The sequence below is a fragment of the Pongo abelii genome, chromosome 2, assembly GCF_028885655.2.
Source record: "Pongo abelii isolate AG06213 chromosome 2, NHGRI_mPonAbe1-v2.0_pri, whole genome shotgun sequence".
NCBI lineage: Eukaryota > Metazoa > Chordata > Mammalia > Primates > Hominidae > Pongo > Pongo abelii.
In genome coordinates this window covers 153,845,352-153,917,440 of record NC_085928.1, presented here as the reverse complement: position 1 = coordinate 153,917,440, position 72,089 = coordinate 153,845,352, and the positions used below count along the sequence as shown (strand labels likewise).

General features: G+C 35.6%; 1 long non-coding RNA gene across 5 annotated transcripts; it reads right to left on the bottom strand.

Annotated features, from left to right (window-relative positions):
• Nucleotides 1–20,315: 20,315 nt before the first annotated feature.
• LOC129058671 (uncharacterized) lies at nucleotides 20,316–70,444 on the bottom strand. 5 transcript variants are annotated; one of them, XR_008523949.1, is made up of 5 exons: nucleotides 65,625–70,444; nucleotides 62,657–62,735; nucleotides 23,393–23,552; nucleotides 22,822–22,916; nucleotides 20,316–20,522 (listed from the first exon to the last, which is right to left on the bottom strand). It is a non-coding gene; the product is annotated as an uncharacterized LOC129058671 (long non-coding RNA). The 5 variants fall into 5 exon arrangements; XR_008523950.1 differs by having other exon boundaries at nucleotides 20,319–20,527; XR_008523948.1 differs by lacking the exon at nucleotides 23,393–23,552 and having other exon boundaries at nucleotides 20,316–20,527.
• Between the last annotated feature and the right edge of the window lie 1,645 nt (nucleotides 70,445–72,089).

Sequence of the window (72,089 nt, the reverse complement as noted above, 5' to 3'; positions counted from 1 at the left end):
CATTAGCACGTGGAACATTCTTCAGAACTGACCACATGTTAGTACACCTAACAAGTCTCAAATGAAAGCTTTTCATCTAAGAATCAGAATAAGAGAAAAATGCCCCTTCTCACCGTTCTTATTAAACATAGTATCGGTAGTCCTTGTCAGAGAAGTTAAGCAAGATAATGAAATAAAGAGAATCCTTGTTAGAAAGGAGGAAGTCGAATTGTCCCTGTTAGAGATGATATAATTAATGATGCTACCAGAAAACACTTAAAACCCATAAAGTTGCACAATACAATATCAATATGCAAAAAAGTAACATTTCTATACACAAACAATAAACTAGCTAAGAAATAAATCAACAAAGGAATTCCATATACAATAACTATATAAAAATTAATACAATTAATACCTTAGAATAAATTTAACCAAGGAGCTGAAAGATCTCTACAAGGAAAACTATAAAACACTGATGAAAAGTATTGAGAAAAGATACAAATAGAAAGACAACCCATGCTTATAAGTCTGAAGAATTAATATTGTTAAAATAGCAATATTACCTAAAACAATATACAGATTCAATGTAATCCCTATCAAAATACAAACATTCTTCACAGAAATAGGGAGAAAAATCTTAAAAGTTTGTATGGAACCACAAAAAAAACCAAAAAACCCTGAAGAGCCAAAGTCCTGACCAAAAAGAACAAAGCTGGAGACATAACACTACTAGATTTCAAAATATACTACAAAGCTGTAGTAACAAAAACTGCCTGATACTAGGCTAAAAAGGGACAGATAGAGCAATGTCACCAAACTGAGAAACCAGAAATTAATCCATGTATTTATAGTCAGCTGATTTCTGATAAAAAAGTGCCAAGAACACTCATTGGGGAAATGGCAGTTTCTTCAATAAATGTTGCTGGAAGAACTGGATATCCATATGCTCAAGGATGAAACTTATTACTCACTCTACACAAAAATCAATTAAAAATGAAACAAAGACCTAAATGTAAGACCCAAAACTATAAAACTTCCAGAAGAAAACACAGGGGAAAAGCATCAGAACATTGGTCTGAGAAAAGGTTTTATAAATAAGAAGACCTCAAAATCAAAGGCAACAAAAACAAAAAGAACCAAATTGCAAAGTCTCTGCACAGCAAAGGAAAAAATCAACAGGATGAAAAGACAACCTGTGGAACTGGAGAAAATATTTGCAAACTACTCATGGAATAGGGGATTAATGTCCAGAATATACAATAATCAAATATTGCAACAGCAACAACAACTAAAAAATCTGATTAAAATGACTAAATGATCTAAACAAACATTTTTAAAAAGAAGGCATACAAATGGCCAATAAATATATTTTAAAATGCTCAACATCAGGGAAATGCAAATCAAAACCACAATGAAGTATCATCTCACACCACTTAGGATGGCTATTATCAAAAAGTAACAAATGCTTACAAAGATATGGAGTAAAAGAAACTCATACAGTGTGGATGGGAATGTAACTTAGTACAGCTGTTATGGAAAACAGTATGGGAGTTCCTCAAAAAAAAAAAAAAAAAAACTACAAATAGAACTATCATGTGATCCAGCAATCCCAATAATCCCAGTACTGGGCATTTATCCAGATGAAAGGAATCAGTGTATTGAAGAGACACCTGCATCCCATGTTTATGGCAGCACTATTCCAAATAGCCAAGATATGGAATCAGCCTAGCTGTCCAACAACAAATGAATGAATAAAGAAAATGTGGTATATATACACAATGAAATTCTATTCAGCTATTAAAAAAATGAAATCCTGTCATTCATGGCAACATGGATAGCATTATGTTAAGTGAAATAAACCAGGAATGGGAAGTTAAACACTGAATGTTCTCACTCATATGTGGAAACTAAGAAAAAAAAAGTTATCATAGATGTAAAAAGTATAATGGATGATAGTAAGGACTGGGAAGGGTAAGGAGAAAGGAGGATAGAAAGAGATATGTTAGAGATACAAAATTACAGCTAGACGCAATGAATAAATTCTAGTGTTCTACACCACAGTAGGATGACTATAGTTAATAATAATATATTATTTAATACATAGTTTCAAATAGCTCAAAGGAGGATACTGAGTGTTCCTAATACAAAGAAATAATAAATGTTTGAGATGATGGATATTCTGATTACCCTGATCTGATCCCTATATATTATATGTATCAAAACATCATTAAGTACTTCATGAATATGTACAATTATTGCTTGCCAATTAAAAAATTACAATAAAATGAAATAAATGGAAGGATGAGATTCATGTATAAACATAATTTACCAAGGATCCCAGTCTCTAGCATTTGAGTATTTTTTGGTTGTTTAGTGGCCATTGACATGGAGAAAGGCATTTGTAATCCTAATTATGTGTTTAGATAGAAAGGCAACAGAGAAAAGTATTCTTTCCTATTCTCAATCATCTATACCAACACTATTAGATATACTGAAAAAGTGTCTGACTAGCTGTCAGCCCCACACTGCGAAAAGAGCCCTAGGCAGCTCCTCATATTGGTGATCTTTTGTCCCACATGATCTTCCCATTACTGATGGAAACAAGGATGGATCCTTTACCTGAATAAAGGATAGAGAGCATATAATCTGATCAATAGTCTACCAAATTTTATCAGCCAATCGCAAACCCTTTAGACATTTTAGTAGTAGCAAATGTAAAAACGGTTGTTCAGTGAATCACAGAAGCTGTAGCAGATAAAGCATAGCTAAATCATGTTAACAGCTGTTTCATATTAATAGTATAGAAATATTAAAAAAAAATCCACAAACTCATTTGCTTGGTGGCAACATGATAATCCACCCACAGTGGCTCTGGATTTGAATAGCTATTCAGTAGCCATCCCCCACAAGCCTGGGTTGACTAGAATTCTTATTCTTCTAATGAGGTCCAGTGGATTGCCTTCCTTCATTTCTCACTAGGCTTAACAGCTTGGTTGGAATTCCTGGCTTTTTCATTTCCATTCCCATTGGACAACAAATTGTTTTCTCATTTAGTTGAGAAAGTTCTGTTCTAAGCTTTAGCCTAAGAAGCAAACCATCCTCAGAAAACATTTTAAATTCCTGGGATGATGAAATAACTGAAGTTTTGATTTAGCATTTTTGAAAGATTAAAGGAATTGGTCTTTTCTAAGGCTGTGAGGAAATTTATTAATGGCATTCAAGAAAATGATAGATTCTTACATAGGTGATACTGACCAGCTGCTGTTCATCTCTACTGAGAGAAGAACAAAGAAAATGGTGTTAAATTGCAAAATTAGGGATTGTGTCAATTTAATAAATCACCCAGTCCCCATTCTCTCATCTCCCACTCTCTGTTCCAGTTGCTAACCTTTTCAGCTAAGTGTTCATTACTAGGCATTTCATTTTCAATTCAATTTATTCCCAAATAGGAGGACTTGGGCAGCTCAGTTCTTTGATTTATGGAAGTACAGCATACTGCACAAGTCCTCTTCAAATCTGCTTCCATGGTGAAGCATTACCTGTCAGAAGCACTATGCTGAGCAACCGAATGAGGACAAATGCTGACACACTTTTCAATTCTGATCACAGTCCGCCTCTGATGCCAACCACACAGAGGCACACTATTTCCCACTGTTGTGTTGTCTATTTCCTTCCAAGCATACATATGGTCATGGGACACTTTGCTATCAGTTCTAGGGTAGCCCTGACAGCTAGAATTTTTAATATTACAAGGAGAAATTTAATTCTATTAAATGAATCTAATGGAAATACACAGGCTTAGCAGAGTATAGGGACCAAGAAACAAACAGAGGAGATAGGGAACCTGCCAATGGGGAATCAATAGTGCTTAACAGAGATGGTAACACTGACAATAGTTAAGACATGTCAGTGATATCAAGTACAGTTGTGTTGAGGATTTTAATGCTCATTTCCCCAATACCTGCCCCCACATACTCAAAAAGCAGCCTTCTTTTGGGACTGGGGAGAGTTGTGGTCTGCTGATATCCCCAGTGCAATAAAACAAAAAGACCAAAGTGTGTTCCACCCAGAGGAGCCAAGTAGCACAATAAGACTTTAAAGGTGAACAGTGGAATTTTAAAAGTAGGTTTATATAGAAAGAAAACTGCATGGAATATTCCATTACTAAAGCATGAGAATAAATGCTAACCCATTCCATGACTTTACACCACACCAAAGTACAGAGAAGCTGCTTACATGAAGCTTCTAATGTTCTTAGTTTGATCATTCACGTAGGATAAAAACTGCTCTCAATGAAGATATATTAATCTTCCAGTGGCTGTGACATCAAATATCTGCCCACACATTATTAAAAACAATAAAAAGTTTGTGTTTTTACAAACACCATCAGCATCTCAGTACCACCCAATTCACTTGGCTTTGATTTTGTCATTTTCTCAGATTGTGAAAAGCAAAATAGTCATATGGATTTACGGCTCTGACACCACTATTTTCAGTAAATAAGCACACTCCTTGAAAGACACAAACACAGAAGCCAAAAGAGTCAATGTGAGGCGGGCAGCTCTCTTTACAGTACTTAAATTCTATTAGAATTTAACTACTTAGTAGTTTAACTTGTAAACTACTAAGGTTACAACGTTGCAAGCTTAATAGTTTAACATTGATTTTTGAACGTGTGAGCATCAGAATGAAATACCAAAAAGAAAGCCTTAGACCTTAGACTCTAAGGGCATCTTTCTCTCACTGTGTTTAGCTATTTTATTAAAAATAAAAATGATCAAGCAATTTAACATTGTTATTATTTAAACCTATATATCCATTTCCTCATATATATGAAAGAATTTTATATATATAAACATATATGTGTGTATATATGTACATATATGCACATACATAAAAAATATTATTTCTTCATTTTGACTTTTTAAATCAACATTTGATTCCATCCTTTACTACAGATCTATATATGAAAGATATCTGAGTAGAGGATGGGGTTAAATATTGACTTACCAAGTCAAAATGAAGTCTGATTCCAGAAAAAACAGATATCTCACATTTATTGCCTGTTATAGTAAATGCTAGTAGGAAAATCAAAATATATGAAAGATGGTTTTGGACCTTTAAGCTCTGAGATTTAGGTAAAAGATAAACTAGGCATACAACCTATGGTTAATTTGAAATATGCCCATGCTGAGAACTGAACAGTGCCTGCACACTGCATGTCCATCTCACTCTGAAACTGCCTGAGAGTCTTAGTGGAACATTCTGGTCAAAGTTTCCCATATTTTAAAATTATCAGATAAATGTTTCAGGACTTACATAAGAAATGTCCATGTTTTCTGGGCCATGAAACTGACATTGGCTTCAAGAGCTCATAAATTATTCCTCAGAGCCTTTAAAAGTGACAGGCTGTAAATTTGCTTACTTTGTCCTACACTTACCTCCAGCCTCATAGCAACTTTTTCAATTTGGCAAATTATCTTTTGCCAGCCATTAGAGTTGACAGGTAGGCAAAAGGGGGTGAGAAGCTCTGGCGGCCTAATTGTCCCAGTGACCTAACTGCTAAAACTCTGGAGTCTGATAAGAGAGAATATAAATGCAAGGCATTCTCCTTGCTGATGTGGAGGAATGTCATTATATCCCCTAGAAGTATACTTAATGAGATAGCTTAAATACTTTTGAAAGAAAGGGGCTTGATTACTAAAACGTTGACATAGTTAAGAGAGCATTTATTGTGGTTTTATGTATCTAAAATGCACTTTTCGTACATAAGAATGGAAATCTACTGGCTGATAAACTATTTTAAAATGAAGATTCTATCATCTACTTAAAATCCCTTGGAGGATACTGAGTGTGCCATATGATAACTATTATAATTATAAGCATTTGTCAAGATGGTTTAAAACACTCTTATCACAAAAAGCTTGATTGTAACAGTGGGCTGACGTGGTTAGCAGCCCTTTCATAGTGCTTGTGGATAACAGCCTACATAGTGCATTTATGAAATGGAAGAATGGTTTTTGTGTTAAATGCTAAAATTCTAAAAAAGCTTCATTTGCGATTTAAGCACTCCGAAGAAGGGTAGAGAGCTTAGACATGGGCTTTGAGGCCGAGGCTGAATCTTCGTGATGGGTCTCACAAGATTCATAATATACCTGTGCATTGAAAAAGGTAGTGACAGGCTGAGCGCAGTGGCTCACGTCTGTAATCCTAGCACTTTGGGAGGCTGAGGCAGGTGGACTGCCTAAGCTCAGGAGTTGGAGATCTGCCTGGGCAACACGGTGAAACCACGTCTCTACTAAAATACAAAAAAATTAGCCGGGCGTGGCGGCGTGCACTTGTAGTCCCAGCTACTTGGGAGGCTGAGGGAGGAGAATTGATAGATCCCCAGAGGTGGAGGTTGCAGTAAGCCGAGATCACACCAATGCACTCCAGCCTGAACGACACAGCGAGACTCCATCTCAAAAACAAACAAACAAACAAAAAACAAAGAAAGAAAAAGGTAGTGACGGAGTTTGACATTGTTCTCAATGGCTGACACCACAGATTTCAAGGAGTTTGAGAACAGGTCAACATATCTGGGTGTTATTTCAATCAAAATCTGATGCAGTAATGAGGTGTACTGAATTACATTTTAAATAGTTTCATATTCACTATACTCTTTAGTGACTCAATAAACCAAATGAGTTTCTAGGCCAAGTTTCAAGTTCAATTGTTACAATCATTTCAGAAGATCCTCTTATTTATTTTAATTCAACTCTAAATCACAATTAAAACTCCTTGGAATATACTGAAATTTCGTGGAACAGTTGTACTGGAGCAGTACAGCTGGATTTAACCAACAGTCCTTCTATTTAACCTTCCAAATTATTCCTTGAACTAAAAACAAAGAGCAAAACAATAGAAACATATAGATTTAATAAAGTGCTTATCTACAAAAATATTAAAACATAATGCTATTTGATAGACAAGCAAATCTGTGGAGAAAAATAATTTCACAGGCAAACACATAGTTTTAGGAGATATAAAATGATCACTTTTTGCTTAAAAGCATTGGAAGCTTCCCAGAAAAGTATAGCTTATACTCGCAGAAGCAGAAGAAAGTAAATAATTGAAAGAACGTGATATCACTTCAGGAACCACCCAAGTTCAACTTAATGAGAAGCTATATCACCTCTCCATATTCACTTCTTACCCAGAGGGGGAAATGGTACAGAGACACATCATTACATTGTCATCTGCTCTCTGACTACTGTATACTTAAAATTCATCAGCCGATGAAATATGATGGAAAATGTCTCATGTCATCTTGCCTGGAAAAGTAAGTAGTTACAGAAAAAACAAATGAGAAATCTTACAGTTCAAACTCTAAAAGAATTTTCAGGTTTGAAGCTCCTAAAACTGCGGGTATCAATTCTTCCAGCTGCATGAAGAGTACCTACTTTTAAAATGTCACCTAAACTATCTCTTTGATATTTTTTATTACCTTATATTTTCTTACTACATCATTATATTGTTATTATTACTATTATATTTATTTGTCTAACTCATCTCCAGGACTAGTGAATTCCAAAATCTTCCACAGAATACATGTAGAAATTAGACTCCATGTGCACCTCACACTGGTTTAAGTTGAAGAGGTTGCTTGGGCTGCCCTGAGATCTAGGCAGGTCTCTAGCTCAGCTTGCCGGTGACCCATTCATGAATCACGTGAAAAGCTCTTCACTAGATTCTGAGGTCATTGAAATCAGGGTATTCATCTTCATGTACGCGGCTCCTAAAACAGTGCCCTCAATAAGCAGATAATAAAAAAAAATTTCTATTAGGTGGATTACAAAGTTTTTCATAGCCCTGGCTGTCAGCCAAGCCCTATATCTGGGCAGCTTTATCTCTAGCCACTCATTGTCACTTGTACCTCATCCTGGGCTCTGAAGCATTTACAAGTTTATGTCATAGCCCTGCACTTACTAACTTGGAACATTCAACAAAGAATTCTGAGAAAGTTATCTCCAGCAGAGAAATGCCAGGATATTGCTGTCACAGATCCTCCCGCATATACTGCCAGAGACCAGAATTAACACAACCTCTTTCCTCTCCTGCCCCAACATCTAGTCAAATGCCAAGTCCTGTTGTCTCATCTTCTAATGTCTCTCCAATCCATCTATTTCTCTCCATTTCCAGGATCACCATACCACATATGGTTCTCATCATCTCTCACTTAGATGATTTTCATACCCTCCTAATCTCACTTGAACTAACCATCCACCTTTCTTCTCACGGCATCCTAAATGAACTTTCAAACATACAAATATGATAACCTCAACTAAAATTTGTCCATTGCTGATCGATGCTCTTAGAATTTAAAAAAAAAAAATTCAACATGACCTTCAGTGCATGATCTCACTGCCAGCTGATCTCATCATGCTGATCTAGCAGCCTTACTCCCTTTCCTGCTTATTTCACACCCATACCATTTTCTGTTAGTTCCCTGAATACAACAAGCTTACTGTCACATTAGGACACACATGTACTCTTTGTTTGGGATGATTTTCACGCCCTTCTTTCTTAAACTAGTTAATTTTGACTTATCATTTAAATATAGATCAAAAGTGAACATCTCTAGAGAATTTTAACCAACATTTATTAAGTACCTAATGTATGTTCTCCTCTGTACTGGGCTTCAGAAGCAAAGGGGTAAACAAGATAGAGAAGGTTCTTGCTTTCATGTAGGCTAGTAAGCAAGATTTCATTTGGCAACCAGCAACTAAAAATCCTACTATAATGACTTAAGTATGTAGCATGTATTTCACAAGTACAGGAAGACCACAGGCAAGCCTTAAACTGATACAATACAGCAACTAAACAATGTCATCAGTGACCAAGGCTCTTTGCTTATTTTTACTTCTTATCCTTAATGCAGAAATTTTGATGTATTCATTCCTAACATTCTCAGTCATAAGGTGATTATACTTCATCTAGACTCTAAAGCAATACTGCAGAGAGAAAGAGGTGACCCTTATTACAAGGAAAGCAAAATTTCTGGAAGAAATATTCAATGGTGTTTCCCTTGTAACCCATTGGCTGGAAGAGTGCCACATTATGCCTCTGTACTGGCATGGAGAATAGGACACTGGATTTTATTAGATGGGCAATTGTCATACTAAATAAAACCAAGATGTTGGTATTTGAAAGATAAGAAGAGTGGATACAGGTTCTCCTGAATAAAACTTCTAGGCTTGGGGAAGGAGACAGTCACTGTGGTGAACAGAATAATGGCTTTCCAAAGATGTCCACATCCAACTCCCCATAATCTGTGAATATGTTAGTTGCATGGCAAGTGGGAATTAAGGTGGCAGATGAAAATAAGTTTACTAATCAGCTGACCTTAAAATAAGGAAGTTATCCTATGATATTTACATGGTCAGTATAATCACAAGGGTCTTTGAATATGGATAAGACAACCAGATAGATGAAAATAAATAATAAAATGGCAGAAGTATGTCTCTACTTATCAATAATAACATTAAATATAAATAGACTGAGCTGTCCAATAAAAAGACACAGAATGGCTGAGTGGAAGAAAAAGCAAGACCTAATGATCTGTTTTTATAACACACTTCTTGGAAGTGTGTTTCTTCCTATAAATATACACACAGACTGAAAATAATGAGATGGAGAAGGATATTCCATGGCAATGGAAACCATAAAAGAGTGAGACTAGCTATACTTATCAGATAAAATAGATTTCAAGACAAAAACTGTAAAAAGAGATAAAGAAGGTATAATAAAAATATCATGATATATATATCATTATATAATGATAAAGGAGTCAGTTCAGCAAGAGGATATAATGATTGTAAATATATATATATCCCCTTAACACTGGAGCACCCAGATAAATAAAGCAAATGTTGTTAGAGCTAAAGAGAGAGATAGGCACCAATACAATAATAGCTGCAAACTTCAACACTTCACTTTCAACATTGGGCACATCTCCCAGACAATCAACAAAGAAACATCAAGCTTAATCTACACTGTAGAACAAATGGACCTAATAGATATATACACATTTAATCCAACAGCTGCAATATACACATTCTTCTCCTCAGCTCATGAATTATTCTCAAGAATAGACCATATTTTAGGTCACAAAACAAGTCTTACAACATTCAAAAAATGAAAAAAATATCAAGCATCTTCTCTGACCACAATAGAATAGAACTAGAAATCAATAATAGGAATTTTGGGGAAAAAAATGGAACAGTATGCTTCTGAATATCCAGTAGGTCAATAAATAAATTAAGAAAGAAACTGAAGGCCTGATGTGTTGGCTCACACCTGTAATCCCAACAATCTGGGAGGCCAACGCAGGCAGGTAACTTGAGGTCAGGAGTTTGAGACCATCCTGGCCAACATGGTGAAACCATGTCTCTACTAAAAATACAAAAAATTAGCCAGGCATGGTAGTGCATGCCTGTAGTCCCAGCTACTTGGGAAGCTGAGGCAGGAAAATTGCTTGAACCTGGGAGGCAGAGGTTGCAGAGAGCCAAGATCACACCACTGCACTCCAGCCTGGGAGACAGAGAGAGACTCCATCTCAAAAAAAAAAAAAAAAAAAAGGACATTGAAACATTTCTTGAAACATGTGATAATAGACACACAACATACCAAAACCTATGGGATACAGTGAAAGCAGTACTAAGAGAAAAATGTATAGCTATAACTGCCAGCATCACAAAAGAAGAAAAACTTCATATACATAACCTAATAATTCATCTTAAAGAACTAGAAAAGAGCAAACCAAATCCAAAATTAGTGGAGGAAATAATAAAGACTAGAGAGGAAGTAAATGAATTTGAAATGAAGAAAATAATACGAAAGCTTATTGAAACAAAAAGTTTGGGGTTTTTTTGTAAAAATAAACAGAATTGATTTCTTTTCCAGACTAACAAAGAAAAAAAGGGAGAGATGACCAAAATAAATGAAATCAGAAATGAAAAAGAAGACATTACAACTGATACTGCAGAAATTCAAAGAATTACCAGGGGCTACAATGAGAAACTAGTAATATTGCCAGTAAATTGGAAAACCTAGAGGAAATGGATAAATTCCTAGACACACACAGCCTATCAATATTGAACTAGGAAGAAATTCAAAACCTGACCACACCAATAACAAATAATGAGACCAAAGCCATAATAAACAGTCATCCAATAGAGAAAAGCCTGGGACCTGATGGCTTCACTGCTAAATTCTACCAAACATTTAAAGAACTATTAACAATCCTACTCAAACTATTCCAAAAAAATAGGACAAGTACTTATAAACATATTCTATGAGGTCAGTGTTACCCTGATACAGAAACCAGAAAAAGACACCTCAAAAAAGGAAACTATAGGTGAATAACTTCATGACTATTGATGCAAAAATCCTCAGCAAAATACTAGCAAACTGAATGCAACAATACATTGAAAGGATCATTCCTCATGACCAAGTGCGATTTATCCCAGGAATGCAAGAATGGTTCAACATATGCAAATCAATCAACATGATACATACATCACATCAAGAGAATGAAGGACCAAGACCACACGATCATTTCAATTGATGCTGGAAAAACATTTGATAAAATTTAGCATTTCTTTATGACAGAACCCTAAAAAAATGGATATAGAAGAAACATACCTCAACAAAATAAATGCCATATATGACAGGAGCATAATTAGTATCATACTGAATGGAGAAAAACAGAACAGTTTTCCTCTAAGGCCTGGAACATGACAAGGATGCCCACTTTCACCACTGTCATTCAACACAGTATTGGAAGTCCTAGCTAGATAAATCAGATAAGAGAAAGAAATACAGGGCATCCAGACTGGAATGGAGGTGGTCAAATTATCATTGCTTACAGATGATATAATCTTATATTTAGAAAAATCTAAGGACTCCACCAAAAAACTAATTAGAACTAACAAACAAATCAGTAAATTTGCAGGATACAAAATCAATATAGGCCAACAATGAACAATCTGAAACAGAAATTTAAAAAGTAATCCTATTTACAATAGCCATATGTAAAATTAAATACCTAGGATTATCTTAACCAAAGAAGTGAAAGATCTCTACAATGAAAACTATAAAATATTCATGAAAGAAATTAAAGAGGACACAAGAAATGGAAAGATATCCCATGTTCGTAAATTTAAAGAATCAATATTGTTAAAATGTCCATACTACTCAAAGCAATTTACAGATTTAATGCAATCCCCATCAAAATACCATGACATTCTTCACAGAAATTGGAAAAATAATGCTAAAATTTGTATGGAACCACAAAAGACCCAGAAAAGCTAAAGATATCATAGCCAAAAGAGCTGGAAAAATCATATTACCTGACTTCAAATTATACTACAAAACAGTAGTAACCAAAATTGCATGGTACTGCATAAAAACAGAAACATAGACCAATAGAACAGAATACAGAACCCAGAAACAAATCTACACACCTATGGTGAATTCATTTTTGACAAAAGTGCCAGGAAGATGCACTGGGGAAAATAGTCTTTTTAATAAATGATGCTGGGAAAATGGGATATCCATATGCAGAAGAATGAAACAAGACTCCTATCTCTCATCATATATAAAAATCAAAACAAAATGTGTTAAGAACTTAAATCTAAGGCCTCAAACTGTGACGCTACTACAAGAAAACATCAAGGAAACTCTCCAGAACACTGGACTCAGCAAAGATTTCTTGAATAATACTCCACAAGCATAGGCAACCAAAGCAAAAATAGACAAACAGGATCACATCAAGTTAAATAGCTTATGCATAGTATGAAACAAAAACACTGAAGAGATAACCCACAGAATGAGGAAAAAATATTTGCAAACTATCCATCTGACAAGAGATTAATAAATAGAATATATAAGGATCTCAAACAACTCAATAGGAAAAAATCTAATAATCCGATTAAAAATTGGCAAAATGTTTGGACATTTCTCAAAAGAAGACATACAAATGGCCAACAGGCATAAGAAAAGATACTCAACATCATTAATTATCAGAGAAATGGAAATGAAAACAACAATGAGACATCTTACCCCATTTAAAATGGCTTTTATCCAAAGGACAGTCAGTAATAAATGCTGACCATGATGTGGAGCAAAGGGAATGCTGATACCCTGTTGGTGCGAATGTAAATGAGTACAACAACTATGGAGAACAATTAAGAGATTCCTTATAAAAACTAAAAATAGAGTTACCATATGATCCAGCAATCCCAATGTTGGATATATATCCCAAAGAAAGAAAATTGGTATATTGAAGACATACCATGTTTGTTGCTGTGTTTTTCACAGTGGCCAAGATTTGAAAGCAACCTAATGTCCATCAAAAGATTAATGGATAGGGCCAGGCACAGTGGCTCACGCCTGTAATCCCAGCACTTTGGGAGGCCGAGGCGAGCATATCACAAGGTCAGGAGATTGAGACCATCCTGGCTAACACGGTGAAACTCCGTCTTTACTAAAAATACAAAAAGAAATCCGCCAGGCATGGTGGAGGGTGCCTGTAGTCCCAGCTACTCAGGAGGCTGAGGCAGGAGAATGGCTGAACCAAAGAGGCAGAGCTTGCAGTGAGCCGAGATTGCGCCATTGCACTCCAGCCTGGGCGACAGAGTGAGACTCCATCTCAAAAAAAAAAAAAAAAAAAGATGAATGGATAAAGATAATGTGGTACATATACACAACAGAGTACTATTCAGCCATAAAAAAGAATGAGATTCTGCCATTTGCAACATGGATAGAGCTGGAGGTTATTATGTTAATTGAAATAAGCCAGGCACGGAAAGACAAACTTCATGTGTTCTCACTTATTTGTGAGAGGTAAAGATTTAAACAGTTGAATTCATGGAGACAGAAAGTAGAAGGATGGTTACCAGAGACTGGGAAGACTAGTGAGAAGGTAGTAGGCTTGGGGGGAGATGGAAATGGCTACTGGGTGCAAAAGTAATAGTTAGAAAAAATTAATAAAACCTAGTATTTGATAGCACCACGTGGTAACTACAGTTAATAATAATTGAATTGTGTATTTTTAAATAACTAAAAGAGTACAGATGAATTGTTTTTAACAAAAAGGATATATATGCTTGAGGGAATGGATACCCCATTTTTCATGATGTGATTATTACCCATTGCATGCCTATATCTAAATATGTCATGTACCCTGTAAATATATGCACCTACTATGTACCCAAAAAAATAAAAAATGGAAAGTTAAAAAAAGAAGTCTTATTCTTATATTTCCTCCTTTAAATATCTAAAAGAAAGCTCTCCTATCCTCTTAACATGAAGGTAAAGTCTTTTCTACCCTGAACTTTGGTAGTGACCTTTGGCACAGCAGTCTGTACCATTGCTTCTTGCCCACAGCAATTCTCTCTATTTCACGCTCTTGGATTCATGTATTTTAGGCCAAATACAAATTCCATTCAGTGCCTAGTCTCAAGTAATCACTTCTCTTTTAAAGGACATTGCAAACTGGTGTCTACAATTTCAATGTTCTTCCCACTCTACAAAGCAGAAGTCAATTTAGGGAAGCCATTGACAAGAAGTCTCTGGATACCAGTACTGTATTTATCAATTCTCTGCCACTGGTTAGATTTGCCTGGTGTTTGCACTGACATTGCCAAAGCTGTCAATCAACCCCCAGCCATTGGGTACTCTAGAGACAAGCCAGAAGACTCAAGGGTAAGAGAAGGAAATGACCAGTTTTATTTTTCTATGGAGTCAGAAGATTAGCATAAAATGAAAATAATTGTGGAGACATCTTATGAGCCATAAATTCATGGTCAATAACCTAAATAAAATAGTCATATGCAGGCCTATGCATAAGATATCCTTATAATCAAGACTAAATTGAGGGTCATTTTTAACTAAATGTACATCTGGAGAGGATGGATGCAGTAACAAACGTATAAAAATTTATTTTGTCTTTATCTCTTTATGTCTTACTTATAGACAGTAAAGATTAGTTGTAATTTCCTTGATATGTTACATACCTTAAAACATCTCTCAGGCCATCATAGCATATATACTATGTGACATTGCAGTATGGGGCTGATTACACCCCGAATAAAATAAAATTTAATTGAAATATTTCTTCAATTTCATGGAGAAGTGTGATCGAAGCTCATTTTAGAAACTATCACTTCTAAAGTATCTAGTGTAAACTTGTCCAAAGTATCTAGTGTAAACTTGTTTTTGCTTTTATTTTATCTGAAAGAGAAAGCCAAGCCTGAAGTTTTCACTATAAAATCAAAGAGTTGAGATTATTTAGGTTTTGTGGTAAGCCACATTTTTAAATATTTGAGGTTTAATCTTTCTCTGGGATAGAAATATTAATAACTGGCATAATGGTCAGGCAGACAGCTTCCACCTTTAACCCCAGCACTTTGAGAAGCCAAGACGGGAGGTTTGCTTGAGCTCAGCAGTTCAAAACCAACCTGGGCAACACAAGGAGACCCCATTTCTACAAAAATAACAATAAATAAAAATAAAAACATAAATAATCGGCAGAAATAAATTTCAATACAAATATCATATTAGGCTAAATCAATTGGTTTTGTTGTTGTTAGGCAAGGAGAGAAGAGCACAGACTTTCTATCAGATATTGCTCAACTGTGCAAAAACACAGTGATCTCTATGATTGTCCACGACCCTACAAGATTATAATGCTAAGACTGACTCACACTCTCTTCCCATTAACATTCACATCTCTTTATTGGCTCATTGTTCTCTTAAGGCTTTATTTTTCACCTGCATATAAAGCCTTTAGGTCTTGTTCTTACTCATACTGATAACTTCCATGAATGCATCACCCATTCTGTTGTGCTTTCTTGTCATTTGTTATGGGTTGAATTGTGTCTCCTCAAACTTCATATGTTGAAGTCCCAACCCCCAGTACCTCAGAATGGCCTTGTTTGGAAATAGGGTCATTGCAAATATAATTAGTTTAGATAAGGTCATTAGGGAGGGCCCTGGTTCAGTATGACTGGTATCCTTATTAGAAAGAGAAATCTGGACACAGAGACAAACATGTATAGAGGGGAAACGTTGTGAAGAGACACAAGGAGAATATGTGTCTCTGTAATTCAAAGAGGTAACATCTCCTTTCGTCATCACCTTCAAAAGGAACCACTCCTACAGATACCTTGACTTAGAACTTCTAGCCTCTAAAACTGTGAGACAATAAATTTCTGTTGTTCAAGCCATTGAGATTGTGGTACTTTGTTAAGGCAGCCCTTGCAAGCTAATATATTATTTTTAAGCATCATGGTATTTGCAGATTAAATCTAGAATTCTAGAACTTTATTCAAGCCGTATTACATTCAGTATTCAAATCATTTTTCCAGATCAAGGATTTCTTCTTTTTTAAAAAAAGGATAAAGTATATGCTCTTCTAAAAATTTCTTCCTATCTTTGGTTCTTGTCCTTACTTACATGTTCATTTATGAACATTTTTTAATTCACTTTCTTTAGGTACAGCAACCAGAACTAATTGCAGAGTCCTATGCTTTGATGCAAGGATAAATCACTTTGTAACTCTCACTTTCCTCATGTGTAAAATGCACTAGAAATTATCCTACAGTATTGTTTTGAGAATTAAACAAAATAACACCTATGAGTGTTTGAATTACTACTGATGTTTCTGCTTCATTTGCAGCAGCATCTCTGATGATTCACAGAATAATAGCAACTATATTTGCCACCATAGACTTCAGGTGGAGCTCTCCAGAAAGAGAAGATAATAATAACTCACAAATCTTTATTATGTGTCATCACTGATGCTAAAGAGTCATCATCATATAAATATGGTTTTTTTTTTCTTATTCTACCATATTCACACACCCATAGTGCTGTTCATCTTCTGTGTCCTGACCTCACACACAAGCAGAAAAGATTTTTCTGCAGTTTATTCTTATCAGCTTGACATTTAATTACCCAGAGAAGCTTAGTGTCATCTGTGAACTTGAAGATTTTACAGGGTACTTCATCTTTCAGGTTGCTTATAGAAACTTTAAATGAATCCAGTCCTGGCAATAATCCCTAAGGCATAGCATTCAGACCTGAGTGTTGGGAATGGGTTACAGATGTGCCAAGACAAAGATACCCTCAGCTCTTGGAGTAGCAGGTGTCTCCATCCACGAACAGTCTTTTCTATGTACATGAGTGAATTGTTGACAGCATTATCATTTAGTGGAAGAAAAATTAGGCAGTGATGTTCTAAAGATATATTCTGTTAAAATCCTTTTATTCATAAAAGTAGTTGGTTGTTCCCTTGCCTTTTTCCTATCAATAAGCCAGGTGTTTAGCCATGAGACCACATTCTCTTGAATTTTTAGGCAATTTGCTGTGTGTGTGTGAGTGTGTTTTCTACATCTGTTTTTAGGAGAATTCAACATAGAGCATTTTCAGATGTGTTGCAATGGTGACAACTAAGAATCATGGGAAAGATTGAATCCAAAATTATGTGAAGAATCAGTCACAGTAATAAATAATTCAGAAGTAAAAGTCAAAGGGCTTGTGTGAGGTATTGCCACCAGATCTGAAAAGACAAAAATATTTTGTGCTTACTCTGTGGAACTGCACTGATACGGAATCTACATACATTGAGAAACCGTCTAAATATTACCTTTATTAAGTTTACTGGATATCCCTTGCTGCCATTCCTAAAGGTCATCACAATTAATGAGTATTTTGTTTTACTTAAGCCTGGGCAATATAAAGCTTTCTGAAGATAAGTAGTTCCTTTGCCCCTAGAGGACCCTTGGGGGAAAAGAGAAGTGGTAGTGGGGTGAGTCATTTAGTGGGAGAAAAGGAATTCCTAGAGTAAGGGTGAAAGGGGAGACACCTAAGCAAGGCTGGGAGAGCTGGTATAAATCTAATAGCCTGAACAGAGAAGTGGCAATCTCGTTCCATGCCTTGGAATCTAAACTTCCCATAGGAAGCGGTGACCTAGTAAGTAGCTCAGAAACAAATAGAAAAATAAAAGAGTAATAGTGAGAGAGGAAAACAAGAACAAAAATGAGAGTGACAGCAAAAGCAAGAGGTAATGAAAGAGAACCTTAGCCTAGGCAAGGCAACCCAGCTTATGCAGTGTCATTATTTTTGTGCTTTTACATTGTGTAATTAGCCACAGATTCAAGTATGTGACCTCTCTAAGATAGGACTCAAGGAGAGAGATTAAAGAGAAACAGCAGTATTGAATAACTTGTGAATTAATATCCCTGTCCTGTGAGACTGGCATATGTCCCAACCTGATTTTTTCACTATCTGCTTTTACAGGAGTTTTTTAGATTTCTTTGCTGCAGCCTCCTACTATATACCTGTAATGCACAGGGTGCCTGACTGATTCTAAGACTTGGAACCCACAACAATTCAGGCCCTGGATAGACTATGTCACCCAAGAATTGTTTTGGATTAATTTCCTTTCAAAATGCTTCCAGGAAGGCTCCCTCCAGCCTAGGTGGGTTGAGATGGGGGCTGCCTTATGACTCTTTCCACTTGACTTAAGGTGCAGCAGGAATCCATTCTCCTCTTGCCCCTGGAAGAAAGAACGCACAACTGTCTCCCACATTCTCTAAAGGAAGCCTTCTCCATTAATTTTCTTTCTCCATGCTTTTAAGGTTGGAGGTGGGTGATCACTGCAGGCAAAATCAATTTAGCCATCTCTTAGCCCATCCTGGTTAAAAGAGCTAACACCTTTCTTGGAAAGTTTTGGGAGAATTGACATCTGTTGCATTATTATCAGTCTTGAGGGCTTCAGAAAAAAATGAGACAAAATGAGTTCTAATTATTAGGTTGCTGAATTTTAAATGGCTACTTTTGAGGTTAAATATGGTCTATATCAGCAATTTCATATGGCTCAATCGAATGAATCTTATTGCGTCAGTTTTCCCTTTCATTCTATTACCATTCAGTTTTGTCAAAATGTAACTTGTTAGGCAGCTATTCTTTGTCACCTGCAATTTTTTTAGTGACCTATGAAAAAAATACACAAAGTCAACTCTTTCCTATAACCTGAAATAGTATTTCTTCAAACAAATGAACAAAACACATACTTCACTCAATGTTCTCAAAATTACAAGCTTCCAAGGTCTCTTTCATTATAAAACAATGAAACAAATAGTTATTCACCGCCCAGCTTGGAAGTACCCCACCAGATGCCCTGGGGAGAAACAAATTTTTTGTTAGTACTTACTGAACGAGATGTGACTTTTTTGGCTGACTGAAGGAACCCTGCTTAGAAAACCATCATGGTGCTAAATAAAAGGCAGGTTCCGTTGTTAGGATGCTGCTAAATAATGACGGTCACAGCTGCCAGCCTATGACTTTTACCTAAGCGTAACTACCTTCAAAAAGTGTCTTTGCTACTCTGATCTTCTGTAAATTTTATTTGTTCCTCTCATTTGCTAAAAATAAAAGATATAAATATGTTGTTTTCCCTTTTTGAGTTGTACTGCAATTGAACTATCACATTGATTTTTTTGTTGTCTGATTTCTGTATATCCCATGCTTCTGTACCAAGGTGACCTGTAGTACATTGGGGATCAGTTCTGTATTGCTTTTCTGGCCTTTACACAGTGAAGAAACTCAAAATATGCATGTTACATGAGTCAGAGTGCTACTGCTCTTGAATGCAGCATTTTCAATGTTTGCATTATTCTATTTTAGCCTCAATATCAATTTTTGAGATCATTCAAATCAATCTATCAGAATAGCTGGAAAAGGCCACCTTTTTACATTGCTGGAAAAGTAATATGTGTTATGTTTAACTTTAATAGCAGTTATTTGATTTATTATTCTGACCTTTTAATTCCTTGCAAAGATGGGATCCTTTAGAAATATTAATCTTAGGGTAAAATCAACAAGAGAATTTGCCTAATATTTAAGCTCAAAGAAAATGGAAGTCTTATATAGAGCTCAGTATGATCATCTAAAGATTTCTTTGTAAGCCCAACATATATAAAATGTTGAATAATCATACCAGAATGCCAAAGAAAAAAGAAGTACAAGATTATATCACAGCTTCTGCAAGATAAACTATTCCAAGAATATGGAGGAACCATTGTTTGTTCTCTTCTTTTTAGCTGTTATGAAAAGAACAATTTGAAAAGCAAATAATACACTGGTAAATTCCAAAATTTCATATCATACTCAAAGTAATGTGTTCATTTAGAATCAAACTACACATTTTTAAAAAATGAATAATCACAACTTAGAAAGAGAGACAATCTTATAAAAAGTCTAGATTAAAAACAAAATACTTCATTCATGGTAGATAGTAATTTTTTTAATAGGTGTTCATTTTCCTCTGGAACTCAAAGTCAAATTGCCTTATCTGTATGTTTTTAAGTGACATTTACTGATTGAGTTGATGATGATATTTTCAGGAATCAACGAGCATTTGATGATGTAGACCTCAAACAGCATCCTCTTTGCAAAAACTCCAAGAATTCATATAATTCTTTACAGAGCATCTGTGCTAAGTGAAAATAAATTATGAAGGGGAAAAATGAAAGAAACATAAAACAAATATTCACAGATGGATGATTTTTTATAATTGGCATGTGTTTCATGGGACTGTTAGAAATTTGCTTACATTTAAAAAAAAAGCTATCAAGAAAATTGAACATATGACCATTGTCTTTATTACCCAGGCAACACCTACTATTATCAGTAAGTGGAAGTCAGAAGTCTGGAAATAAGGGAAATGTCTTGGGGGAGTCTCACTGTCAAATCCACTCAGAGGAGATTAAGCAGAGATAAGCAATATTACATAAAACAAACAGAAGTTTTTTTCAGACCCATAAGCCCTATTATGACCAAGCTTAAGACACGAACATATATATATATACACATATATATACATATATATGTGTGTGTATATGTTTGTATATATATATTTGTACAAATATATATATTTTTTATATATATTTGTGATTCTCCTTCCTCAGCTTCCCGAGTAGTTGGGACTATAGGTGCGTGCCGCCATGCCCAGCTAATTTTTGTATTTTTAGTAGAGATGGGGTTTCACCGTGCGGCTTGGATGGTCTCAGTCTCTTGACCTCATGATCTGCCTGTCTTGGCTTCCAAAAGTGCTGGAATTACAGGTGTGAGCCACCACACAGGCCTGATATGAACATATTTTTTAAATGTAGGTATCAATCAAAATAAAGTTGGTAGTAGCACAAGCTATGCAAACAGAGAAGCATGAAGGCAAACATTCAAAGTAAATATTAAGTCAACTGCTTTCCAGTATGCAAGGCCAATTGGCAATAGTATTTTTATCATTATGTAAATAAAATAATTGGTATTAGCTTTAAGCCATTACACATTTAAATCCTACAGCAAACTGTCCCTATTCTATGTTTATAAAGAAATCTACTTTTTGTTTGTTTGTTGTTTCCCAGAATGGGCTGGTTCTTCCATCAATATGGTGGTCCACGCAAGAGTTAATTTGCTTATTACAAACAAATCAACTGATTTTCAATGGTTATTTACCAGTTTCAAGGACTCTTGTGAGTTCGCCAATATAATATATGCCCCTTGAAAACCAGGCAGCAGCCTTCTCTTGGCTTTTGCAAGCCTTTCCAATAGATTATGGGAAAAAAACCAAGTCTTTTAGACATTTAAAGTTCTACATCTGCATTTTAGTCTCATCAATCAAAACCCACAATCAGTTGTCTATATAAAGTGAAAGTAATTATAATCAATTAATCATTCTAGTATGCCAAATTCCATATAGGTATTATTTTACAGCTCATCTGAGAACCATCATACACCATTTTCAGAACCTAAAACTGGCACTAAATGAAAACATTAACAAACTTTGAAATGTATCAGCTGATTTGTGAACATGTTTTATATGGTGGGGGGAAGAATGTCAAGAGCAATTCAAATTCATGTGTCGGCTTGTTACACATTAACAAGCAAAATATGTTTGCAGACTATATGTGCATGTTGTCAACAAGGCATGTATAAAATTGGAGTGCCTTTAGTATTTATTATAACTTAGAGTACAAGTTCATAAAAGATGGGGAGACTGCTAGGTATGTCTTCCCCAAAACAATCAACTCATAAAGGGTATTCATGAAGTAGAAAATTATTATTTTTACTGAAAGTCAAATTTCATTCCTATGTGAAAAAAAATTGAAGAAAACTTAAAGTTCAGTTATGTAATATTTGGCACAATAGAAAAGTATCACATAATTGAACAGTAAAAAGCCGATATTTGCCTAGGTGTGGTGGTTTATGCCTATAATTCTGCCACTTTGGGGGCCAAGGCACAAGGATAGCTTGAGCCCAGGAATTCAAGACCAGCCTGGGAAATATGACAAATTTCTGTCTCTGCAAAAAATACAAAAATTAGCCGGGTGTGGTGGTGCACACCTGTGGTCCCAGCTACTCAGGAGGCTGAGGTGGGAGGATTTCTTGAGTCCAGAGAGGTGAAGGTTGCCATGAGCCATCATTGTGACACTGTATTCCAGCCTGGGTGACAGAGTGAAACCCTGCCTCAAAACAAACAAAAACCTAACATTTGAACATTGCAAACCTCTGTTCTTTCCATGCAAATTGCATGTACTAGTGAAGACTATTGAAATCACAGAACGATTTTGACAAGCTTGAAGGAGTCTCAAAACTGTTCTGACCATGGATAAATCAGGATAGCTGGGATATGCTACAATAACAAACTCAAAAACCTCAACACAGGAATATTTTTTATGCTGCATCTATTGTAAGTTGGCTGGACTTCTGTTCTACATAAGTCTTACTTACTCTGTGGCCCAGGCTGATGGAGCTTGTATTCCCAGATGGCATCATAGAAAGAAAAGGGCACATAGTGAAGTATTCACTGATGGAAAAGTAAAATCCTACCCCGTGCCCAGAAGGAGAGAAGGCAACAAATCAACGATATTTGTTAATAACTTTAATGACTATCAAAGGTAATAATGATAGGTACAATTATATATAGCAATTTCAACAGAAGTCTGTTAAACTAGGAAAAGCTCTAGAAAAGCAGAAAGATAACTATTGTTTAAATAGAAATAAAATGCGAATGATGTTTTTCTTGATGTAAAACAACTTATGAAGTGAAAATTTTATAATAGGTAAAAGAAGAAAAAGGAAAAACAGCAGACTCTATATGTGTCTTAGGGCCAGCTGAATTTAGGGCTATCTATATTATATGTCCAAGATTACCCTATGATTTATTTTAATTGCAATAAGGTATAACTTCTAAGATATCAAGAGACAGCTTCATGGTTTCCCTCTGCTTTTATTTCCTAACACATAAAATGCCAACATATTCTCCTTTCTGCTGAAATCTTTCATCTAAGGTGGTACTCACTGATCTTCATAACTGCCCTTGATCCTGAGTATGTACCATGCCGGGGACAGAGAACACATAAGGATATTGTCTGACGTCCTAAAACAAGCCACTGCCAGGTCAAACTTTCAGCAACAGAGAAGAGCAGGTGTTCTGACCCTTATTCTTCCTTCTGTCAGAACTGAAATAAGTGGCTTCTAAGTAGCATCCAGTTATATTTTATTTTTGTCTTTATTTGAGATACAAAGGGACATGTGTCTCCCCAATTCTTTAGGGGAAATAAAGCAAACAAACATAATTTCTAGACAAAGGGACTCTCTGTAAAGAACTTACAGATGGTACATATTCTCCTCCCTTAGGCAAACACATAGCCTATCTCTGGGAAGGAGCACATAGACTTTTACATACCTAGCTAAGATAATAGACAATACCCAAAGTTGAAATGTATCATCTACTTCCTACAAAAAAAAATAAATAAATAAACACAATTATTATATGATAGTGTTATGTCTCAAATCTCATTTATAGAATTTTTTCCAAGGGTCTTCCTTAATGCACTTCAGGCAAATACAGTCAGCTATAAATGGAAGACCTCAAAAATATTCAAAAGATGGCCAAAGACTGCAATGTTGACAATGTCCATAAGTAAACTGCAATATTCAAAAAACGAGATTATTTTCTATAATGGGTCCCTTATAGGGGGGTTTTCTATATTTTCTATAAGGGATATTACACAATCATAGAACATTTGCTGTGAGTCCTTGTTTGCATATTAAGTGCATATTTCTATTGAGCATGTACCCGGATGTGGGATTTCTGTGTTACAAAGCATGCAAGCACATGTTCTGTTCAATAGCATTACAGCATAGCAGCACCAATATATCTCCTTCCAGTAACAAGAGTTTCCACGACTCTACATACTCATGTACATTTGGTACTTTTGTATTTACAATAGTCAAGAAGACCATTGCTGTCTACTGTATACGGAATTCTAAAATGGTCCCATAATATCAGCACTGGTGTTGCTCCTATAATCTTATTATATTACTTGATCAAAAGTATTTGGCAGATGAAAGTTACTAATCAGTTGTCCTTAAAATAAGATTAGCCACATGACCCCCAAACTAATCACATCAGCTCTTTAAAAGCAGACAGTTTTTCCTAGGTGGTTGTAGAAGGGAAATTCAGAGAGATTCAAAATACAAGGATTCGGCTGGGCATAGTGGCTCACACCTGTAATCCCAGCACTTTGGGAGGCCAAGGCGGGTGGATCATCTGAGGTCAGGAGTTCAAGACCAGCCTGGCTAACATGGTGAAACCCTGTCTCTACTAAAAATACAAAAATTAGCTTGGCGTGGTGGCAGGCACCTGTAACCCCAGCTACTCAGGAAGCTGAGGCAGGAGAATCGCTTGAACCCAGGAGGCGGAGGTTGCAGTGAGCTGAGATTGTGCCATTGCACTCCAGCCTGGGAGACAGCTTGAGACTCCATCTCAAAAATAAATAAATAAATAAATAAATAAATAAATAAATAAATAAGGATTTAACATGACAGATAGTCCACTGTTGGCTCTGAAGATGAAAGGCACCTAGGGAAAGGAGCTAACAGTGGCCCATAACTACTGAGAATGATCCCTGACTTAGTGCCAACTAGAAAATGGGAACCTCAGTTCTACAACCACATGGAACAGAATCTGCCAACAATCTGGGTGAGCTCGGAAGCAGATTCTTCCCTACAGTCTTTAGGTAAGAGCTCAGCCTGACTGACATTTTTATTGTGGCCCTGTGAGACCCTTAGCAGAGATGCCACCCATGAAGTAGAGAAAAATTACTATAAACTTTTGACCTACGAAACTGTAAGCTAATAAACAGGTATTGTTTTAAGTTGTTATATTTATGGTAATTGGTTATGTATTAATGGAAAACCAACACATGATCTTTGACTAATCAGGTAGAACAGAATCCATCTGAATGAACCAGCCTCTACTCAGCTCTAGTTGATTGTTGTCATAGGAATGGGTGGTCACCATTGCATCATGTTTCATCTTTTATGAAATGTTGGAAATTGATATTTTTAGATTGGATTTCTAACTCTTTTTTAATTGCCAACTAATTCAATTTCAGAAAAATGGAATTTATTCAATTTTCAGAAAAATTACAAAATTTAATTAATTTAAAGCAGAAAATAAATCACTTTGCAGGCCAAATAAATAACATCTGAGGGCAGCCAGATTGAATTCTGGCCTAGATAATGATTAATTCAGTCCCTTTCAATTCCAGTGTTCCATGGATCCACTAAATTAATATTATAAAGCCTTTTCCTTTTTGTTTTAAATAATAAATACGGTAAATGTTGTAGTATTCTGAATGGCTTCCAGCCTTTTTTTTTCAGATGAAAGATTTATAACTAATGCACTATTTTTAACTATTCTATGAGATTTCTTCTTGCGGAGGGAATTACAGGAATTGAAGTTTATACTGAAAATTTGCTATGGTAAATCATTAGACAAATAATTTTAACATAAGAAATATGCACTTTGACATATGATCCTTTTTCTTTTAATAAAAATATGTAAATGCTGTTTATTAAGAAGAAATAACTATTTTTCTTCTCATCCACAGAGGTAGTAATTAAGAGTGTGACCTTAGACAAGTTGTAAGAACTTGGGCAAGTTTCTGAATCTCTATTTGTCTACATTTCTTGACTTTAAATGTAAGTTTATAGTAGTAAGTGATTAATAGGGTTTTTGTAAGGATAATATGAGTCAGTACAATTGCAGCACTTAGACTGTTGACTAGAACAGAGTGTTCAACAAAGATTAGTGATTTGCAGACAGAGGTATGAGAGTTCTAAAGCATAGCGATCGTGCCTTGGCTATGGCCAGGAATATTCAGTAGCTTAATGTTGCTTCCATCCTGTTTTGTATTGCTTTCAAACCAGCCCAAGTCCATATTTCAGGTCCCTTGTCTGCTTTAGTCCAACTTGACTTTATAGTCTGACTATCTGACTGCTCATTTTCTTACCTCATGATATGCATTCCTTCTTGTTTAGATCTCACAATTTGTAGTACCAAGAGTCCTACTTTCCTTTGTTTGCCCATCCTAAAAGGCAAACCTGTAGATTACTCCTTCACAAAACCTTCCCAGATCCTGCCAGAGAGGCTTAACTGCTTGTTACCATAGTCATTGTTTAAACTTCAGGTACGTGGCTGATACCTTGCATTAAAGTTATCTACATATTGATCTATATCATTTGTGGATGATTAATTTCTTACAAAAAGCAAATTTATTTAGTTGTGTCCCTACAGAACTTAATATAATGACTTTCATATTTTAGAAACTCAGTAAATGTTAATTGCATTGAATTTAAAATTTAAAAGTAGCAGAAGCAATGCTTCAACAATGCTAAGCAATGAATGTAGAAAAAGGGATTTCTCTATCATTAATATTTAAATATTATAAATTTAAACAGGCTTTGGTCTGGCATTTTTTAGAGTTTTGTTTTTGTTTTAGTGTGCGTCAGTATGTGTGTGTTTACTTGAATATTAGCTTTTTAAGCTTAAAAACAAAGCAGCTGTTAGGATAAGAAGCATGTCAGAAATAGGGCATTCCAAACAACATAATTATGTTTATATTGTCTTGAATATAGAAAAAATTCCTATTCTTAAATAAGGTAGATTTCTATCATAGCACAATAGCCTAGAGCTCTATTTATAAAACACACATAGGCCTTTGACAACAGCAGGGCCCAAAGGGAAAATTACAACAATAAGTGAAAGGAAGCATGCCCATTTATTTAAGAGCATAGTTTCTATTATAATGCAAAATGATGCATTTATTGACAACAGATCAAACTAGAAAGGGTTTCTTTGGCATGTAGACCCACTGTCTAGGTAGAATCCAAATTCTAGATAAGTCTTAAAAAAAAAAAGAAAGAAGGATTTAAGTGGAAGTTTCCTTTCTACCTTTCTCAAAGACAAACCCATCAATCTTTATTTAACTTGGGATTCTAATATACTATTTCATTTGGCAAAGAGCTGCTATTTCTCACTGTCTGCAAAGCAATCAGATGGCAAGACAGTTTGAAAATTTAGACAGTAGTGGTTCACAAACAAATTCTCTCTTCTCTCTACCCTCTCTAGACACTGAACTTATCTGATTCTCCAAAAATTATTCCAGCTTATGCATTCCACTAAATGTATAAGCCAGTGCTGGTCAAGGGAACTCATCACAGGTGTGCTAGGCTTCTGGGAAAGATTTTCATAACCAATACATAAGACTTATTTCTGCTCTTGTATGTGTTGTGTGAGGATATGCATGTTGCTCAGTGGTTATTTTGTAGCTCTAAGAATGAAAGAGGGAAAAAACAGAAAAACAGCCTGGTCCTTAATAACACCTTGACAGAAGTTAAAACCCAAACCAACCAACTCTGTACTTCTTTTTATATCAGATAATGAACTTTTTATTTAATTCACTTTCAATTGGGTATTCTTTTACTTGCAGCTGTAAACATTCTAATAGATACATAATTTGTCTTTGTATGGTCTATATCTCTGTCAGTTTGAGCTGCTATACCAAACTACCATAGATTGGGTAGCTTAAACAGCAAATGCTTATTTCTCTCAGTTTTGAAGGGTAGAAGTCTGAGATCAGCTGCCAGCATGGTCAAGTTCAGGGTGAGGGCCCTCTTCCTAGTTTACAGATGGCTGTCTTCTTACTGTAGCCCAACATGATACATATAGAGAGACCTTGTGACTCATCCTCTTTTCATAAGGGCGTTAATCCCAACATGAGAGCTCCACCCTCATCATTTCATCTAACTCTAATTACCTTCCACAGTCCCAACCTCCAAATTAGGGTTTTCTTTTTTTTTTTTTTTTTTGGCGGGGTCTCACTCTGTCGCGTCTGTCACCTAGGTTGGAGTGCAGTGGCACGATCTCTTCTCACTGCAACTTACGCCTCCTGGATTCAAGCAATTCTTGTGCCTCAGCCTCCTAAGCAGCTGGGACTAAAAGTGCGTGCCATCATGACTGGCTAATTTTTGTATTTTTAGTAGAGGCAGGGTTTCATCATTTTGGCCAGGCCAGTCTTGAACTCTTGAACTCAGGTTATCTGCTCGCCTCAGTCTCCCAAAGTGCTGGGATTACAGGCATGAGCCACCACACCCAGCCAGGATTAGGGTTTTCAATTTAAAAATTTGGAGGAACCTAAGCATTTAATCTATAGCAGTCTAGATCTTGCCATAAGAATACCAAGTCCAAAGTACTTCCTGAGTGGCATAGTATTCAACATAATCACAGCAGACTAAGGCTTTTGTAATTCTGATTGATTTTTTTTCTATAAAGTCTCGATTAACAGCAAGATTCAGTTATAATAAAATGATGACTTAAGGGACATTTAAACTGAAATTATGTGACTGTCTTTATAAACTGTAATACTTGGAAAGATAAAATTAATGGTAATCTTGTGCTGTTAGACATTAATATCTTGCTAATCCTGGACCTCCCCAGTGATTTACAGCTCAATGAATGCTGCTAATAAATATTCTAGTGTAATGCATGTCAATAATACGTCTGTGTGAGAAGGACTACTGTCAGCTTACTTCCAAATGAAATAGCAAGACATTTGAGCTAGAAATCTTTTAACTTTTTTATGACAAAGAAATTAGAGACGTTTCTATTTCAAAACTCAATTGATGTGTATTGCTTAACTTGGGATTGTTTGCCCTGAAGACTTATCCAGTCAGTCTAGAAATATGTAGGTCATGTCTTATGTATAGAGTCATGCCTATGCATTCCTGTTAACTTCAGGTGAATTAGCAAGCCTCTTCACCTTCACATTCCTATAAACTAGGGCAGATACCACCTTCCTATACCAACACAAAACACAAGAATAGGAGAAAAAATATATATAGATCTGGTTTAAATAACAGAAAATGCACATTCTTTAAGATGCATATATACTCAATACTCTTCCACTCTTTATCACTTATAAAGTTTATGAAGTCCTTCTTAGTCCTTGGACCCTGATAGCGCCTAAATTCACCATCTTTACAATGATAAATAGTAGGAAGAGCAGTTATGATAAACCGTCCACTCAGTCCTGGCTGCTCTGTGACATCTACGTTCGCAACATTAACCTCAAGATCTTCTCCCCATTCAGCAAAACTTTCCCATTCCGTTTCATCATGGTTTGGTCCAGGTTCTGTTCTGATGAGTAATATGTCAGCACTCTTTCAGCTGTCTATGTGGATCAGGACTTGCCATAACTACTTTATTGAAGACCTTAGATTGCCAGTGTAGGGATCATATACTGTTTTTGCTTTAGCAGCTCTGTTTTCCGGACTGTTATTAGGACTCTGTATGATATTTGTGGCAGATTGCCTTTGTCCTTCAAAAAGGCACAGACCACAGCCATACCCATACCCTTCAAAAAAATTATTATCAGAATCTGCACAACCTTTGAAAAAAGTAGAGGAGGAACAAGAGGCAGATGAAGAAGATGTTTCAGAAGAAGAAGCTGAAAGTAAAGAAGGAACAAAGACTTTCCACAGAATGCCATAAGACAACGCTTAAATCCTAGTTAAATTTTATAGTTATCTTAATATTATGATTTTGATAAAAACAGAAGATTGATGATTTTGTTTGGTTTGAAGTGAACTGTGACTTTTTTGTATATTGCAGGGTTCAGTCTAGATTGTCATTAAATTGAAGACTCTACATTCAGAACATAAAAGCACTAGGTATACAAGTTTGAAATATGATTTAAGCACAGTATGATGGTTTAAATAGTTCTCTAATTTTTGAAAAATTGTGCCAAGCAATAAGATTTATGTATATTTGTTTAATAATAACCTGTTTCAAGTCTGAGTTTTGAAAATTTACGTTTCCCAAGTATTGCATTATTGAGGTATTTAAGAAGATTATTTTAGAGAAAAATATTTCTCATTTGATATAATTTTTCTCGGTTTTACTGTGTGAAAAAAAGAAGGTGTATTTCCCATAAATGGGAACTTTGCCCATTGTCTCAAGAAATGTGTATTGCAGTGATAATTTTGTGGTCTTTTTAGAGGTATATTCCAAAATTTCCTTGTATTTTTAGGTTATGCAACTAATAAAAACCACCTTACATTAATTAATTACAGTTTTCTACACATGGTAATACAGGATATGCTACTGATTAGGAAGTTTTTAAGTTCATGGTATTCTCTTGATTCCAACAAAGTTTGATTTTCTCTTGTATTTTTCTTACTTACTATGGGTTACATTTTTTATTTTTCAAATTGGATGATAATTTCCTGGAAACATTTTTTATGTTTTAGTAAACAGTATTTTTTTGTTGTTTCAAACTGAAGTTTACTGAGAGATCCATCAAATTGAACAATCTGTTGTAATTTTAAATTTCGGCCACTCTTTTCAGATTTTACATCATTCTTGCTGAACTTCAACTTGAAATTTTTTTTTCTTTTTGGATGTGAAGGTGAACATTCCTGATTTTTGTCTGATGTGAAAAAGCCTTGGTATTTCACATTTTGAAAATTCACAGAAGCTTAATATAAAAGTTTGCATTCTACTCAGGAAAAAGCATCTTCTTGTATATGTCTTAAATGTATTTTTGTCCTCATATACAGAAAGTTCTTAATTGATTTTACAGGCTGTAATGCTTGATGTTTTAAAATAATAACATTTTTATATTTTTTAAAAGACAAACTTCATATTATCCTGTGTTCTTCCTGACTGGTAATATTGTGTGGGATTTCACAGGTAAAAGTCAGTAGGATGGAACATTTTAGTGTATTTTTACTCCTTAAAGAGCTAGAATACATAGTTTTCACCTTAAGAGAAGGGGGAAAACCATAAATACAACGAATCAACTGACCATTATGTAGTAGACAATTTCTGTAATGTCCCCTTCTTTCTAGGCTCTGTTGCTATATGAATCCATTAGATTTACAGTATCATAATATACAAGTTTTCTTTAAAGCCCTCTCTTTTAAAATTTAAAATATTGTACCATTGAAGAGTTTGGATGTGTAACTTGTGATGCCTTAGAAAAATATCTAAGCACAAAATAAACTTTTCTAACCACTTCAAAAAAAAAAAAAAGATGCATATATACTTAGTAGTATCAGAGTTTGCTATTTGTCTATTTTACCTATTATCAGACCTTTCCTTTTTATAATGAAAGTTATACAGCACTTGGTATTGGTACAATGGGGGCAAACAGTGGCTAACCACATAGTATAGAGAAAGTGGGATGTATGGAGTTTATCTGTTTCTTTTGGGAGAGATGGACAATGAAAAATGTAATTTCTTATTTGGTAAAAGAAGGTAAATTGATTAGAACTCCTGTGATTTTACATGACAGAAATCTCAATTTAGACTGGCTTATGCCAAAAAAGGAAACCTATTGACTCAGGTGTTTGTAGAGCAGAGAGCAGGTTGTGGTACAGTTTGATCCAAGGACTTGTTCAATGCCATCTAAACTTGGTTTCTCTCCATCTCTGCTTATTTCTCCATTGGGTTTATTCTCAGGCTCCTCTTATTGTCTCAAGTAGTTCCAGGCTCACATCTTCCTCATTACTAACATGTTTAGGAGAGAAGAGTCCTGCCTTTCTTTCAATAGTTCCAGAAAAAGATCTTGAATTTTATTTTTTTAGATTGGATTCCTGTTATTCCTGAGTGAAAGTGAACAAAGCAATGCAGTTCTAAAGGGCCAGGAGCCAAAAGGGATGATTTCTGCACTGAACTCTATGGACTAAGAATAAAGGAGTGTTGTTCGCTAAGTAAAGCTGTGAGTTTGTTACCAGGAGGACAGACAGAATGAGAGCTGAACAACAAAAACAGAGACATTTAATATTATCTTTTCTATTTTAACTGGCATAGAAATAAAACTAAACTGACATACATTGTTTGAATCTGCAAATAAAGAAAAATTATTTGTCAAGTGACTAAAATGACTTTAAGATTGATCGAAGTTGTACTTTATTCTCAAATCTCTCAGTGTAAAATGAAGCATGTTGTATATTTTATACATAGTACTTAATTAATTTAAATTTAACATATTGATAATAAATAAATTTAAAATAAATTTTAATCAAACAAAAATTAAATATGTGAAGTGGTAAAGTCTACCATGACTTCAACTTATAAAGGTGATTTCATAGTGATAAAAAATAAAACATGATTCCAGACACCAAATTAACCTTATAGGGAGAAAAAACTTACTTATATGAAGCAATATTAATCAGTGGAAAGAGAGATTAAATAATGTAACATTGTGTGTTCTTGCTGTGGAATAAGTGGGGTGGAAAAAGGAATTTTAAAGATTATTAAGGATTGAGCTGAATCCTAAAGGAATGTTAGGGTTTAATTAGATGAAGTCAAAAGGTAATCTAGGCTCAAGGAACAAAATCTCCTTAAAAAATGCAAAACAAAACAACAGTGAATAAAATAAAACTAAATTTTAGTGAAACAACAAGAATGCCAGTTTCATAAAAACAGAATAATAAGTCAGAAAGTTCTATGTCAGAAAATTGTAGAGTCCTTAAAATCAGGTAAAGAATTGGTAGAACATCACAGAGATATGGGTTCTGGAATCACACAGACCTGATCTTAAGTCCCTGCTTTGCCGTTTACTAGGTGTATGGTTTTGGGCTGATTAATGCATCTTATTGTGCCTCCGTTACCTTATCTGTTATTGAAGGTTAATGCAACCTACTTGAAAAGATTGTGAGAACTAAATGAGACAACACATTTGAACTTAACACAGTTCCTGATAGGTAGGGTACTAGTAGTAATTGTCAGTAGTTATTATAGGCAAAGCATCCCTAATCAAAAATTATAAAATCCAAAATTCTTCAAAATCTAAAACTTTTTGAGAGCTGACATGATGCCATAAGTGGAAAATTTTATGTCTGACCTCATGTGACATGTCATGGTCAAAATGCACAAAACACCGTTTACTTCATATGATGCTTAATATGGAGTGTCAACTTGATTGGATTGAAGGATGCAAATTATTGTTCCTGGGTGTGTCTGTGAGGGTGTTGCCAAAGGAGATTAACATTTGAGTCAGTGGACTGGGAAAGGCAGACCCACCCTCAATCTGGGTGAGCACAATCTATCAGCTGCCAGCATGGCCAGAATAAAAGCAGGCAGAAAAGTATGAAACGACTAGACTGGTTTAGTCTTCTGGACTACATCTTTCTCCCATGCTGGATGCTTCCTGCCCTCAAACATCAGACTCCAAGTTCTTCAGTTTTGGGACTCGGACTGGCATCCTTGCTCCTCAAGTTGCAGACTGTGGGACCTCACCTTGTGACCACGTGAGTCAATACTCCTTAATAAACTCTCCTTTATATATACATCTATCCTACTAGTTCTGTCCCTCTTGAGAACCCAGACTAATACACTCCACATCTTCAAGAGAAAAAATACCTCCCAGATTCCTTCAGTTGTGATATTTCTTTGCTCTGTATGCCCAGATTCTCCCACACAAGCATGCCCACAAAGGGTAAAAAATGGCACAGGTGCATGCTGGATGCACCAACAGCAAGTTTCCCATGATGCCCCACATGGGCCCAAGCTATTTCTGTGTTTTTGTTGTTGTTGTTGTTTATTCTCTGCTTCGTGGTATAGAAATAGGGTTGGAAATGTCAAAAAGATCTGAAGGTATCCCTGTGGGTACCAGCAATAAGAAAAAGAGGAAACATTTATATTTGTCTATAACACAGAAAGTCAGGATGTGTTATGCTCACACTGCTGCCTGAGAAACCAGACACTGCTGGTTTCTGCTGTCTGAGAAATCAGACAGCAGTGTGAGTACGAAATATCTTACAAAGAGTATGTTGTTGGAATGACAACATATATGATCTGAAGAAACAGAAGAATACATTGTTGAAGTTCTATGTTGAAAATGATGAACAGAAGGTAATGTAAAGCAGAGAAACACTGCATAAAACTAAAAATGAAGATCTTGATTACGTATTGAAAGAGTGAATCCATTAGCATTGTAATGAACACACGCCATTTAATGGTACACTGATCAAGAACCAAGTAAAGATTTATCACAATGAACTGAACATTGAAGGGAACTGTTAGTATTTAAGAAGCTTATGGTGAACATTTAAGAAAAGACATGATATTAAATTTTTGAAGAGTTGTTGTGATAAAGCATCCACTGATCATAAAGCAGCAAAGAAATTTATTGACAAGTTTGCCAAGGTTATCACTGATAAAAATCTGAAGCTGGAACAATTCTATAATGCTGATGAAACAACATGCCAGGGACGGTGCTAATTTTGGTGTAACTGCCACAGAAAGACAATGATGGCAGTTCATGAGACAGCCCCTAAGTATTAAGGATGCCAAGAACAGAATAAGCTGTACTGGGATGTGCTAATGCAGCAGGCACGCATAAATGTAAACTTTCTGTGATAGACAAAAGCTTCCATCCTTGCTGTTTTCAAGGAGTTACTTCAGTTCACTATTATACTACCAAAAAGGCATGGACCACCAGGAGCATCTTTTCAGACTGACTTCACAAATATTTTGTACAAGTGGCTTATGCCCACTGCAGGGAAGCTGAGCTACATAGTAACAGCAAGATTTTGTTTTTCCGTGGCAATAGTTCTGCTCATCCTCTAGCTGAAATTCTCATAGAAAATAAAGTTTATGCTACATACTTTCCCCCAAAAGTAACTTCATTAATTCAGCCAGTTTAACAGAGTATCTTTTGATCAATTAAGACTAATATACAAACATTTTCTTGAATAGCATGCTAGCAACAATGAACAGATGCATGAGTGTGGAAGGTTTTCAAAAAGAAGTTAGCATGAAAGATGCCACATATGCTGTTGCCAATGCTTGGAACACAGTGACCAAAGACATATTTGTGAGTGCCTGACACAACCTCTCGCCTGTGATACCACTATGTTCCGTGATAATGACGAACATGGTCGTGGCTTTGAAGGATTCCATATGTCAAGTGAGAAAAAAAAATTGATGTCTGACCTTCTGTATATGCAAAATATGTATCTTCGAAATCCATTAGTAAGCTGAAAGAAGTGAATATCAAAAAAGCTTTTAACCTGCATAATGAGGCTCCAGGTGTTTGCTCAGTGACTAATGGGAAAATAGACAAAATGGTTCTGAATCAAGGTGATCATGATACCAGTGATGATGAGGATGATGTTAACACTACAGAAAAAGTGGTGCTGAGGATGATATGGTGAAAATGTGTGATGTGATGGGCTAATTAAAGGATTAGAACAGTAGGCACTCATAAGAGAAGAAGAAATTGTCAGTCTAGAAAATCAGAGAGTAACTTTTTTTTTTTTTTTTTTTGAGACGGAGTCTCGCTCGGTTGCCCAGGCTGGAGTGCAGTGGCGCGATCTGGGCTCACGGCAAGCTCCGCCTCCCGGGTTCACGCCATTCTCTTGCCTCAGCCTCCCGAGTAGCTGGGACTACAGGTGCCTGGAACCACGCCCGTCTAATTTTTTGTATTTTTTTTTAGTAGAGACGGGGTTTCACTGTGTTAGCCAGGACGGTCCCAATCTCCTGACTTCATGATCCGCCCGCCTCGGCCTCCCAAAGTGCTGGGATTGCAGGCGTGAGCCACCATGCCGGGCCCAAAGCGTAACTTCTAAGACAAAAACCTTTGTTAATGAAGGAAATGAGCGTAGAGAAAACATTTTCAAGAGCTATCAGGCAGAATGCTTTCTCATCCCTAGAGAACCCATTTCCTGGTTCCTCAACTGCTTCTGATAGTATGTTTTCACCAAAGAAAAATAAAATGCAATGTATATTAACCTTTTAATCAAAATACAGCATAATAGAAAAAAAATAACATCTTCCCATTGTTTGTTGATGTTGTTTAAGAGCTTCTATAGGTATTCTGGTGAGGTGACTGTGTTGCTTAGTTACCCCGAACACATTGTTTTTTCACTGTATTAATGGTACATTATATGTATATTTTTACTGTTAAGTATTCATGTGTGAATAAGTACGAGAAAATAATTGCTTATTTGTAGCATATAATTTCACAGTCAGGAATGATGGTGATGCCAAACAATCAGATATTGTTCCTGTGGCTGGCTGAGTCAGTGACGTCTTTACTTTCTGATGGTTCAATGCACACAAACTTCGTTTCATGCACAAAATTACTTAAAATATTATATAAAATTACCTTCTGGCTATATGTATATGGTATATCTGAAGTATAAAAAAATTGGTGGTTTAGGTTTTAATCTTCTCCCCAATATATCTCATTATGCATATGCAAACATTCAAAAATCTAACAATATCCAAAATTCAGTACAGTTCTAGACCCAAGCTTTTCAGATTTTCAACTTGTATTATTATTATATGAATTAATGCAATAAAAAGCAAAGATCTTGTGTTGTAATCTTTCAGGGAAAAAAAACACAACCTTACTCAAATTTTTCAAGTAACATATAGTTGTCTTTTGTTGTCTGTATGTTTTTCAGAGTAAACATAGAAATGAAGATAATGCATGGCAAGATCTCCAAATAACCCAGGAAGCATCAAAAAAGAAAAAACAAAACAAACTGAAGTTGACCTGGCTTCACAGTCACCAGATTATCATACCTGAGTGTGGTTCAGGCCCCAGGGCTCTGAGGAAACAAGAGTACTATATCACAGACTCGGTAACAAGAGTTAAATGTGCATCCTTCTCATAACTCCAGCTATTGCCATGCTCTGATTAATATTTTTGTGACTATCTCTACTGCTACTCTTTCCTGCTCTGAGTTGGCTTTTCTTACATGGTCAAATTTCTGAGAGAGAAGTTTGGTTTGGTAAGTCACTCTTTAGATAGAGCCACCTGTAGATTGGATATCCTTGGATAAGATGCCCATCCACTTAGTATCTGCCAAAGAGAAGACTGAAATTTGGGGATCATGCAGTCACAACACGAAAAAATTTGCAGAAGGAATTTTGTAGATGGAGACTGTGCATAGAAATTGGGGCAGAAGATGTAGCAGGTTATCTGAGACTTAGCCTATATGGGACACAATAATTTTTTTAAATAGCTGAGATATTGATAATAAAAGCGATAATTTAAAACAATTATTTAGGCGTCAATATGTGGAAAGTATCAAAGAGAAGAATGTTTGTATAAGTAAGGCAGATAGAAGCAAGGATGTTGTTATGTTTATTCCTGTTTGATCTTTAAAGACCTGAACTGGGACTAAGGGAGTGGGACCTGGCAGAACTGGACCTGAAATATCTAAACAACCCCAATACAGCTTGATAAATGACCAGTCATGTGCTAAAGAATCCTTTTGGCAGGGTAGGTAAGAACACATATCGGTTGCTTTAGAGTCTGAAAAAAATCTAGTTTTGTGTTTCCATTTTGTCACTTATTAGCTGTCTGACCAGAAGAAGTTGTTTATCCACTTCACACTTTAGTTTTTTCACCCCATAAAATAGGGTTATTCACAGCAGCAGGTGCATAATGTTGGTGTGAGAAGTGGATTATATCATGCCTGTGAAATGTTGAGCATAGAGTGTCACTTAGTAAATACTCAGCACATGTTACCTGTCTTTAATAACTCTATAAGAAGAGGAGTCCGAGAACACCATTAGGTATAGATTGAATCCAATGAATCCATGAAAGAGAGGCCTCAGGAGGGAAATTGATCTGCAGGCATCAGAGATTGGGTTCTGCTTTGGAGGTGTTGGGTGGTCTGTAGTACAAAATAATCTCCAGCTGTGAAGGCCATAAAGGCACTGAGTGCATGGAAGGTTATTAACTTGGAAGAAGATAAGAGACAGAACAAGAGAATGGCATCTAGGAAGTAAAAATGATGATGTTGAAAGAGCATAGGTGAGTTCTCTGGAGAAAAGAGCAAGGAGACCAGCAAGAAAAGACCTCACTCTGCCCCCAGCTAGAGATAAAAGAGGAAATATGCTAAAAGAATAGAGAAGCCTCTGTGAGAAAGTCCCATGGCTCATTTGTAGGAACATGCAATTTAATATCATTTGAACTATGTTTAACATTTGTTATTGGCCTTTTATCTCATTGCAAAAACATACTATTCTGCAGTTAGCTAAAAATTTCAACAAAATGATTTTAATTTATATAAAGTATTCTGTAAACACTTTCTTTCAAAATAAATCATACACAAATAATATTTCTTGAGCACTGCACTGTAAATAAGAATACTTAAATAAATATAAAACAGTGATAAGTATTTTAAATTTACTTACTTTCATATTTTGTGTCATGCAATAGCATAACAGAAAGTGTAATTCTCATTGGAATCTATCGGTAATTCTTTAATATTTGGTAAACAGCCCTGCCTTCCACCTAAAGGGTTCTTTTTTTTTTCCTTTTTCTACTTTCATTTTAGGTTCAAGGGATACTTGTGCAGGTTTGTTACTTGCATAAATTGCATGTCACTGAGACTTGGTGTATGAATGATCCCATCACAAAGGTAGTGAGCATAGTACCTGATAGGTAGCCTTCTAAACCATGCCTCCCTCCCACCCTTCTATATCAAGCAGTCCCTACCATCAATTGTTCCCGTCTTCATGCCCATGTATATTCAATCTTTAGCTCCCACTTATAATTGAGAAAACGTGGCATTTGTTTGTTTGTCCCTTTGTTAATTTGCTTAGGATAATAGCCTCCAACTCCATTCATGTTGCTGCAAAGGACATGATCTCAATCATTATATGGCTGCATAGTATTCCATGGTGTATATGTACCACATTTTATTTATCCAATATATCATTAATGGGCATCTGGGTTGATTCCATGTCTTTGCTATTGTGAATAGTGCTGCGATGAACATACACATGCATGTATATTTACAGTAGAAAAATTTATATTCCTTTGGGTATAGGCCCAGTAATGGGACTGCTGGGTTAAATGGAATTTCTGCCTCTAGATCTTTGAGGACTGACCACATTGTCTTCCACAATGGTGGAACTAACTTACACTCCTTCAAACATGTAAAAGTGTTTCTTTTTCTCTGCAACTTCGTCAGTGTCTGTTGTTTCTGGACTTTTTAATAATCACTATTCTGACTGGCATGATGATCTCATTGTGGTTTTGATTTGCATAAGTCTAATGATCAGTGATGTTGAGCTCTTTTTTGTATGTTTGTTGACCACATGATTGTCTTTTTTTTTTTTTTGAGAATGTCTGTTTACATCTTTTGCTCACTTTTTAATGGAGTTGTTTGTTTCTTCTACATTTCTTTAAGTTCCTTGTAGACTAGACATTAGACCTTTGTCAGATGGATAGATTGTAAAACTTTTCTCCCATTCTGTAAGTTGTCTGTTCACTGTGATGATAGTTTATTTGGCTGTGCAGGAACTCATTAGTTTAATTAGATCCCATTTGTCAATTTTTTCTTTTGTTATAATTGCTTTTGGCATTTTCGTCATGAAATCTTTGCCCGTGCCTATGTCCTGAATGGCACTGCCTAGATTTTCTTCTGGGTTTTTATAGTTTTGGGTTTTACATTTAAGTCTTTAATTCATCTGGAGTTAATTTTGTATAAAGTGTAAGGAAGGGGTCCAGTTTCAATTTTCTGCATATGGCTGGCCAGTTCTCCAAGCACCATTTATTAAATAGGGAATCCTTTTTCCATTGCTTGTTTTTGTTAGGTTTGTGTAAGATCAGATGGCAATTACTCCAAAACTTATCACATAATTGGAAGTAAAATACTCCTCAGCAAATGCAAAATAACTGAGATCATAACCAACAGTCTCTCAGATCAGAACACAATCAGATTAGAACTCAAGACTAAGAAATTCACTCAAAACCACACAACTACATGGAAATTGAATGACGTGTTCTTGAGTGACTCAGGGGTAAATAATGAAAGCGAGGCAGAAATCAAGAAGTTCTTTAAAACTAATGAGAACAAAGAGAAAATGTACCAGAATCTCTGGGACATAGGTAAAGCTGTGTTAAGAGGGAAATTTATAGCACTAAATGCCCACATTAAAAAGCTAAAACACATCTCAAATTAACAACCTAACATCACAACTAAAAGAACCAAAGAACCAGGAGCAAACTAATCCCAAAGCTAGCAGAAGACAAGAAATAACCAAGATCAGAGCTGAACTGAAGGAGATAGAGACACAAAAATCTCTTCAAAAAAAGTAATAATAATAAGCAAATCTAGAAGCTGTCTTTTTTTTGAAAAAAATAATAAAACAGATAGACTGCTAACTAGACTAATAAAGAAAAAAAGAGAGAAGAGTCAAATATACAAAATCAGAAATAAGGGGGATATCACCACTGACCACACAGAAATACAAACAACCATCAGAGAATACTATAAACATGTCTATGCACATAAACTACAAAATCTAGAAGAAATGGATAAATTTCTGGGCACATACACATTCCAAGACTGAACCAGGAAGAAATTGAATCTCTGAATGGTCCAATAATAAGTTCCAAAATTAAGGCACTAATAAATAGCTACCCACCAAAAAAAGCCCAGAAACAGACAGATTTACAGCTGAATTCTACCAGAGGTACAAAGAAGAGCTGGTACCATTTCTACTGAAACTATTCCAAAAAATGAAAAAGAGGGACTCTCCACTGATTCATTTTATGAGGGCAGCATAATCCTGATACCAAAACCTGGCAGAGATACAACAAAAAAAGAAAACTTCAGGCCAATATTCTTTTTTATTTTCTTCTGCTAACCTAGAGGTTGGTTTGCTTTTGTTTTGCTAGTTTCTCTAGGTGTGACATTAGGCTGTTAATTTGAGATCTTTCTAACTTCTTGATGTGGGTATTTAGCACTATAAACTTTCCTTTTAACACTGCTTTCATTGTGTCCCAAAGATTCTGGTATATTGTGTCTCTGTTTTCATTAGTTTCAAAGAATTGTTTGATGTCTTTCTTAATTTCATTCTTTATCCAAAAGTCATTCAGAAGTAGCTTGTTCAACTTCCACATTATTGTATGGTTTTGGTAGATTTTCTTGGTATCTATTTCTATTTTTACTGCACTGTGGTCCATGAGTGTATTTGGTACAGTTTTGATTTTTTTAAATTTTTTGAGACTTGCTTTATGGCCGAGCATGTTAATGATCTTAGAGTATGTGTCACTTGCAGTTAAGAATATATATTCTGTTGTTGAATTTTTCTGTAGATGTCTATTAGGTCCAATTGTACAAGTGCTGAGTTTAAATACAGAATATTTTTGTTAGTATTCTGCCTCAATGATCTGTCTAATGCTTTCAGTGAGGTGTTTAAGTCCTCCAGTAATATTGCGTGGTTATCTCAGTCCTTCACAGATCTCTAAGAACTAGTTTTATAAATCTGGGTGCTCCAATGTTGGGTGTTTATATATATTTAGAATAGTTAAGTCGGCCTGTTGGTTGATGTAATGCCTTTCTTTGTCCTTTTTTAATCATTGTTAGTTTAAAGTCTGTTTTATCTAATATAAGAATGGCAACTTCTGTCCTTTTCTGTTTTCTGTTTGCTTGATAGATCTTTCTCCATCCCTTTACTTTGAGCCTATGGGTGTCACTACTTACGAGATGGTCTCTTAAAGACAGGAAATACTTGGACCTTGCTTCTTTATTAAACTTTCCACTCTATGCCTTTTAAGTGGAGCATTTAACCCAGTGACTTTCAGGGTCAATATTGATATATGAGGATTTGATTCTATCATTGTGTAATTAGCTGGTTGTTATGTAGACTTGATTGTATAGTTGCTTTACAGTGTCAATGTGGTATGTGCTGCAGTTTGTTTTTGTTGGGGCAGGTATCCTTCTTTCATTTATATGTTTAGCACTTCCTTTAGAATCTCTTGTAAGGCAGGTTTATTGGTAACAAATTCCTTTAGCGTTTGCTTATCCGAAAAGAATTTCATTTTCCCTTGTCTTACAAAGTTTAGTTTGGTGATATATAGAATTCCTGGTTGAAATTTCTTCTTTTAAGGATGTTGATAATAGGCCTCCAAACTCTTCTGGCTTGTACAGTTTCTGCTGACAGGTCTGGTGTTAGCCTGATGGAGTTCACATTGTAAGTGATCTGCCCCTTCTCTCTAGCTGCCTTTAAGATTTTTTCTTTCATGCTGACCTTGGAGAATCTGATGACTACGTGTCTTGGGGATGATCGTCATAGTATCTCACAGGGGTTTTCCGAATTTCTTGAGTTTGCATGTGGCCTCTGTAGCAAGATTGGAAAAAATTTTGTGAACTGTATCCGAAATATGTTATCCTAGTTGCATGCTCTCTCTCCTTCTCTTTCAGGAATGGCAGTATGTTGTAAATTTAGTCTCTTGACATAATCCCGTATTTCTCTGAGATTTTGTTCATTTTTAAAAATTTGTATTTGCTTTATTTCTGTCTACCTGTGTTGCTTCTAAAGAGTGGGCTTCAGGCTCTGAGATTCTTTCCTCAGCTTAGTCCATTCTGTTGTTAATGCTTTCAATTATGTTTTGAAATTCCTGTCATAAAGTTTTCATTTCAAGAAGGTCAGTTAGGTTCTTTATTAAAATGTTTATATTGTCTCTCAACTGCTGGATGATCTTACTGTTTTCCTTGGATTGGGTTTCAATCAATTCTTATATCTTGATGAACTTTCTTGCCATCCAGTTCTGAATTCTGTCTTACATTTCAGTTATTTCAATCTAGTTAACAACCATTGTTAGGAATTTAGTGTGATTATCTGAAGGTAATAAAATACTCTGACTTTTAATGTTAGCAGAGTTTTCATGCTGGTTCTTTCTCACCTGTGAGAGTTAATGTTCCTTTTTTTTTTGAATTTGTTGTTCTTTGGATGGAGCTTTTTCTTTTTATGATCTTTATTGCCCTTGAGGATTTAACTGTGGCACAATTCATGTATAGTTGAATGACTTCATTTCTGGATTATTTCTGAGGGCCCAGACTCAGCTCCACACTCCTGGGCTTCATGCTATAATCTTGGGTGGCTTGGACCAGGTCTGCAGCTCTGTCCTCTGATTCTTAAAGGTCAAGCCCCACCTGGGCTGGCAGGACCAAGGTGCTTCCAGACCACTGACAACAGGACTCCATCAGGCCTGGCAGGGAAGCTGTGGGCACAACTGCTAAAGGGAAGGCTGTTGGGGTGCCATAGCTGGGAGGCACTCTGGTAGGGGTGCCACAGGCAGGAAGCACTCCATGGGATACATCACAGATGAAAAGTGCTCTGGTGAGGATGGCAGGGGTGGCAAAGATGGGAAGTGCTCCAGAGGGGATCTGGGGGAAGAGTGGGCAAAGATAGTTCAAACGGACAATGACAGCATCACAGGCAAACACTTTCTGCTGGGAAGCTGCCAGTAAAAACACTCCAGTGTTATGACTGGGGCTCCAGTGAAAGCACTATGGTGATGAGCACTGACAAAAGCACTCTAGGGGGTTGGGTGGGCAGCTGAGACAGCACTGTGTACAAGCCTGTTCAGGCAGAAAATCTGAAAGGGGATAACAGACAGCAGGGTATACAGATCAGACTCAGCCCAGTTCCATGGCAAAGATAGCCCTGCTCTCTCCAAGTCTGGCAGCTTACACAGATCAGAGCCACCCCTTCCTTAGGAACTTTTCAGAGTCTGGAACATGTCCTAGAACTTGGCAACCATGTTTGGGTTTTCAGCTTTTGTCCCATTCAGCCCTGGCATCTGAGTTATCTGTCAAAACTTTCTCAATGCATTCTCTCTCAGATGGTCTGTTCAGATTATACTGGTTTGCTAGATATTTTGGTCTGTCTCAGTGGGAAGTGTTCTTCTGGCTGTGGCAACTGAGCCATTGTTTTGCAGAAGGGCAACAGTATTATTTTCATCAGTATTTGTATTTGCATAGCAGAAACCCTGCAGTTGTGATACCACGTCTCCACAAGATGCTGGCTTTCTTATTTGTTGATATGGTTTGGCTCTGTGTCCCCACCCAAATCTGATATTGAATTGTACTCCCATAATTCCCACATATTGTGGGAGGGATCCAGTGGAAGATAATTGAATCATGAGGATGGCTTCCACCATACTATTCTCATGGTAGTGAATAAGTCTCACGAGATCTGATGGTTTTATCAGGGGTTTCTGGTTTTGCATCTTCCTCATTCTCTCTCTGCCTGCTGCCATCCATGTAAGATGCAACTTGCTCCTCCTTGCCTTCTGCCATGATTGTAAGCCTTCCCCAGCCACGTGGAACTGTAACTCCAATTAAGCTTCTTTCTTTTATAAATTGCCAAGTCTCACGTATGTCTTTATCAGCAGCATGAAAATGAACTAACACAGTAAATTGGTATGAGTAGAGTGGGGCACTGCTGAGAAGATACCTGAAAATGTGGAAGTGACTTTGGAACTGGGTAATAGGCAGAGGTTGGAACAGTTTGAATGGCTCAGAAGACAGGAAAATGTGGGAAAATTTGGAACTTCCTAGAGACTTGTTGAATGGCTTTCCCCAAAATGCTGATAGTGATATGGACAATAAGATCCAGGCTGAAGCGATCTCAGATGGAGATGAGAAAATTGTTGGGAACTGGAGCAAAGGTGACTGTTGCTATGTTTTAGCAAAGAGACTGGCAGCATTTTGCCCCTGGCCTGGAGATTTGTGGAACTTTGAACTTGAGAGATGATTTAGGGTATCTGACAGAAGAAATTTCTAAGCAGCAAAGCATTCAAGAGGTGGCTTGGGTGCTGTTAAAAGCATTCAGTTTTAAAAGGGAAACAGAGCAAAAAAGTTTGGAAAATTTGCAGCCTGACAATAAGACAGAAAAGAAAATCCCATTTTCTGAGGAGAACTTCAAGCTGGCTGCAGAAATTTGCATAAGTAACGAGGAGCCAAATTATAATCCCAAAGACCACAGGGAAAATGTCTCCAGGGCATGTCAGAGGTCTTCACAGTAGCCCCTCCCATCACAGGTCCAGAGGCCTAGGAGGAAAAAATGGTTTCATGGGCCAGGCCCAGAGTCACCAAGCTGTGTGCAGCATAGGGACTTGGTGCCCTGCATCCCAGCCACTCCAGCCATGGCTGAAAGGGGCTAACATAGAGCTTGGGCCATCATTTCAGATGGTACAAGCCCCAAGCTTTGGCAACTTTCACATGATATTGAGCACAGAAGTCAAGAATTGAGGTTTGGGAAGCTATGTCTAGATTTCAGAAGATGTGTGAAAACGTCTGGATGCCCACGCAGAAGTTTGCAACAGGGGCAAGCTCTCATAGAGAAACTCTGCTAGGGCAGTGCAGAAGGGAAAGGTAGGCTCAGAGCCCTCACACAGAGCCCCTACTGGAGCATCATCTAGTGGAGCTGTGAGAAGAGGGCCACTATCCTCCAGACTCCAAGATGGTAGATTCACCAACAGATTGTGCCATGCACCTGGAAAAGCCACAAACACTCAACATCAGCCCATGAAAGCAGTTGGGAGGGAGGCTGTACCCTGCAAAGGCACATGGGTGGAGCTGCCCAAGACTATGGGATTCCACCTCTTGGATCCTTATGATCTGGATGTGAGACATGGAGTCAAAGAAGATCACCTTGGAGCTTTAAGATTTGACTGCCCTGCTGGATTTTGGACTTGCATGGGCCCTGCAACCCCTTCATTTTGGCCAATTTCTCCCATTTGGAATGGTTGTATTTAGTCAATATCTGTACCCCCATTGTATCTAGGAAATACGTAGCTTGCTCTTGATTTTATGGGCTCATAGGCAGAAGGTACTTGCATTGTCTCAGATGAGATTTTGGACTGTGGACTTTTGAGTTAATGCTGAAATGAGTTTAGACTTTGGGAGAGTGTTGGGAAGACATGATTGGTTTTGAAATGTGAGGACATAAGATTTGGCAGGGGCCAGGGAGGAATGATATGGTTTGGCTCTGTGTTTCCACTCAAATCTCATTTTGAATTGTTCTCCCATAATTCTTATGTGTTGTGGGAGGGACCTGGTGGGAGATAATTTAATCATAGGGGCAGTTTCTCCCATACTGTTCTCGTGGTAGTGAATAAGTCTCACGAGATCTGATAGTTTTATCAGGGGTTTTTGCTTTTGCGTCTTCCTCATTCTTTCTTTGCCTGTTGCCATCCATATAAGACGGAACTTGCTTGCCTTCTGCCATGACTGTGAGGCTTCCCAAGCCATGTGGAACTGTAACTACAATTAAACCTCTTTCTTTTGTTAATTGCCTAGTCTTAGGTATGTCTTTATCAGCAGCATGAAAATGGACTAATACACCTGTCATGTCTGAAGTTTGATGTCCCCCAGATGAGCAAGAATCCAGAATCTCGTCACAGTCTGCTTGGGGTTGCCATGCTTATGCTTGCCCTCCAGGAGCTTGGTGTATCCTGCCTCTTCCCTCCACCCTTTGTCTTTAACTTAAGCTACAAACCTAATCTTCCTTTATTCTCAATGATCCCATCCAATAAACACACATACCACATACACACCAACACACAATTAACACCAACAATCATTGCTTCTATTGCTTAATTATCTCTCAGAACTGCCCACACTTCTGTATAACCACTGTCATTTCCCTAATCCAAGCCATGTTGCTATGTAATATATGATATGACATGTACTACATCGTCCTTCAGGACCACTGTCATGGCCTATAAGCCAATACTAACACTTCCACTCTTGTTCTTCTCCAGTCCTTCTCTGTGCTATTATCCAGAGACATCACATAAAACACAAATATAATCACAAACATCCAGTACTTAAAACTCAACAATTGCTTCCCATAGGCCTTAGATAAAATCAAATTTCTTTGACACAACTTACGTGGCCCTCCGTGTCTGGCTCCTCACTAATTCTAAAACTGCATTTTCCACTGTTCTATAGTTGGTTATCTATGCCCCAGCCATGTTGTACTCATTTCAGTTTGTAGCTCATTCCTAGTAATCTCCCTTACCTCCTGGCCTTACACACACATAAAGACAACTCTAAATGTTCTTTTAGGCATTCTTCAAGTATAAACTTTTAAATTTTCCTTTCTCCAGGAAGCCCTGAACTTCGAATCAAGATAGGTCTCCAATGCCACTCATTCCACTATATTTTTGCTTCTCATGACGTCTATCGTATTTGTAAATACTTTCTTAATGTCTATCATTCTCATTAAGCGGCACATTCATTGAAGGCTGGGGCCATCTCAGTTTTGTTTGTAGCTAAATCTGTAAGAGTGAATAGTTAAATCTATTGCACAGAAGGAACATAATAAATATTTATTGGATAAATTAAATTTTTGAAAGACTACTTATCAAAACAAATAGTTGTAATCATTTAATTGGTTGAGTAATTCTATCAATTATCCATCTATAAAGTCCATTTACATTATATAATATGACATATGCTACAAAACATAAAGGGCTTTTATATACGTGCACTTAAAATCAGGTAATAAATATTTATATTCTTCAAAATTCAGATATATCTTTTTAAGATTGTGATTATATGTGCTCATTAGCTTATAACCCTTCATATAATTTTAGAAATATACAAAATGGTTTTCCATAAATATATTCTCTTTGTTACTATTTTCTTGGCAAGATAGAATCTGAGATTTCCTCTGGATTCTCTTCACAATACTTCTCTACAATCCAAGTATTCTATTATCATTAAATTAATATGATTTTTGTCATAAATTTCCTAGGAGGAAGCATTAACTATGAGATTTGGCACTTGGACATTCCCACTAAATCTAGTGAAATGGAAATGGCAGGAGAATGTAAAAAATGCAAATAATGCTTCATTGTCAGATATGAGCCAAGTGGTATGGTATCACCAGCATGAGTGTTTGAAGCTCAGAGATACAGGAATTTCCAAGGAAATACATACCCCAGATATTCAAAGGTCATTCCAGTTCAATTCTAAAATAATGGAGCCTAAATTATTAGTAAAATCTGTCCCAGACACCCAGAATTAAACCAAAGCCAATTAAGTGCTTAATGCTATTGGGTATCATGAACTAATTCTCCCAAACTCCAGGGACAAGTTTCATTCCAATCCAGTTCTAAAAATAAGAAGCCAAAGACAGCCTCAGAATATTTTATTTAATCTCAGGTTATTTATTGACTTGAGACTTGTCCTTATGTGGGGTTGAGGGCAGTAGAATGCATTCTAAAGTGAAAAGACACTTACAATTAAAATTATAATTTATTCAGCAAATTGTAGAGGGTATTTTAGAATCTTTACCTCAAAAATTAAAGTTCAGTAAATTTTCTTGGTTGATGTTAGGAAAAAAAAAAAGAGAGAGAGAGAGAGAGACTCCATTTTCTCCAGTTCATGACCATTGCCACCATGGGCCAGGAGCAGGATCACCACAAAGTTAGGTATTCCAGTCAGCAAGGTTTTCAGATTTGAACTACAGTGAAATTCTGATTTAATCCACGGTTAACCCTAAACATCCTGCAGAGTGACAGACCAAGTCATCATCTAAGAATAGAGAACCTATATAATCGTTATCCCACAGTTTTGAACTCATGTTAGGGAAGCAATCACAAAGTCTCACCCTTGCTCATTAGAATAAAATTTTTAAAAAATAGAAAATGCTTATTCTCGTTTTACTTCAGAGCACCTACCACTGATGCACCCAAGTGTTGCTTTTTCCTGTTATCAACTTTAGGCCCAGCTGTCAGGTCCTCACACCTTTCCTCATTGTGACTCAAGGACTGTGGTGTTTTCATGTATTATGTTAACTCTGTGGTATTTTTAGCTCTGCCAGCTGAAGATGCCGGCCTTACTCATCCCTTCATCTCTCTTCCTAGTATCTACATTCCACCTCCTTTTTTCTGAAAGGAAACATAGGCTGGGCACGGTGGCTCACACCTGTATTCCCAGCACTTTGGGAGGCCGAGGCGGGTGGATAACCTCAAGTCAGGAGTTCGAGACCAGCCTGGCCAACATGGTGAAACCCCGTCTCTACTAAAAATACAAAAAATTAGCTGGAAATTAGCTGGGTGTGGGGGCGGACACCTGTAATCCCAGCAACTCGGGAGGCCGAGGCAGGAGAATTGCTTGAACCCAGGAGGCGGAGTTGCAGTGAGCTGAGGTCCTGCCATTGCACTCCAGCCTGGGCAACAAGAGTGAAACTCCGTCTTAAAAATAAATAAATAAATAAATAAAATAAAAATAAAAGGAAATATATCCTCTCTCTTTAACAATATAAGTTGTCTCTACTTTATTTTGTTCAGCTGGCAACTTCACATGAAAGCTGAAGTCAAGTAAAAGCAGAGAAAAACCGGCACCCTCTTCTAAAAGGGTTGGGCGGGGTGGGTCTGCTATTACTGCTGGCCAAGGATTCAAGAAAAACTATCCTCCCTATATTCCAGAAACTGTTCTTACTAAGGCTGACAATGATTCCCTAATATCAAAACCAAAAGATTCTTCTGGGCTTTCGTCTTCCCAAAGATGACTGGTCACTTAGCACTGATGACCAGTACCTTCCTCCTTTGGTCTTCTTGACCACACACCCTTCTGGTTCTCCTTTTGCCTCACAAAACAATGGATCACTTATTCGCTGTTGCATGTAAAGATGCTTCCTTTCTGTCTAGCCCATAAATGATCCTGAGGCATTACGCTGGCTTATCCTCTCTTTTTAACTAATATACTGTCCCTTCACCTATGTTATCAGTTTCCTATAATAGCAAAAGTCTTCCTCATCTCTATTTTCAGTCAGACCTCTTTCTAATGCTCCATGCTTGTATGCCCAACTGTCTATTCAATCCATCTGCATTCCAACTTTACTGCAGGAAATTTAAGCTCAACATGTCCAAAACTAAGTTCACCTCCTTCCACACTTTCCACCTTAAGAATGGTACCACCTTCTACTACCAAGAAATCAAAAGTACTATTAGGATCTCCTCTTCAAAAAAAATCAAATCCCATAGATTCCACCTCCTAATGTGTCCTTTGTGACTTCCCCTCCTCTCTCTCTTCTTACTAGTATTGCACCTGGGCATGTCTCCATGGTCTCTTGATCATGTGCCCCTGAATGGTCTCCCTTCTTCTCATCTTTTTTCCTTCTAATCAAACTTTACTAATATAATATTTTAAAAGACAAACAACATATTATTACTCAGCTTAATGTCATTTTGTGGCTTCTTTTAGCCTAGCAGTTCTTAAACCTTAGTATGCATTAAACCACCTCAAAGCCTGGTTGAATCACCGATTATTGGGCCCCCTTTCTTAGAATGTCTGAATCAATAGGTGGGGGTGGACCTGAGCATGGGTATTTCTAAAATGTTCCCAGATGGTTCCCAGGCGGTTCCCAGGTGTTAATGCTGCTAAACTGAGACCACACTTTAAGAACCACTGTGTAGCCTACAGTATATATTTCAAACTACATGGCATGGTGTAAAAGACATTGTCAACCCATCTCTCCAGCCATATCTCCTGATCTGTAAATCTGATAAATGAGCTCCAGATGAATGAAAGTGACTCACTCCTTCTTGCCTCTGTGTTTTGCTTAGCTATTACTCCTTTCTATTTTTTTATTTGCCTGCCTATTTAACATCCACTCATGTTTCAAGCTCCAGCTCAAGTGTTACCATCTCACTATGGTATTTCCCAACATGGCCTCCTCCCCACCTACTACATCCACACACTTGCTGGTAGAACTGGCTACTCCCTTGCTTACACCTCACATATGCACTGAGTCTGCTCTTGTCACAGAATACGTATAACTTCATAACACTTAACTTCCCATTTTCCCATTTAAATTCTAAGGTCTTGTGGGTAGAAACTCTCTTACTAGAATGTACACTTCCAGTATGTGGTAGACACATATTTTTTGTAGACATTTAATATTTTGTTGTTGACTGAAAACAGATAAATTTGTGTTAAGTCATTTTTAAAGTCTGTTTTATTGTCCCATATACATTATTTTGTTAAACTTTGCATAAGGGAAACATGAATCTGAAAAAAATGCAAGAGTACTTTACCGTTTTAGTATAAGATAAAATGTGGACAAGATTAACAGAGAGGATTAAACCTTCTTTCTCTTCTACATAATGAATTTAGACACTGAGAATAATTTGGCTAATGGAATATCAGGTCGTATAACTGACTGCATAGCAATTCCATAAGAAAAAAGAGACTCTAGTAATTCTATTGCATTCTTGGCTACATTGAGCAAGGCCAGCATTAATTTATGATGCAAGTATGATGCTTATATAAAAAGGATCTAGGCCGTCTTTAAAATGAAGAGAAACAATTCACTCTAAATAGGGCATGGAGTGGGTGGAAGGTTTGGCTCTGAATATAAATTATTGAATTGCCAACCAAAAGAAAAACTTTATATTCCTACTGGGCCAGAGATACAAATCCCTGGATGTATCACAGCATATTACCAAATGTTTTGTATAGTTCATTTATTTATGCATTTATTATTTTTAAAATATCACACACACTATAATAGCCAATAACGATAGTGTAAGATACTGTGCTAAGCACAGTGGGGAATTCAAAGAAGAGGTCAACATCACTCTTGTCCTATATCTCAACAGAGGCACTATTGGTATTTGGGTGGGACAATTCTTAATAGCCCAATGCATTCCAGGATGATTAGTATTCCTGTTACCCATTCACCAAATATTGATAGTATCCCCTAGGCAGTGTGACCAAATACCTCTACATATTCTCAAACACTTTCTAGGGATAGTAGCAGCCACAGTTGATTAGACCTACTATGAGGAAGGGGCCCACTGTAAAAAAACTGTGACTGTCTCTCAGGACATCCCACCTCATTTTTAAGACAATAAGGAGAAATTGAGAAGGAATATTTCAAATTTTCCTTGTTATAGTTTACACTCATGTGTTATTCATGTAACCCACTAATTAACAAGCTTATATGTGAATGGCAATGGTAATATCTAGTAATGAGTTATTTCTTGAATTGATATCAGCTATTGTAAATTGGAGAATAAATTATTATCCGATCTAGAATCAAACAACAGGCACTCAAGAAAATGTTTAATTTTCTATCAATGCATAAGATATTCAAATATGCTATGGCTATAGATAACAAGTTTATACTTATTTATGTAAACAAACTAGAAAAGGTGAGTAGGTTTTGCCTCCTGATTTGGGTTATTTATTGTGTGATAGAAAATTTATTTTACTCGGTATACTCACATATTATTAAAACTTAACTTGTTTAATCAAAACAATATGAAATATGTTGATAAACCAGAATGTCAACTTGTTAATTTACAGTGGAGCCTAGATTTTGTGTTTATGTCTTCTCCTCAGGGTGATTTAATAAGCCAAAGTCATAATTAAAAGGCTCCATCTCCACTGCTTCCACCTTTGGCCTAGTCTAGCCTGCTGTGATTGCATCTTAATCTGGCTCCCTGCATCTTGTTCACCCATCTTCAATCTGTCCTCAACTATTTATCCTTGTGATGAACGATCATAAACAAATCAAATGATGATTTTCCTTCCTTGCTTAAATCCTTTTAAGCTAGCCCATTGCTCCTAGGATAAAAGGCCATGAAGATTTTTTTTTTTCCTGAAAATAAACCTAAAGACTTAGTAGCTACCAGACCAGAACTCTAAAAACATCTGAGTTTTTCAGACTGAAAAGAAATGATAACAAATGGAAACTGAAAGCAATAAGAGGAGATAAAGAATACTGAAAATGGTATGTGAGTAAATATAAAACCCTATTTTTTCTTTATTTAAAAGATATAAACATTTTAAAGCAAAATATAAAAACATTACATTGTATGTTTTTTATAACACGTATAGGAGCAAATTACAGGATAAAGAGATAAATGGTATTGTACTTTTGTAAGATTACTTGAGCCTATATAATGTGGTACAATATTAAATCCAATTAAACAGTATTTTTTCATAGAGCAAGCAATTGAAAAATAAGTACAAATTGATATAACTAAAAAACTGACAATTAAAAACTAATGATAAAACAATGTTTACATAATAAAAAAGGAAACAGAAAACAGAAAAATTAATCAAATAAATGAAACAGAGAAACAATGGAAACTATAGACTAAAATGTATCATATCAATAGTTACATTAAATCTAGATGGAGAAAATAATTATAAGTCAAAATTTGTCAGACTACAAACAGTAAGAGACAAGTACATTGCTATCTATCAGATTACAGACACAGATACGTTAGATGAAAATTATAAACCATCAAACAATAAGAAAGATAGTAGAGTTATAGATATATCAAACAATATAGATTTCAATAAAGAGATTTTACAAAAAATTATACGTGAGATAATTTGTCAGAAGCACATAATAATCCCAAAAGTGATGTGCTTAATTATAATGCAAAGTACACAAACAAAATTTGACCAAACTAAAGGAAGAAAACTATAAATCCAAATAAATAATAATAGTCAAATATGTACAAACCCTCTCTCATTAACTTTTGAAACAAGTAGTCATATAATAATGCTAAGGCTACAGAAGAATTGAACAACACCATCAACCATGTGGACCTAATTGACATTTATAGAGTATCACTCCCATTCACTGTAGAAGAAATATTCTCTCAAGTGAACATGAAAGTTTCATCAGATTTATCATATGCTGTGCAAAAATACTACAATAAATTTCAAAAGATAGAAATGTTAGATACTTGTCTGGCCAAAATGAAATTAAATAAGCAAGAAATAATAAATATTTGTTATTTACAGATCTGCAGGTCAAATATTTTTAAATTAACAAACATTAAAACTATGAATCAAAAAAGAAATTTAAGAAAAAAAATTAGAAAAATTTCAAACTGAAAAATGAAAATAAGCATCAAAATTTGTGGACTGCTGCTAAAGTAGAGGAAAACTTTTAGCTTTAAATGCTTGTAGTGAAAAATGTAGGCAAAATCAAAAATCTAAGAGTCCACCTTAGGAAGTTAATAAAATGTAAGCAAATTATGAGAAAAAATGAAGAGCAGAAATCAATGAAGTATAACACTAATAACAGAGAAAATTAAATATAGTAGGCAGAATGATGTCCCCAAAGGTATCTATCCCCTAATCTCGGATATCTGTGACTCTATGACCTTGTATGATAAAAGTGATTTTGCAGATATAAGTACAATGATGGACCTTAGAATGACGAAATTTTCTTGGGTTATCAAGGTGGGTCTAATTTAATTCTTGAGACCTTAAAAACAGAAATTTTTTTCCAACTGGAGTCAGAGAGATGTGGCAAAGTGGAAGCCAAAGAGACTAGAAGCCTGAGAAGGACTCCACACATCATTGCTGATTTGAGATGTGCAATGTGACATGGAATGCAAGCACACTTTGGAGACTAGAGAGGTTTCTAGTAACAGCCAGTAAATAAATAGAGGATCTCAGCTAGATAACCACAAGGAACTAAATTCTGCCAACAAGCTAAATGAGCTTGGGAGTGAATTTTTTCCCGAGTCTCTGGAGCAGAACACGGTCCAGTCAGCCCATAGATTTGAGCCTTGTGGAACCAAGCTGTGAACCAGGTTAGTCATGCTGTACCCTGATTTCTGATCCATGGAAACACAGAGAAAATAAATGAGAGGTTAAGCTGTTATGATTGTAATAATTTATTATGGCAGCAATAAAAACGTAATACATGAGACAAAAACAAACTTTGTTTTTTGTAATAGCTTTTGTCATACAAATGACAAACACCTAGTAAGACTGACCAAAATTAAAAAAACACAAAATGTCAATAGTAAATATAAAAAGGGGACATTAACGTAATTTCTATGAACTTTATAAAGTTCTTTATAAATAAAATAACTTTATAAAAATAGTATGCCAAGAAATTTTAAAACTTAGGTGGCAAGCATGAATTCTTTGGAAAGGACAACTTGGCAAAACTAATATAAAATATATATGTGTGTACACACATATATCTCTATTTCCACTAAGGAAATTGAACTTGTAACTAAAACCTTCCCATAAAAAACTCCAAGCCAAGATAATTTCACTGGTGAATTACAGTAAATATTTGAAAAATAAATAACAATCTTACTTGAACCCTTTCAAACAATAGAGAAGGAAATAACACTTTTCAACTCATTTTGTGAAATAAGCATCAACCTGAAACCAAAGACTGACATAAAACAAGTCAAGGAAAAATATTATTAATCTCTACTTTTTTATATAGATGGAAAATCTTAACGCAATATTAGCAAATAAAATTTAGCAATTTAAATAAACAATGTACACAATGACAAGGTGGGGTTTCTCTCAGGAAGGCAAGGTGAATTAGCATGCAAAAATCAATAGGTAATTTACCACATTAACAGATTAATTAAAAAAGAAAAACCATGTTATCACTTTTATACATGCACAAAAAGTGTTTGAAAAAGATTGAACATCCATTTAATTGGGCACTCCACCCCTAAGAGTATGAAAAAGGAAAGGATATTTCCTCTCACCGCTTCTATTCAACATTGTACTAAAGCTCCATCCTGTTTTTATTCAGAAATAACATGAGTACCTACAGATCTCAAATAATGAAAGAAAAATCTATCAGCACTAATAAACAAATTTAGTAGTTACACTATAAAGTGCCAATAAACAAAAACCAATTATATTTCTATAAACTAATAATAGTTTTAAAATGAAATTAACAAAATAATATCAACAAAATCATAAAATAATGAAAATAAACTTAACAAATTACAGGTAAGATCTCTTCTGCACCAAGAACTCCAAAACATTGCTGAGACAAATTTTAAAATACTGAAATGTATGGAGAGTTCTATCAGGTTCATGGATCAGAGGACTCGATATTTTAATATGTCATTTTTTTCTCAAATTGGTCTACAGATGTAATGCAGCAAAATTCCAACAAGTTTTTTTTTTTTAATCTGTAAGCTGACTATATGGAACTCAAAGGATTTAGATGAGCAAAAAACATTTAATTTAAAAAATAATAAAATGGGAGAAATGCTGCTACCTGATTTCAATATATATAATAAAATTACAGTAATAAAGATAATGCAGTATGGATATGGGAATAAACAGACAGATCAATGAAACAGAAACGAGATTTCAGAAATTGACTCATATATACGGTCAATTATTATAAAAAAAATACAGAGGAATTTCAATGAAGTAAAGGAAAGTCTTTTTAAATAAATTTTGGTGGAACAAGTAGATATATGTGTGAGAGAAAGAAAAAATTTCCCTAATGTTACACCATTCTCCAAACTGATGTTAAGCTGATCATTGACATAATGAGCAATATAAAAGTTAAAAGAATCTTGACATAGGCAAAACTTTCTTAGTAAGGATGTAAAACACTAAAGATAAATGAAAAATACAATCTGGATTTCATCATATTAAAAACTTCTGTTTATCAAATGACACAAAAATGAACAGTAAAGTGCAAATTGGGAGAAAATACTCTCAGCACAAGTGACCAGCAAAATACTTGCACCCAGAACACACTAAAGAACACTCGCAATTGAACAAGAAAACAATTTAAAGATGCATAAAATACTTGAACAGACATTTTACAAAGTAAAATAAGTAACTAGCCAGGCACAGTGGCTCATGCCTGTAATCTCAGCACTTTGGAAGGCCAAGGTGGGAGGATTGCTTGAGCCCAGGAATTCAAGACCAGCCTGGGCAACATGGCAAAAATATCAAAATTAGCTGGGTGTGGTGGCTTAGGCCTGTAGTCCAAGCTACTCAGGAGGCTGAGATGGGAGGATCACCTGAGCCTGAGGAGGTTAGTAAGCCATGATTGTGCCACTGCACTACAGTCTGGGCGACAGATTGAGGCCCTCTCTCTCTCTCTGGCTATGTGTGTGTGTATGTGTGTGTGTGTATATATATATATATATATACACACACACACATATATAAATATATATATACACATACATATATATATATGAGAGAGAGAATATAGAGAGAGATGTCGATATGCTAATTAGGCACAATGAAATTCATACCTATATTCTTTTGATGCACTATTCCTTTGGGGTACAGCTAAACGTATATTATCTTTTAAGTTCTATTTAAAAACAAAGATAATAAACATTCCTTAAAAAGGAACATATCTATTTATGTACTTATTGACTATTTACCTATATGTAACATTGAGTATTATTTATATATATTGAATATTTACACGTGTAAATATTCCAATATCAATATTCAATATTTGCATATAAGTAAATAGTCAATAAGTACATAAACAGATAATATATTTATTCTTAGGAAAATGAAAATTAAATTCACAACAATAAACTACTTTATACACTATGAACACCAAATATTCACAAAGATGTGATACAAGTGAAATGTTAACACATTCAAGTGGAATGTAATATCATTCAACCAACTTGGAAAACTGTAAATTTTTTATAATGTTAAACATATATTCAACATATAACCTGAAAATTCCAGTCCTAAATATTTATACAAAAAGATTTGTAAAAGAACTTTTATAGCAGCTTTAATCATAATAGCCAAAAACTGGAAAAACCCATAATAGCCAAAAACTGGAAAAATCCATCAACAGGAGAATGGATATACAAATCATATTTATTCAATGAAATGTTTTACAGCAATTAAAAAAATTAAATTTTGATACATGCAATATCATGCTTGAATATCACAAACAGATATTACATAAAATAAAGCAAAAGAAAGACTGCATATTTTATGATTCCACTATATGAAGTTCAAGAACAGGCAAAAATAATTTATACCTATAGAAATCATAACTGCGGCTGCCTATGGGAGCCAGGATCACAACCAGTGGAGAAAGTAATGGAAACACTCTATGTCTTTATTGGGATGATGGTTACATCTGTCAGAACTCATTATTACACACTTAAGATTCACACATTATAAAACATTTACCTCAGTAAAAATATGTTCCTTTGGAAAATCCAAAAAGAAGCATAAGGAGTTATCTTGTGAAATGTAGTAAAACTGAGAGACAATGTTTAAGGTCTATTTGAAAACAATGATGATAAATGTTTAGCTGAACTTCAAAGAAATAGTGGGTCAAAAGAATATAGGTATGAATTTCATTGTGGCTAATTAGCATATTGACAACTCAGCTGACCCTGCAAATACGTATAGTAACCTATTAGGATGTTTACAGTCCTGTGACTGATATGCTATGATTTATAAATTAATATATAAATCAAATAATTTATAAAGTAATATATACATCAAATAATTTATTAGAGCATGTCTTTGAATTAACTTATTAGTCTTATAAGAGTTTGGATAACAGATTAATATAATCCTAAATGCCAATGTCTATCAATATTTTGTTAATGTTTCTACTCTAATAAATATATTTCTAAAGTTTAATTCTAATGTTGGTATTACTGTTGTGTATTCATAGAAATCCGGACAAATGATAGTGTCAGGTACTAATCTATAAAATACAATTCATGTTTTAAGTTATTGTGCAGCTCAACTTGCAAAGCATTTGGGATATTTTACAACATTGTGCTAATGAAGCATGGGTCATAAGAATAAGTTTAACAGTGTTATTTATTTCAGTACATAATAACTCAAGATTTTCTATTTCTTAACATGACGGGTTAGAATAATCAAGGAGGTGTATGAAATAATACTTGCCTTTTGATCTGAAAGATTATATCCATGAGAAATCTTTTAGGTGCTGATTTATTTGACACATAAGAGTGAGAAACAGCTGTACTTGAAGTAGTGAATTATGCAAAAAAAATTGTTATATAAAGGGTTAACATCCTGCATAGGAAGCCAAACAGTTGAATTATGGTAATCAGAACCAAGACGGGATGAACTTTCACTGTGGATGGGATCACCTGAAGCATAGACAGTCGCCAGGACTCATTAAGATCAAAATTTGCTTTTTCTCTCTAAAATCTCTCAGTCTTAAACAGTACTATAGAACATAATAACTCCTCAGTAAATGGATGATGAATGAACAAACAGATGAGATAAATGGGATAGGGATAGGGAATAGTAAAAAGTGGGGTGCCACAGTGTGACTCTGGGCAGCTGAAAGAATGGCCACACCAAAGAGAAACCACTGACTTGAGGAGAGACACCGGAGGAGAGGTTGGCAAATTCTCATAGCATCAAGCAGTAAGCATTGAAATTAGAGATCTAGCCCTTGCCTTCAGAAGACATCAATAGAATGTCCTTTCCTAGAGTTGTCAGGTTGAGAATATCTGGGAGATTTTATATCTATGTCATCAGATGTTACAGCATCAGAGTCGCAGTCGACTGAGCTGGTAGATCTTCCTCAGAGCTCAATGTAAACAAAGTTTCTGATGTAGAGGGAATTGATATTGGGATAATGAAATGGACATAAATAATCAACCAATAAAAGAAAAGGACAGGAGGGCAGGCTCGAGTTCTAATTTAAGGATATGTCTTTTATATGTGTTCATTATTTTTGAAGCATCTTTCAGACTGACCATTCATCTGTGCAGCAGAGGAGAGATGTGGGGTCAACATTGTCCCATAAATAAAAATATCATTTTCTGAAAATTCTGCTGCATGAAATACCTACATATTAAAAATTTGAAACCAACTAAATATTTTTAAGTGGAGCAACTCCATCTCTCTCAGTAGCATCCATCTCATCATACTACTGTTTTGTTTCCTAAAGTAAATCTTCATCTGTGAATTATCCTAGAACTCTGAAGTTTGTGTGGTATATCATAATTTTGTCACAAGAAAATTAAAAAGGCATTAGCAGTATGCAAAAAGTTGTATGTTTTCGATCCAAGCAATAAAAATAAATCTAACCTCTTTTCCTACGTATTTGTTATTGCAACACCCCATCAATCAATAAGAAGGAAAGCAGACTGACTAATGAACCATAGTGTTCAAAATGGAGCCTACTCTTGCAGGCCCTATGGGGACTAGTAAGTATTGCTGACCCACAAACACATTCTTCAGAAACCATGAGGGTGCTCACTTTACATTCCTTCATGAGTTCGTTCAATATATAATTAATCTAGTTTTTCATTTCAATTTCATTTACATGGTATTATATGGTGGTAGAACTTTTGGGGAACTGTATAAAATAACATTTCTTTCCAGATTCCTCCAGACAAGCCTTTTTTTTTTTTTTTTCCAGCTCAGAAATACATATTTGGGAAAATTTCAGTTTGGGTATAGGCTGACAGAGTAATGGTTTCATCCTTTAGAACTAGGCCCATATTCTCCTTTACATCATGAGAATATTAATTTTGCTTTGTAAAAGAGTATGCAAATTGAAGGGAGTTCTTATGGTCCCTCTGAAGTGATAGCTACTCCTCAATAGATATGTCACTTGTGTTTACTTTGAGAAAATGACTTAGATATTCTGCGTTTTATTTTTCTCCTCTGAAAAGTAGTATCATTGGAATAGAATGGCATTTCTCAAAGTGTGTTCTGTGGATGCTAGCTAGCCGTGTGTGGTGGTATAGAAAAACCTACTGTGTTGTGAGAATTTTTTAAAAGATGTTGCCATTTATAAGACCTTATTACAGAGGAAAAAACAGGTAATATTTTTCATCCAAAAGTTGGAGATTCTCCAGTTCCCTAACATATCAGAATAAGGATTTCTCCCATATGTGAGTATAACCTTAAACATTTGTATTGCAATCAGCAGGGAGGTGGGAACTCAACTCTGAGCAGCAAAAGGGAAGACAGATTTTGTAATTATAAGTCAGCAAATTACAAAAGACTATTTGGAAAGAGTTTTGCCAACATACATGTGAAATGGGGCCCAATATTTATACAGTAAAATATTAATCAGCTCATGATGTGTTTCTAGGGGAAAATAAGCTCTGTGTTAGTAGAGATTTTAATGTTTTGAATATGTGACATGAAGTTCTGTTGATTTTGGAAACCACTTATCTCTTCAGTGATTCTTTAAGCATGAAGGGTCCAGGGTCAAAGAACTCTGGCAAACAATGGTTCCTAGCCTTGAGAGATTCACAGTACACATTAGCACATTGAAGGTTCTCTGTAAACTGTTTAACTCCATGCTTCCCAAACATGTTTGACCATGCAACCTATAACATGTACTTGCATCCCAGGTCTCCTTAGAGCAGTATTTGGGAAAAACCTCTGATGATTTCTAAAATCTAATATATGTATATATCAAAGTCCATTCAGGTTTGTCTCTTGCAAGAATATATTAACATACATTTTTATATTATATATTATGTATATAATATTAGATATTAGATATATAATATTAAATTATATTAAATTAGATATATAATATTAAATATTAGCTATATATCAATATATAGTAGATATATTCTTACAAGAGACTAAACCTGAATGGATTTTGATTTGTAGCCTTCCAAACTAGTGCAAATATATCTGAACAGTATTTCGGTGGTTTCTTTTAGTTTTCATATTACTCTCTCAAACATATTTCAATTGATCATCACAACTCCATGGTAGTATTTTATAACCAAGTTTTACAATTTCAACTTGACACCAGGAAGCCAAAATACTCCAAAGACTTCTGCAAGTGATTTCAGTGAAAAATCATCTGACACCAGAAAAATAGTCACAACTGCTCAATTGGCAAGATCTTCTCTGGCCAGCCCCACCTCTCTGCTTTCATTTCCCCAAGATTTTCATTCTTTGAAGGCTGAAATCCAAAATGCCCATGTTTCCTACTCAGGTCTTATGCAATAACTACCCTTCGGCTCCAAATGACTCTTGTTTATCTCACTTTTTCAAGACATTAGAGAAATGTTGTATTATGGAAAGAACACTGTTTAGAGTTAGACACTCCTGGGTTCCAATTGTGGCTCTGACAGTCATGAGTTTGAGGGCTTATGCAAGCTGCTTTCTGTAATCTTATTATTTTTCTTGAAAAGGGAATGATGACCCCTATGCCTCCCAGGGATAATAGTGACTTGATATAGACACACTTAGTACAAACTATTTTCCCTTTACACCTCCCTTTCATTTTCTTTCTCATTATCAGAATTGTAAACAATTAAACATTGACATTATTTAGGTATTTATTGATATAAAACTTGAATAAAACAAATGGTTAATAGCCTAAGGAAAAGAGCAATCATCTCAGTGCAACCATTACGCTCAGACCTCTCTGCAGGGTGTGATCTTCACTCTAGGACGCAAAAGCGGTGTTTTCCAAGATTCTGCAGGGCTTTTGTGTCTACAAGGGGTAGAGCAATTTGCAATGGATTCTCATTTCTGAGACAGAGAAGTCTTAAGACCTTACTTGAAAAGGAGTTGGTAAATGAAGAGAAGGCCAAAAATCCACACTACTTCTTAGTGAAGCCCAGTAGCATTGCATGGTAGCATTTTGAAAAATAAAGGTACTCACTAATTCATTCATTCATTCATCTAAAAACATTTATTGACCACTTACCAGGAGTTGGGAGAATGGAAGAAATTGTGGTTTGTTCATCTTTATCCTTCAGTTATTGCTAGCTCAGGAGGATGCCTTCCTGTGTTACAGGGGGACAATGGAGTGTACAGTGAAAGCTACTTATGCAGCCAGAACAGCAGAGGAGCATGTGGACAGGAATGGATGTGAGAAAATCTACTTCCTTATTGAATAAACTAGAGGGTTAATTATTCTCCCATAAACAGGGGCTTATTAACCCAAATTGATTTAAAAACAGCGAGTCTGGGGCGATTAATGTTTAATGAGAGACTCCAGAAAGTATCACTCATGAACTGTGCCTTATTTAGCAATGTATGACCACAATTTTATATATTGGATATATATTGGAAAGGATATATAATCTTGGATGTATGTTACACTTAAGTTTAGAAAGTAAACAAGAAAATTATGTGGCATGGCACTGCATATTAAATGTCAGAGAAGCAGAACTATATGTATTATGTATCTCAAACTTATTTGTCACCAAAGCCAATTTCTGAAATAAAAGATTCATAGTTGTTTCTTTTGAAGTTGCATAGAAATAACCGTTCCCAAAATTATGGGTGGCTTAGTGTGTAGGCAGTGCAGTCATCAGTGCTTTAGTTAATGTATGGTTTGTTTTGCAAAGAGTTTTCAACTTTAAAAGGAATGTTCATGAATTTCTAAATGCTATGTTTGCTGCAGCAAGACACTCAGAGTAATCATTACCTCCAGCTGTGATTTCCATCTTCCCCACCACTGCCCTCCATGTGTACTTCTTTTAAAGTTGACAGACATTCTGCATTTTAACCTCCCTGACAATAATTATGTAGTTGGTGAGCAGAAACCATTCAGCTTAGGTGCATTTACTTTCTACTTAGTCCCAATTATATGATCATGAAGCACTTCAAGAGGTAATACAAAGTAAAGAATTATGACAACATAAAACTGAGAATTTAAGTGCAAAAGAGGAAAAAGTTATTTTCAGTGAAATAGAAGATGAAGCACATCTTTTTATGGAGGTTCTTTTTTAATATAATAAAGTGCTTTGGAACAAATTATTCAACATAATTTATAACATTCCCATTAGAAAGTATATATAAGCCATAGCAAAACCTTCTAAAATGTTAACATCTTCTGAATATTTTTATTTCTTAGCTATTAAAATGTTTTAACAATATCATCCCAAAACAGAGTTACTGCCTAGAAACTCTATGAAGATTTTTTTTTTTCCCTGTAGGAACTCAGAGTGCAAATTATCCCATTTTAAGGCACCATCCAACATATCCTTTACGACGTTTTTTTTTTTTTTTTTTTTTAGGAATAAAACAAAATTAATGCAAAATTTTACCTAAATATATTCTACTCGAAATACGCAAATAAAGTCAGAAGCTTAACATATTAAAACTATGTAGAAATGTCTTCAGCATACACATTATATATGTATGTATATATACACAATTTATCATATATATTAGGTATGATGGACACATACATTTTTCTTCCAAAATATCCTACCACTCCAAGGTCAGTAAGATGGCAGAACTAAATTATTTCTCACTAAACCCAAAGTTAACAAACTGGAATTTGATAATTAAAAAAAAAGTACTACCTATTGTTTTCTTATTAAGAATTTCCATAGAAATAATGATTAATAAGGTCAGTTATGTGTAGCTCACAAAAATGCGAGCTCAAAAGAAGTTTGACTTCATTATATAGACTACAGGTTTCATATAATTCAGATGTCAATCTGATAAAGTCTATGTATATTTGTGTGTGTGTGTGTGTGTGTGTGTGCGTGTGTGTGTTATTTTTTAAGACATTAGGATTACAAAGACACAGCTTCAAAAAAGGGATGGAAAGTAGAAAATAATATCTTGATATCTTGGCAGTTTAAAGTAGTAGAGAATTTTCATAGGAACAAATGTGGTTTTGAATTGTGTATTTCTATTAAAAGTAGAATATATATTTATTTATTTATATATATATATATATATATATATTTAATTTCAGGTGAAGACCAAGTCAGAACACAAAATGAAAAAAAGCTTTGTTTTCTCTCATTAGAATTGTACAGGAAAGACCTAAACTTGACAATGAGTGTCTTCATAATTAAGTTAAATAGGAAAGTATATTACCTGGTCAAGATATTATAACATATGTGAGAAATATGGAACCTCTATATGAAAAAACTCATTAAGAAATATGGAACCTCTATATGAAAAAACTCATTATTTACTGGGCACTTTCCCAACCATACTGCTGTGGAATTTTCCTGAGCCTCTTCTCAATGGCTACAAGGGAATTGAGCATATAGAAAAATAATAGGAGAAGCCAAAATGGGATCAAATCCAAGCCATTATTACTGAACCTTTTTTTTTTTTTTGAGATGGAGTCTCACTGTGTCCCCCAGGCTGGAGTGCAGTGGCATGATCTCGGCTCACTGCAACCTCTGCCTCCTGGGATGAGCCATTTCCTAAGAGTATCCAGTGTGTTATCCTTGATAACCTTATCATTGATCCATGTTGAAGATCTCTTCATGTCAACAATCTGTACCTCTTTTACTATGTGTGTTTTGTGTATGTGTGTGTGTGTGTGTGTATATATATATATATATATATATATACCTTTTCTGGAATCTACTTACAATTGCCTTGCAATTCCTTTTAGCTATGACGAGTCTTATTTTCTTATTAGTCCATTATATTTCTATTATGACCTCATTTTTTTTAGTTATTCCTTCATAAGCAATAATTGCAATTTAAAGCATTGTAAGTTAAACTCTTTTCTCCTAGAGTTATGTTGTAAGTGGGAGGATTCACTCTTAGAAACCTACTTTACACAGAAAAATACCAAAACTGGTTACCAACAATAATAGATAAAATAGATTAGAAATGTAAGGTTTATAGATTTTTTTCAAGTATGTAAAATCAACCCCATATGTACAGTGGTCTCACTAGGGCTGTCTCACCCAGGTATTCTAGGAGCATTTCCATGAAGAGTAATCATCACCAACTTTGTTGCAGGATAGCCCAATATTTTCAGACACACTAGCAGGCAGGAAAAAGGAATCAAAAGGCAAGACTCAGGCTACACACTCCTCTTTAGCCTATTGACAATGCCCTCAGGTTTTCATGGTTACAGACCAGGGCTGGTAGAATCTATGTGTATGTAAAATTCTGACCTAGAATGCTTTCTTTCTTTTTTTTTTCCTTATCAATCTCCATAGAGTAAGTAATAACATTTTTTATTGCTCCAGTGTGTATTCAAATTTAGAGATGTCCCCCTTAAATTTTCTATCGTTGATTTCACAGGCATAAAAATCTCAGAAAATCTCTGCAATATTGCAGAATTTAGTTTCTCTAGTGTCTTTTGTATCAGGGTAAGAGTGAATGTGTCAGAAGTCACTAAGAGGTCGGCTGTGAATATTACTTGGGAGAGAGAGGTAGTTATATATAGCCTTCAAAATGCAGATTAACAAGTCAAACTGCCTCAAGTCTGTACATGTAGTATTAAAACATACTCCCTGGTTCACTGGGCCCTATTTCAGAGCTCCTCAGATAAAACTTAATGTCAAGACTTTAAAACCACGTAAAATGTCAGTTTCCACCCGAATGTATGCAGTCCAAGGAAAGCGCCACTCAATACATGTGGGTTAGAAGTCTATGTTTCTCACTGTGGTCTCTCTAATACTATCTCAGTCCATGAAGAGAAATCATTACCAACTGTGTTGCAGGATAGCTTATTATTTTCAGACACACTAATAGGTAGGCAATGAAAATGAATCAAAATGCAAGATTAGGGCTGCATACCTGTCTTTAGCCTGTTGGCATTGCCCTTAGGCTTTGACATGCACAGATCAGAGCTGGTGGAATCTAGTTGCAGCTTTTGTCTTACAGAAGAGCACGTTCATATTCCCATGGGGAAGCGGCCTCCCACTTGATACCAAACATTAAATTTTAGTCCAGTACAAAACTACACCTAATCCCTCCTTGGTAAACATGTGTTCAAGTCAGGGAGAAACATATACTCAGTAGTAAACTCAGTTCTACTCAAATTTATCTCCTGTTTAGAAGATAAGTAGAAGTACAGTTTTTGAGGGTTGCAATGACTTTGTCACTTACGCATTTTAATTTTTCCATAATATTTTGTGAGAGAAGTTTTTAATTTGTTCATCCTACAGAAAACAAGCAGCTATGTTGTTTAAATAGAAACTTACATAAGATGTGTTTATTTAAAGCTAAATATTTAATAATCCAAATGACAAGGACAGGCAATAAGAACATACTTGTGGGATATATGTTCTATTTCCTTCAATTTTAGAATGGAAACTCTTACTTTCAATAAAGTACCAAAAGACTATGTAGCAATTCTTGTATTTAAACCCTCTTAACCAGGCTTTCAGAGAAATAATGGATCAGAATGCTGGCTCTTATCAGTAAAACACATTTCATGGTAAATTCAGAAAGAAAGCATTGAGTGGAAGAGATGTATGCTCTTTAAGGACCATTTATTCCACCAATCCTTTTTAAAATAATAATGCAGCTTCTCTCTCTTTATAATTTTTTGATCCTTCTTTTGCTATACATAATGCCATAAGTTAATACTTTACATGAAAACCTATTTCCAGGGAAATCCTGTTGGGCTGCTGTACTACAGTAAACTCTAATCTCTGGAAGAGAGGGCAATAGCCATAAGGGATAACATTGTCTACATTTTAAATAGCGGTTGCTGTTTTCTTTGTGTTTAGTACAAAAAATGAAGGAATAAAGGAAGAGGGCACTTTCAAAAGACTTATTGGGAACTAAAGAAAATATTAAAAAGAAGGATAATTCCCCTAAATAGAAAATCAAACCACCCAAGCCCAGGTTGGTGAAAACTGATGTTATCTTATTCAATTGAACAAATAAACTCTAAACACGAATATGGCACATAATGAAGATAGAATTATAGTCTTAAAAACATTTCAATTTAAGGCAGGCAGTTTATAAAATAAGGGCATACATATTCATGCAATGCAATTATTTGTCAACATTTTTACAAATAATTTTATAGCTTCCTCCCACACACACATTCAGAGGGCATAGATGAATGACGAACCACTTCAAAGGAGGAAAGACTGCTACAAACAGTGGTAAATGTGGTTTTCTTCTTTCCCACTATCTTTCCCACCCCAACTCTTCTAAAAAGAAGGAACAAACAAAACCCTTTCTAGAAACAGGAGCCCAAGAGGAAATCTCAGTCTGCATGCCTTCTTCTTTGTCTCAGTCATTCATTCAGTAAATACTTACTGATCATACAGTATGCACCAGGCAAGCTGCTAGGGGATGGAGACACAATAATGAGCATAACACAGTTCCTCCCTTCAAGGAAATTATCAGCCAGGGGAAAGAGAAATCTACAGGCTATTATAATGCAGCACACCAAATTCTCCCCTCTGAATACTGTATTCTCTGACAGCAAATCAAAATGCTAAGAATGTCTGGAATTTGAAAAGGCACAAAAGGTTTGGGTGTGGAAGGGGGGGATAAGGTTGGCATATAGGTGAATTTCATTTATCATCTGAGATCAGGAGATGGATCAAGATATTCTACAACTACCTGTCTCAGTGCCTTATCTCCACTCCTGCGTTTCTCACACCCATTCCCCCATTCAACCTCATTTGTTTGTGTTTTGCTGATAGTTCTTCAAGAATAAGCAGATAAAACCGTTGGGAAAATTTTCACTACGGCATGCCTGCAAGGTAGTATTTCCAATATTCTCCTCATTGCCTTAAACCAGTATCACAGGCTATTAAGTAGAAGTTTCATCTGAGACATTAGGATAAATAGACATCAGGCCAAGACAAAATGCCATACCAACAAATATATTTTCAAAGGAAATTGCCAAGTAAAATATAAGTTTAGAAGTGTGTTTTACTTATATCCACATTGAGAATCTGAAAGAATCAGGAGCGAATGCTGTGGGAGAATTCTTAAGAAAGATTTCCATAGTAAAAAAAATTCTACAGGAACCTTCTACATCCAGAGAGGGAGATAGAAGGCTCATTCCTCTTTAAGTCAAAAGGGATGAGATTCAAAGGGAACACACCTTACAGTAAAGTGACCCAGTGGACTGTACCTGCCTTCCATCTAGGAGGCTTAGTTAACTGGAGAGATGGGCCAGAAAACTGCTTCAGTGGTGGAAAGACTGAGAGTTGATTCTGTATTGGGCCTGGGCTATCATTCCAGAGTTTGAATAGGCAAAGAGTGCACAAGAGTTTCCTGTTGATCAGATGTGGGTTCATATGAAAGAGAAATCCAACTTGGAAGTATTTAAAATTGCTGAAAAGAACTAGCCTGAGAGATACCATCTGGGAAGGCATTCAAACTCCAACAGAGAGAATCTGGATAGAAGAGACTTCTGAAACACTAGAACTTAGGAGGCCAACAGTAAACAAGAGGAAAAAGCAGCACTCACATCAGGGAAAGGGTGACCATACATACGCAGTGGGGGCCTCTAGAAACGCAGAAAATAATCTTTCAAAGAGTCAACTTTGAACAGTTGCCAAGTCCACAGAGAGCATGCCAGCTTTTGACACTACCAATCAAGTACAAATTTCCTAATTTCTTCCTCCTCTTCTTTCCCTCAGCCTGCAGGGTCAGAAACCAAATAGAGCAAAAGAAGAAGAGGAATAAATAAAAATCCTGGAGGCTGGGTGGGGTAGCTTATGCCTAGCACTCTGGGAGGCCAAGATGGGTGGATTACCTGAGGTCAGGAGTTTGAGACCAGCCTGTCCAACACAGCAAAACCCTGTCTCTACTAAAAATAGAAAAATTAGCTGGGTGTGGTGGTGGGCACCTGTAATCCCAGCTATTCGGGAGGCTGAGGCAGGAGAATCGCTTGAACCTGGGAGGTGGAGGTTTAAGTGAGCAATCGCGCCACTGCACTCCAGCCTGGGCAACAAGAGCGAGCCTCTGTCAAAAAATTTAGAAAACAGGGCACAAAATGACTGCATGTCCTGTCAGTGTTACACTGGAACATTATCTAAAATGTTTACTGAGGAGGAATGAATCCTTATTTGACTTAACTATCTCTCCTGATTACGGGTCAAACTCTGGAATTTGAAATTAACTTACAGATTTCTGTCCAGGAAAAAATATAACCTGAAATGGTTCAGTTCAAGGACAACAACTGCTTAGGAAATTAGAAAACTTAATTCAACTTTCTTTACTTAAATGAACATGTCTATTCCTCAAATATTGTTAAACCAGCTTTATCATTCTGTTGACTCCCTCATTAATAAGTTACATACAGTTTTGAAATGTGCAGACTTTATAATTGCATAAGAATCATGTTTTAAACTTTTAACAAAATAATTTGACATAGAGACGGTCTTTCTCTGTCTCTCATTGCCAACCATCAGCCTGCAGCAGAAATCCAGCCAAGGAAAAGGAGAAGATCTAGTGATAATTCAGTTCCAAAGTGTTCATTTCTACATGTGACTGTCCTTCTAATTTCTGAACTGCTAATTTAATGAGCAACAGAAAGTGACTTTAAAAGTTTTAGTTACCTGAAAGTAATCATAAATGTCATGCATCTGTCAAACTTACCTTTCTAGAGATGGAAGAATACTTCCTTAAATGTATTATTTTTTTAACTAGAGGAACAAGAAGAGATTTAACAAAACAACGTTACTTTTGATTTGAAAAATCTCATTAGTTCTATTTCTTCTACTTACATTTAACTCCTTATCTCCTAAACTAAAGAATGACAGAGAAGTTTACATGATTTACTAAGAAAAAACCAGAATAGACATTTCTTTGTTTTTCTCTCTACCCTGATGTTTCATCTTAGTGAAAAAAAAAAGTTTTTGATGTAATTGATATAGCTTTCTATCAAATATAATATATTTAAATTCAGAAGCACTATACAAGCTAGAAGATAGATTGAATTAGGTATTCATAAAATATCAAAAGCAAGTTCCAAAAGCAATAATGTACATCAGGACAGTTTCTTGTGAATTCCACTTCATCCAAGTGATACCAATAATGCATATTTCTTGAGCAATTATAAAAGCAGATGGGATTTTATTATATATTTCAGCATATCAACAAGTAAGATGATGATAACCAAAGTTGATACAACCTATAAAATCAGGCACAGGTTATGCTGTGGAAGATGTTAACATTTTAATGCCCCAAACACAAAAAGTCAAATAAAATAAAATGCAGAACTACAAAAAAAATGAAACTTGATAAGATACCCTTTCATTAAATATAATCTTTGAATATTATACAAAAAAAGGACATTTAATTTAATAAAAGCCGTAACACATAGGTACTTTATGATACACGTGATTTATAGTTCACAAAGGAAGAAGTATAATCCTTGGAATCAAGTCAGAAATTTGGAGTCAGAAGATATATAGAGATTCAAGTTCTATAGCTGTGGAACTTGGAAGGTAAAAATTACTTCAATTATGTTAGCCTCCATCATAATACCTACTGCAATGTTTTTTGAGTATGTAAAATTCTTTATATGTTTCTAAATACTGTGCTCATGTTAATAATTATTAAAGTTTCCGTTTTATACATATTTTTCATTCTTGGAGAAGGAGTGTCAGAGTAATATGGAGCATTTTTATGGAGGTTGTAATTGATTATGAGGAGAAGACATAATGTACCATCTTTGAAAGCTCCAATCTGATTAACTGAGACTTTTAACTGCAGAAATTAAGAAGAACATGGAGAACTGTAAATGGAGGGCTCTCTGCTGCTGCTTCTGTACACAGCTTCTGCTCATTTCTGGCCAGTGAAATGAGAACACAAGGAACACAGATCACTCCCAAGACAAGAAAGAGCGAAGTGCAGCAGCTTTTATCACCCATGAGCACTGGCTCCCAGATAGCAGCACTCCCAGCAATACACTCTCTGGGTCCAAAGCAGGCAAGTGCTCAGAGTTCTGGACCTCATGGAAAGCGCTTCTTCCCTCCTTCTTTGTTTCCCTGAACCTACTGAAAGCTAACGACAGAAGAAGCAGAAATTTAGGGACTGAAGTCCCATCATTCCAAAGGACCGACATTGTTGAGGTGACAGAGTAGCCTTTGCTAATATTTAGCTCGAAATGGCTGATGAGAACAAATAGATAACATCTTACTTTTTCAAACTGCGGCTTCTTTGAGTTAAGTAGAGCACAGAAAATAAAAGGAGAAAGAAGCTAAAAATCAGAAAGAGACAAATGAGGAACACAGTTTCCAAAGATTTTAAGAAAATATCTTGTTTTTTCGAGATACATTTTAGAAAAAAATGATTTGAATTCAAATATTTCATTGCATAAGAAGATATTCTGTAGCTTGTTAAGTAAAAACTGAACAGCAAAAAAGAACAAAAACCAACATATGTAATCCTATAAGCAGCAAACATTAATTTTTGACCATTAAGTAATTCACTGTGTT